The sequence below is a fragment of the Sinohyriopsis cumingii genome, unplaced genomic scaffold (genome assembly GCF_028554795.1).
Source record: "Sinohyriopsis cumingii isolate HCF-2022 unplaced genomic scaffold, ASM2855479v2 utg001825l, whole genome shotgun sequence".
Taxonomy (NCBI): Eukaryota; Metazoa; Mollusca; class Bivalvia; order Unionida; family Unionidae; genus Sinohyriopsis; species Sinohyriopsis cumingii.
This window is the reverse complement of record NW_028316064.1, coordinates 369,010-441,098: the sequence shown is the minus strand read 5'-3', so window position 1 is coordinate 441,098 and position 72,089 is coordinate 369,010. Positions and strand designations below refer to the sequence as shown.

At 37.4% G+C, this 72,089-nt stretch overlaps 2 long non-coding RNA genes across 2 annotated transcripts; both read right to left on the bottom strand.

Annotated features, from left to right (window-relative positions):
• Positions 1-25,077: 25,077 nt before the first annotated feature.
• LOC149771481 (uncharacterized) lies at positions 25,078-27,569 on the bottom strand. The gene is made up of 2 exons (XR_016418269.1): positions 26,666-27,569; positions 25,078-25,217 (listed from the first exon to the last, which is right to left on the bottom strand). It is a non-coding gene; the product is annotated as an uncharacterized LOC149771481 (long non-coding RNA).
• A 14,421-nt stretch (positions 27,570-41,990) lies between these two features.
• Positions 41,991-53,001, bottom strand: LOC149771480 (uncharacterized). Its single transcript, XR_016418270.1, has 3 exons — positions 50,463-53,001; positions 45,017-45,319; positions 41,991-44,309 (listed from the first exon to the last, which is right to left on the bottom strand). It is a non-coding gene; the product is annotated as an uncharacterized LOC149771480 (long non-coding RNA).
• Positions 53,002-72,089: the final 19,088 nt, after the last annotated feature.

Sequence of the window (72,089 nt, the reverse complement as noted above, 5' to 3'; positions counted from 1 at the left end):
GGCACAATTCAAGTGTGAGGCTTCTGAAGTGGAATGCGATTGTGAGCCTTGCGATGGGTACGATGCTGTACGTAGTGACCTTAGCGATGCCGTAAAGCATCATGGGAACTTTAGTGTCACTACCCCTATCATGGAAAGGGATGTTGTGCGTGTCAAACCTGAGGGATGCGAAAGTGATGCCGCTCGTCCTCTTGGACATTTTACTGGGTTTCGTTTTAAAGGGGAATGTTCACCTTCACGTCTACCCCCCTACGGATGTCATCCAGCCCTGAGCAAACTCCTGTTCATGTCACCCAACCCTCATCGAAACGAACCTGTGAAAGACGAATATTCGTTTCCTGTGCGTTTGTAGGAATACTGCGACTTTGAAAATCGTCTTCAATCGTTCAAAGGAAAATGGCCTAAGTATCTGGGAGGACCGACCCCCGAAGAATTAGCCAGAGCCGGATTTTTCTACTTGGGCGAAGGAGATAAAGTCAAGTGCTTCAGTTGCGGTGTGTCACTTCACCACTGGGAACCGCAAGATTCGGCCTATGTAGAACATGCTCGATGGTCACCGAATTGTCATTACTTACCCTTAGTGGGACCGAGACATTGAAGTAACTTACCATAATCTGTTCATGGATACTTTACACGAGAACATTCGTGCTTTGCCTGTGGAGTTGAGAGAACGCATTTACCGAGAGCTGGTCAAAATACAAGTGAAACGTAAAGAACAATTGCATCCGTTACGTCACCGGTGTTTGAACCACTGGTACCTGAATGCTATACAAGGACTGATTGAGTTGAAAGTGTTCCATTGGACAGACATTGATCAACGACCCCCTGGTTTTAAAAAGGAATGGTTTGGTATTGACGATTCTATCTACTACATTGTAAACGTACTGCATCGAATTCCAGAGGAAGAGTTAACGAATTACCAACATCTTGTACACAATGTCAACTTGGTGAAAGAGGAAACTTCTGAACGAATTGTAACGTGTAAATTAGTAACTAAACGATTTAGATTCGACAATGAATTGAAACCATGTCTGTGCAAACAGTACATGTCTTGTGTCAGACAAAAGAGGATTTAGTATGACCTATTCATGGATACTTTGCTAGAGAACATTCGTGCTTTGCCTGTGGAGTTGAGAGAACGCATTTACCGAGAACTGATCAAAATACAAGTGAAACGCAAACTCAAAGTTATTGAACCGTTTTTAAATTATGCTCTGTTCCAAAGTATAAGAAGACTGATTATGAGTGGATATTAAATCAGGCACAAAGGTAAACGAGGCTATTGGCCACCACCCAAGGATTCCAAAAACAGTGTATATACTTATGGATACTTTACAAGAGAACATTTTGGGCTTGCCTGAGGAGTTGAGAGAAAGGATTTACCGAGAGCTGGTGAAAATACAAGTCAAACGTAAAGAACAATTGCATCCATTACGTCACCAGATCTTTAACCACTGGTACCTGAATGGTATAAAAGAACTGATTCGTCAGAAATTGTTTCAGTGGTCAGACATTGTTCAAAATTTTGAGGTCGCCAATGATCGACATGTTCATAATTTTGGTTACTTCGAGATTCACCTAGTGCAACGCATTGAGGAAGACAGGTTAAAGGATTACCAACATATTTTACGTGGAATCTACTTAGAGGAAGAGGAAACTCCTAAACGAAGTTTGAACTGTAGGTTACACTATTCTAGATTTCCTACTGGAGAACGAAGATGTCTATCTAGAATGTACGTGTATTGCATCCGAAAAAAGAGAATATAAAGACAGGCTGTCATGGCGAGGTTTTTATCACATGTAATCCAACAGATTCCGTGGAAGGAACTCAATGACCATATTCAAACCGTGGATCATTACCATCGATTATTACGAGAACTGTATCCATTCAGTTTGGGTCGACAAGTGGTGTGTGTCTTAGTGACTTGTTTTCTGGGATTTCGTTTACCAGCCGATTCTTTGTGGACTCTTTACGATCAGTACTTACCACATCCCCCATGGCCTTAAATGGTCACGAAAAACTCCTTTTGCTCAAAGCCTTGCGTTTTCATCTTGATACTTCTCGACCTCAACAGGAAAAAAAGATTCGTCAACTTTTAGCTACCCAAGACGTGTATGACGATGTGTGTGTAGCTTGTGACTTACATCCCCATTGGACAGATGTCCGTGCCTGGAAAGAATGGGATTTTGAGGCTTGGACCCAAGAAGTGGCCCAGTATGCACGAGGGTTGTTCAAGGAAAAAAGTTACTTTTCAACCCGTGTTAGTGACGGTGCCAGAAGAACCCGTCACCCAGGACGGGACTGTCGTGGACAGGCCTGAAAGACCCTTTCGAGAGGACACTTGTGTGACCTTACCCCCTACTATAGAACTGGTTAGAACATTACCCAAAACATGTTGTTGTACAGACACATGTTTTTATTTTACGTTAATGGTTATCATGTGCCTTTTATTCTTGTACTTAAGCCTTTGGCTTTTATGTATTTTTGTCTTTTGTATTCATGTTTGAAACATTCAATAAACGTGTTCTGAAAAAAGTATATAAACTCTTGTCTTGGTTGTTTTCGTGTCACAAATGACATTTCTCACACTATGGCTACTTCTGCTGTCTCTGCTCCCTCTTCCTCTACTGTCAAAGTCATCGACGAACACTTAGATCGTGCCAGTTGGGAGGCTTTGTATCTTCACCATCCCTTTAACATGCTCATTGCTGGACCTAGCGGTTCAGGCAAAACCGAATTCGTCAAACGTTTGATCGAACATAAACATCATTTGATCGATCGGCCACCTCAACGGATCGTGTGGTGTTACAAAGAGTGGCAATCGGCGTACAGCCTCTTGCGAGAAAGTCAAGGCGATTCCATCGTGTTTGTGGAAGGCATTCCTAAAGAAGACCACGGCATCGTCACTGACTCCCGTCAAACCCATTTGGTCATTTTTGACGACATGTTAGGAGAAGACGAAGAAGAAATTAAACTGTGGTTCACGCGCAAAGGGCATCACCGTAATGCCAGTGTCGTTTACATCACCCAAAATTTGTTTCAACAAAGTAAAGCCCATCGCACCATCAGTCTCAATGCGCATTACGTGGTCTTGTTTAAAAGCCCTCGAGATAAATCGCAAGTGCAAGTCTTAGCCAAACAGTTAGGAACGCCTTGGCTGACTCAGGCGTACGACGATGCCACTCAAACGCCACACCCCTATTTACTCGTCGATTTGAAACCTACAACCCCCGAGGATTTGCGATTTCGTATCCACTTGTTTCACCACTGGTGCCAAGACGGAGGGCCTGTCCTGTACACGTCTCCGTCCTCGACTTAATTTCACCCCACATAAAAAACAATCTACAAAAACCTCAGACCCTTTTCGTCTGTCTCACACACATTTTGAACATGACGTCCCTTCAGTCGCATCTTCCCGTCAAATTGATTCGTGCCTTGTATGGCATCAGTCGAGAAAAAAATCCACAAATACGAGCTCGTGTCTTAGAAGCTAGTCTCAAAGAAGTCTTACGATGGTTCACGGTGACGGCACGTCAAATACTCCAAGGAATCATTCAGATTCCTCATCAAACCAAACGCTTTTTCGATCGAAACAAAGTCGCTTTGGTCCAACTGGCCGATCCCCGCATCGACACTCAAACCAAAAAACAAATCATTTTGAAACCTGGAAGGAGCGGTACTCTAGGAGGGGTCATCATTCGCTCTCTCTTAAGATGGGATCCTAATGCCCCCAAAGTTATACCCAAGAAAAAAGTCCAACGAAGCCCCAAGAAGAAAAAGAAAAAGACCAGGTCCCCAAGGAGAACTTCTCCAGTGGCGGGACCCTCCTCTTATCAGACACCACCCCGGAAAAAGAAAAGAAGCCCCCAGAAAAAGAAAAGTCCACAGAAGAAAACTAGTCGCAAGAGAGGCACTTCGGCCAGGACGCAACTTTACACTCGCAAACCACGACCTGCCACGGCAGTGACTGTGTCTCCGGCAGCCTCACGTTCGTCCACTTCTCCATTAATGACACCAAGAACTGAAGAGTACTTGGAGACGTCGATCACACCAAGAACTTCTCCGTTAATGACCCCAAAAAGAATTTCCCCAGTGGCAGGACCCTCCAATTTAGTGGCAGTGGCTGCTGCTCACAAAGTACCTTCTCCCAAAATCAAAGTCCAAGAAAGATCGGGCATGTTACAAAGTTTACTGGATTTGTCCAAGCAAGAACTGGCTCGATTTAGTCCGTTGCGTACCCCTCCACGACGTGTCATGCCTGTCCTCAAACTGATACGACATAAAGACAATCAGTGGCGACGCGTTCCAGTATAAAAAAGACCTGTGACCAAGTCGGGGGTATCAGTGCTTTTTGGTGCTCCTGAAGACTCAAAGATGTCACCCTCCAGAAAACCCCAAGGAAAGAAAAGAAAAGGACTACCACCACGTTTAGTCAAACATGGGGACATGTTATCTGTCCTGTCCAAAACTTCTCCACCTCTACGAAAAAAACTCATTCAATCGGCCTCCAAAGAGGTCATCGATACCGTGTGCGAATGTTGTTTGAACGTCTTGAAAGGCACGATCCCTTTGTCCAAACACCAGAAACAATGCTTAAGCAAACATCGTCACGTTCTTCGCCAAATGGTTCAAAAGAAAATTCCCATTCGTCAAAAGAAGAAGATGTTGGTCCAACGTGGAGGCATTTTGCCTCTCTTGTTAGGCCCCTTACTGAAAGGAGTCTTGGGAACCATGTTGGGAGGACTGGTGGGAGCAAGATAAAAAGGCCTTCGGAAGTCCCAAGATCTCAGAATCGACCCCTGACAACCCCATGGAAGGACGAAAACTAGCTTTAGTACCTTACAAACGATGGATGGAATACCATCGGTGGCAAGAACGACGCACCCCGCATTTACCTCCCAATCCCAATTTGAGCAAGATGTCCCAGTTACAACACGAATTGCAGTCCTTGATGGATCGCCAAGATGTGTCCGAAACAGAAAAATCGCAAAAGTACGGTCAACTTTTGCAACGACTGCAACTCTTTCACCAGAAAGCTTTAGACGAAACAGCTCTACCCACTCTGAAAGATTTTAAGACCTTGATGAAAAGTCCAGCACCATCAACAGTACCAGTACCACCAGTACCAGTGACCAAGACAGAAAAAGGAAAAGAAGAAGAAGAAGATGAAGGGTTTCAAACTCCACCAGAAAAAGTACGCAAGTTAACAAGACCACCTACCTCCAGAATTGGATGGATTAAAAAGATGATGGCCACCCCTTCTTCATCACAAGAGAAAAAGAAAGTGAAGACAGAAGTGAAGACAGAAGTGAAACAAGAACCGATATCCCCCCTCAGACATCCTCCTCTTCAACACCTATTGCCGGTCGCACACGCAAAGCATTGCAATCCAAGAAAATACCCCAAGAGAAAAAGAGTAGCATCTTCCAAGAGTGGGTGCCTTATTAACACACAAAAAACACAAAAAATAAAAAATGGAAAAAGTCTTAGCCAGCATTTACTACGATCCCTCGCATCCCGCAGGTTACGCAGGAGTTCAAAAATTGTATCGTGCTGCCAAAACTCGACTGAAAAGTCTCCGTTTACGTCAAGTGCAACGATGGCTACAAGAACAAGCTACCTACACTTTACACACACCCATTCGACGCAAGTTTGCCCGAAGTCGCACCCGAGTGGAAGGCATCGATCATCAATGGCAAGCCGATTTAGCCGATGTCTCTCATTTGGCCAGCTACAATCGTGGCTACAAATATTTGTTTTGTGTCATCGACGTCTTTTCCAAATTTGCCTGGGTCGTGCCCTTGACTTCCAAATCGAGCAGCGAGTTAGTGCGAGCCCTGCAACGGGTGTTGAAACAAAGCGGTCGTCATCCTCTTCGATTGCAAAGGGACAAAGGCACCGAATTTCTGAACCAAGCTTTCCAAAAAGAATTAAAGAAACGTGACATTCATTTTTTTACCACCGAGAATCCCAAAACCAAAGCCAGCATCGTGGAACGTTTTCAACGCACTTTGAAAGAACGCATGTGGAAATATTTTACGCATCACCACACTCTGAAGTACATCGACATCTTACCGCACCTGGTGCAAGCGTACAACCAATCTTACCATCGAAGCATCGGACGTGCCCCGCAAGACGTGACTCCCGACAACGAAGTGTTGTTGATTGAGCGCCTGTTCGGTACGTCCCCGACGAGAGCTGTCCCCAAAAAAGTGGAGAGTTGGCCGTAGGAGATTGGGTGCGCATTGCCAAAACCAAACTCACTTTTGACAAAGGTTACTTACCTAACTGGACGACCGAATTGTTTCGCGTCACTGGACGAGTGCATGGCCGTCATCCTACCGTCTATAAATTGGAAGACATGAATGGAGAAGTGCTCAAAGGAACGTTTTATTTGCGCGAATTACAACGTGTCACCAAAAAAGAAGACGACGTGTACGATATCGAAAGCATTCTCGAACGCAGAACCCGTAAAGTGGGCAAACGACGTGTCAAAGAAGTCAAAGTACGTTGGAAAGGATATCCACCCAGTTTTGATTCTTGGATCGACGCTTCGCAAGTCATCGACTATAAAAAGAAGTGACCATCATGCCCTTTCACACAGACGCAGCTACGTCGACCACTCCTTCACCTAGTTCTTCTGTGCAAGATTTACAAAAACAACCCTTGTGGGTGTGGTGTGGAGAACGTGCGCCTAAAACGCAAATCGTCTTTTTCTGCCAAATCTTCGTGGTGTATTGTGTCATCGGGGCAGCCATTGCCAATTTGAGTTTGCAACAAGGAGACAAACAATTGTGGACCATTTTATTGAGCAGTTGCATCGGTTACCTGCTTCCCAATCCCTCCCTAAAATTCTCCTCGAACGGGAAGCACGGGAACCTTGTGTCCAGTGCCAGTGCCAGTCACCACTCCAATAACAACAACAACCACAACCAGAACCCCATTTTGGGCGGAGACACGCCTCTGATGTCCAGTAACCCCTCGGACAGCCACAGAACTCTGGAATTATGAGTCACCAAAACCAATTTTACTTAACCTTACCCAGTGACAGTTCCATGGAGGTGTTTCCCCACAACACGTTGTACTGTTACACGGCCAAATTACCTCAGGCCATCCCCTTAGATCACGAAGCCCATTGGGAAGTGGCTTTGGTAGAAATGATTCACCCAACACAAATCAAAAACATCACTGAAACTCAAAACACTTTTGACGTCGAAATTCTGGACCCAACAGTGCAGCAACACATGACGAACAGTCCTCAACATAGATTACATCTTGCGAAGGACCCATTACCCCGTAACAGCAGTGACCCTTCTCCTTTTTACGTTTATCACTTTAAAATTAACTCAGGCCATTATTTTAGTGGTCAACATCTGGTGGAGGCCATCGCTGACAAATTCTATGCAGCCTTTGACAAAGTTCTGACCAAACTAAATAAACGTGTCACCATGGAGTACCACAAACAGTCTCACCGTCTACTCATCAGATTTGAAAGTGAGGAAAAAAGTATACGTATTAAATTTTGCCCAGAATTGTATGACATTTTGGGTGGAGACCTCAATTTGGCCACGGATAAGCAGACCAAACAAATTCACATCGCAGAGATTGACAACAACGGGCATTTTGCAAGGTATTTTCGTTTCCCGGTAGAACTGAACCAAGGACTGAATTTGATGTTTGTGTACTCCGATGTGGTGGAGTACAACGTGGTGGGACACACCTCCGTGCCGTTACTGCGTGTCATTCCTTTCAAAGTAAATTCTGCCACGGACACTGACGAGGAAGGTGGAAACACTTATCACGTTCACCGCGAATTTGTACATCCTCACTATTTGCCTGTCAGCAAGTCGTATTTGGACACGGTCAACATTGCTATAAAAGGAGATCTGGGACAAAATATTCCATTCACCAAAGGAAAAGTCACGGTGAAACTCCATTTTCGAAAACGGTTCTCTCACGACTCGTAAGTCATGTATCCAGTGTACCGAGGGGTTGCTCGACAGCGAGGACACGGTTTAGGAGATATGTTAAAATCGGCCTTTCGTTCGGTGGCCCCGGTGTTGAAACCGATGGTGACACGCGGATTGCACGCCTTGAAAGATGCGGCACTGACACAAGGCAAAGAATTTCTCCAAAATGTCATCATCGACAAACAAAACCCCAAAGAAGCCTTCATGAGGGCAGGCAAAAATATCTTGCTGCAAACGGGTAAAGACCTTTTGGGCCGACGAGACACACCTATAAATGTCCTGCACGCTACCGAGTCAGGCATTCAGCAAGGACAAGGCAGAAAGAGACGACGAAGAAAACATCCTTTCACCAGACTTCACACTTCTAAAGCTAGAAAGGCAAAGAAAAGAAGAACCGTTCGAGACTTAGACGTTTTCGATTATTGAGACACAGCAACAAAAAAAAATGATGCACCGAGAGTCTTGCGCCTGTTCCAAGTCGGAACTGGATCTGTTTGCCATGCCACCTACCATGATGACGATGCAAGAATCCCAATGGGTGGAATTTCACCCTGTCTCCTCATTGGCCGATTCCGCTCCCATCGTGTTTGAAATCAAGGGACAGCCCGAAGATTACATCGATCTGAATAGCAGTTACTTGTACTTGAAAGTCAAAGTTCTAGATAAGGGAGGAGATACTATAGTAGACGAGAAAGTAGCTCCCGTCAACAATTTCATGCATTCCTTGTTCAGCTCAGTGGACTTGTACTTGAATAACAAACTGGTCAGCAGCAGCATGGATACTTACCCTTACCGTGCCTACCTGGAAAATCTCTTGACGTTCGGAATAGACGCCAAGAATACTCATCTCAATGCCTGCGTGTTATGGGAACCTGATGATGCGGGTGAGTTTAACGAATTCGAACCGGATGCATCCAAAACACCACACAATAAGGGATTTGTAGAACGAAGAGACAAAATATTAAATGGACAGAGTCTAGAACTGATGGATCGTTTACATTTGGACATGTGGTTGCAAGAGAAATATTTGCTGAACGGTGTAAATGTCCGCTTGAGACTGAATTGTAGCAGTACCGCTTTCCATTTGTTGGCTGATAGTGCTGGCGTCAATCCCAAAAGCAAAATCGAGGAGGCCAAACTCTACGTACGACGCGTGGAAGTGTTACCTAAAGTGGGTAACGACATCACTCAAATGTTGAGCAGAACGACCGCCAAGTATCCCATACGATGTGTGGAAGTGAAAACGTTCACCAATCCCGCTAGCCATCATTCCATGATCGAAGATCATCTGTTTCAAGGACACTTACCCAAGCGTTTAATCCTTGGTATGGTCGAGAATTCAGCCTTCAACGGATCCTTCACTGAAAATCCTTTCCACTTTCAACACTTCGACGTGAAGAAAATCGAAGTCAGTCGCGATGGCAAGACCTTGTGTACCAGACCTTTCGAACCTGACTTTACCAAGAAGAATTACTTGAGATCGTACTTGTCCCTGTACGAAGCCACCGGACAATTAGGGACCAACACCAGTCACGGTATTACGTACGAGGATTACGCAGGAGGCTACGCTTTGTGGGCCTTCGGTTTTACTCCTGACCAGGGCAGCGACGAGGGACATTTCCACCCTATAAAATCTGGCCAGATTCGTGTGGAACTTCAGTTTGCAAATCCTCTGCCAGAGACAGTGAACGTCATCCTGTATGCAGAATTTGATAATACCATAGAAATCAACAGTTTGAGAGAAGTCATTCTAGACTATTAGAAGCTATGGAAGACTGTTATCCCTCTTTACCTAGTTGAAAAACTTTAGACATGGAATGCGAGGAGACCGTGGAAAAAGAATCTCAAGACAAAGACGACGAAGTTTTCATGATGAAGTCGAGATGGCCAGAACAAGAAGCCCATTTAGTCTCCTGTTTTGCCAAACACTTGGTGGAAAAAATGACGGAATTGATCAAAAAAGAGTGCTATGGATGTCAAAACCATCATCCCAGTCAAATTCAACGCGATAAATGCCTGATGCTGAGTCAAGAAGAAAAATTGGACGAGTATCTGGACGAAGCATGGAGTCTCATCTCGGACGAAGTCGTGTTGCACCAGTTGTATAAAGACTTGCGTGAACATTCTTGTCCACCATTAACCACTCAAGAGATCCATCGTATCGAAGCTCTCCTGAATCAGAGTGAGGAGACGAAACGAAGAAACGGTTATTTGTCAGACATTTTCAAGCAAAAAGTCAGGATCGAATTGATGACTTATTATTACCTGTGAAGAAGAAGAAAAAAAACCACACAAAAAATGGATACCTGGGAACTTTATTACCTTTTGAACCACAGTTCGTACACGGCTTCTTGGAATCCTGTCGTCTGTGCTAAAGATGAACTCCCTCATCACAAACCTCAAGACCATCAAGCTTACGTGATCAACACGGACGACAGTCATCTCCCAGGAACCCACTGGGTAGCCGTTTACTTTCCTCAAGAAGGATGTGTGGAATATTTCGATTCGTACGGATTGCCCCCTTTAGAAGACGATATCATTGACTTTATGAGAAGAAATGCTCAGACCACCCGATTCAATAATGTGAAATTACAAGGCACAGATTCCTTGGTGTGTGGACAGTACTGTGTGTATTTTCTGCACCATCGCAGCCTGGGCTATTCCTTAGAACATTTAGTGACTCATTTTGATCCTCGTTCTTCTTCTAGAAACGACGTAAAAGTAGATCGATGGTTCTGTGACCATTATGCTTATCTTTTGTCTCAAGCTAGGAAACGTAGTGTCCATCAATGGCCTAATGACTTCCAACAGTGGAAATCACAATTTCATTCACAACGTTGTCAGCCCTGTTTAAAGTAGAGTGTGAATTGAAAAAATGTTTGTCATTTTTTTTTTAAAATGTTTGATGTTATATGGTTGATTATTGTTAAAAAAATGTTAGAGTTGTTGTTTAGTGTTAAGTGATTTTTGAATAAAAAATGTTGTGTTTTAAAAAAAAAATTCCTTTGTCTTTTGTTTGGCTATAAGAATGTTTGATTGATGCTCTTTGACTTCTCTCTATCCCTCTCATGCCACTCATTGAACGTTGCGACTCGAAAACCGTGTGGGGGATGTTTTCCTTCACGTCCGCGCTTTGACTTTAAGAACCGGGTTGTTTTACAGTAACCATCCATTGTCGACTCATCCTCCTACGAAGATGTGCTCCAAACTAGCTAAGCTAAACGAAGCCTACGTGAATTTGCATAGGGTCAGACACAGCCTGATACCGAAGCCAGAAGAAATAGAGAATGTGAGAATGTTAAAAGTCACTGAAGACCTGATAGAAGAGCTCTTCAGAGAAGAAGTGAACAGGGAGAAAGAAGAATGGACAGAGAAGTACAGACTTCAGAGACAGCAGCAACAGCAGCAACAGCAACAACAACAGCAGCAGCAGCAACCTGAACCTGAAAGAGGCTTTGTCGATTGTCGTATATATACGTGGATATTATATTGAAGTGATTAATGAAATTTTTTTACAATAGGAATGGGTAGCATAAAAAAGTGAGTGAGTGTTTCTTTTAGGTCCGCGCGTTGTTTTTTTGGTCATGATCTAGGTAAGATCAATTTTATGATTTTAGGGGGATGTTTTCCTTCACGTCCGCACTTTTACTATAAATTGAAACTCGTTCAGCAGTCCAGCTACCCTTGTTGATTGATCAACACCAAAATGAACACCAGACTAGCGAAACTGTTGGAACTTCATGTGCATCTGGAATATGCCAGGCGCCTGTTGAACGAACTGGCCGCGGAAGCCATTGTGGAAGAGGGAAGGATGAGAGTGGAGGAGGAGAGAAGAAACAAAGAAGAGGAGGAGAGAAGATACAAAGAAGAGGCGGAGAGAAGATACAAAGAAGAGGAGGAAAAGGAGAGAAGAAGAAGAAATTTCAGAATCCCAGAGACAGAAAATTGGGATTCTGAAGCTATTTATCCTGCCTCTGCTCTCTCCCCAAAAGAAGTAAAAAGCAACTGGGGAACAAGATCTGTATGTGGCGCCAGGCCTGGAAGGTGCCACCATTAACCAGGTGTCCATGAAGTTCCAAAAAAAACCCAGCCCTTTTCAGGGCTACCCAATACTCAAGAAAATAAATAACAATCAATTTGCCAATGTGTGTAGGTAGAGTAGTGTGAATATAAACACTAACTCTTTTTTTAATAGTGCGAATATATGTGTTTGTGTGTTTGTGTTCGTGTTTGTAACTGATCACGTAAGTTTGTGTGAATAGTAGATTATGGGTTTCTTAATTGTTTCTTAGCGTATGTGGAGAGTATAGTTTGGGTTTTATTATATGAAATGAGAAGGTGGGGGATGTTTTCTTTCACGTCCGCGCGTTGTTTGGTCATGATCTAGGTAAGATCAATTTTATGTTTTAGGGGGATGTTTTCCTGCACGTCCGCGTTTTCACTATAAGAACTCACAAGGTTTGATGTTGGAACCATTCTACGGAATAAAGACAAGGAAGATGGTAGCTGTAACAGAATTGTTTAACCAGTTGAAGGACATTTGGTATTGGATGGTGGATGGAGCTTATGCAGTGGAAAGGATTGAACGAGAATGGAAGCATGAAGTTACCCCGAGATTTTGTCAGAAGACAAGTGACCAACCTGAAATTAGCTATGGATCTGGTGAAAGAGATGATAGAAGAAGAAGTAAAAAGACTAAGAGGCTTTATAGATCCAGAGTATGTAAAGATTGGTCACTTAAAGGAAGCCATGGATAATGTGATAGAAGTAAGGTGCTTTTTGGAAGACGTAATGGAATGGACAGAGTGGTCCTTTGTCAAAAAAGGCCTAGACCAGCTTAAGAAATCGGAAGAACTTATGAGAAAAGTAATGGATGGAAGAAGTAAAGAAGATCAAAGACAAGTGGAATTAAGAACGAAAGGATAAGGAAAACGTAAAGAAAAAAGAGGCCTTTGACAAATTCAACAACAATTGGATCATAATACAGGAGAAATTCCGAGCAATAGGTCATCCAGACTGGATGCCAGAGAAGGAGAAGAAGAAGAAGAAAGGAATACTGGTAAAAGTGAGGACTTGGTGGAAGAAGTGGAGGAGTTAGAAGAAGAAGAAGAAACAGAAAGGTCCTTTTCAGGGCCACCCATATTTCTCGAAAAGAGAATGACTCTCAATTGCCTACCCCTTTTTTTTAAAAATTTTTTTATTTTTTTTTAAAAAAAAATCCCATATTCAATTACCCTTGACGCTAGACAGTCCCACGGTTTTTCTCCATATTCAATTCCCCTTGACGCTAGACAGTCCCACGATTTATTCCCATGTTAAATTCCCCTTGACGCTAGATTGTTCCACGATTTTTCTCCATGTTAATTTTCCATTGACGCTAGAGTGTCCCAGGGTGTTTTTTAATGCTTATTCCCATTGACGCTAGGGTATCCCCATTCACTACTCACCACCACTGTATTTGAAAAAGCTGTGATAAGTACAAGAATTGACTCCTCGTTGTTTCATCTCCCTGGCAAGCCTGTGTGTAGGTGTTAACACAAGCATATCTGAATTTCGAAATAATTCAATCGCTCGATATGTCTTACCAGACCCACCCGGCCCGTTCAAATAAACAGTTTTGTGTCTAGTGAATGGATCATACACAGATGGTGCGTTCGACATTTCTGATAATTCTGATTTACAATAATCATCCTTAATTGTAACATCAGCGGATTCACAATATCCATGTAACATCTCCGCTTTTATTCTCCACGAACTCCGTGATTCATCGTTACTTGTAAAACGAGCCAGTGATTCTTAGTATCTGCTACTGATATAAAATGAATCCGTTGCAACTCTAACTGCGGTGTCGGGAAATCGATTTATCATTGATAGCAAATTTATAGAAACATAAGCCAGCATCGAAGATCTTAAATGTGTGTATTGAGGCGATTCTCCGTCGATGTAACTTACAATTGTGCCCAACTTTTTCCCGTCCGACAAGAGCGCGTCCTCCCGATTTCAAAATATATTTCTTGCAATGGCATCAGCAATTATAAAATTTAATTCAGCATCATCGAGAATCAGTCGCGAGTGATGCAGTTTATGATCATATGCACCACCTTGAGTAAATTTACCGATTATTCTTCGTCCGAGATCTTTTGCTTTTTTTTCACTATTGCTGAGTTTAATCTTAAGAACTTTAGGAGCCTCACCAACAATGACATCCATTGGAGTATTTGGACTCTCTCGTGCATACTTGCCAATGACATCATCGAGACTGATACGCTCCGGTGTTGGCAACCAGACTGAGGTCTGCGGTCGATATGATATGATTGCTTCACTGACAGTCAACGATACCAGTATTCGGCTGCCACGCATATATCGCAATAACACTATTGGTGCCCAGTGCTTTTCACTAGCGTGTCTGCCACACCAAACATAACAGCACGGATGAAGTTTTTCAGCGAATTCAAACGACGTCACACGAGCAAATCCTGTCAAATCAAAATCGGGTAAAGGACCGTTTATAGCAGCTCGTGTCATCGAGTTCGTGGGTACGAATGAAGAAATAATATTTCAATCGATGAGTGAGGCTGGCAAGTATTTTGATATTCACAGATTCTCAATACACTCCGTGGCGAAAAATATAACCAAATCCGTTCTGTCAAAAAAATATAATAATCAAAGGATTATTTTTCATTATCACTAAAATCCGAGGATTTTTGATGTAAAAACGGAGATAACTCTGTTAGGCATATCTCATGCAATTAGTTCCCTCCCTTTGTCAATGTAATTGTGCATTACTCCTTGAGACGTCATTGTGGGTAAATTTATCCAGCGCGGCTTAGCGGTATATTATTTACAGCCAACTGAGTAACACTTCCGCGTCCACAGGTATTTTTCAATTCAGAATTTAAATTCAGCTCAGAACTTGTTAACTGTAACGATATGTACCACAGACGGGTAAACGGTTATCCGTATACAGGTAACACGATCTCCAATTACTTCCCCTTTGATTTTGTCAAGGTAACTTCGTCAAAGTGACTTTGTCAAAAACTGTCAACACCCGCGGGTGTATAATAAATAATATTTTTTTTTTCACAGAGAAAATCTTCATTGTATTATACTTGTTGGGTTTTATGGTTCATCTGTATTTTCCACATGATCATATTTAAGAAAATAAGCACGAAAAACCGAGTGAGCTATTTTTGAACTTTCAAGTATCAGTCGGTTTATATACGATACGATGCTATTAGAAGACGGAGTCTTCGAAGTTCAACAGCAATCAATACCATCTCGTCATATCCGCTCATCAACCAGTGGTTGATTTTGAGGGGATGGTATACCCGCTGTTGAGTGTAGAAAACGACTCCGTTAGGATAAGTCGTCTAACTGTAAATACTATCTGTCTGTGCTGTCCTACTATAAATACTATATGTTGTACCGTCCTTAGTTACTACTGTAAAATACTATATCTCTATACCGTCCTAGGATAAGTTAGAATTAAGTTATATAATGTAAATACAATGCTGTAAATATGCTTCTATATGTACTGTGCCGTCCAACTATATCCTACTGTAAGCTTGCTGAAATGCGGTGGCAATTTAGAAGCTTTACAATGTAAATAATACATGTTGTGCTGTCCTACTGTAAGCTTGCTAAAATGCGGTGGCAATTTAGAAGCTTTACAATGTAAATACTACATGTTGTGTTGTCCCTATATGATCCTGCTAGCATATCATTTGATAAGCCAGGGGTTCAATGCGGGGAATGTCTCGTCGCTCGCAAACACACCCTCTGGGCTCTCTAGACTGTTATTTGACAGGTTAGGGGCTCACATGATGGTTGTTTTTCCGCTCCTGAGTTTGGTAGCCTATCATATAATAAGCTAGAAACTCAAGGAGATGTGGTGTCTATTTTTTTCTTTAAATATATAATATTTATATATATATGAATTACGAAAATATCAATGATGTGATTGTTGTTATTAAAAAATTAGAAGAGCGCGGATTTAATATATCACTAAATTCTGAAACAATTATGTCTGATTTTGAATCATTACATGAAGCTAAATTCTTCCTGCTCAAGATTTGTAAAAACAATTCAAAATAATTTGTATAAATCGCTGGCTACAGTAGAAGAAGCACAAATAAATGAATTTGTTTCACTGTCTCCTGCAATTGAAAAGATTAGGTTGGCATTGGCGGGCGAGTATGAAATGAAAATAATAATAAATACTCCTTTTAGGAAATTGAAAAATTGTATGTCCGCTGACAACGTCAACGACGAAATCAAGGAAGTAAATATCTCACCTTGATTTACTTGGAATTGAAACTGAAAGTAAAAAAATATATCACTTTTTTTTACTTTCTTGACGAAGTCAGCGAGATGAAATCAGCGCGATAAGTTGGTCGGGTTCAATGCAGGAATGTGCATAATTGAGAATTTGATCTCTGTCACGTACAATTGAAACAAAATGCTCGCGTCTAAGACTATCTAACTGTTGCTGTGTTAGTAAGAAGTCTTCGTTTCCGTATTCGTCAATAAACAATTTAACGTTAATTAATTATTGTGCAAATGCAGCCCTAACTGCTTGCTCGAGTGTTTGTTTGTCATACACGAAAACACTCACGTGGTGATACATATTTGTAAATCCAATCTAAGATCTAAATACACGTATATATTAGAGGATTTGATGTATACCGCAATGCGCGATCACAATATGATCTTTTATCAATACTTGTAGTTGTGCATCAGTCAGTATAAAATCGTCATTACCGTATATATCAACAATTACTTTCTCCAGGGTATCTTTACCCCACGCTGACAGGTTTATCAAGAAGTTCTTTATTATGTATGAAACATTTCACTCGGTGATACATTATATAATACTTGCTTGATTAATTGTGAAGTCTTCGACTTCCAATATATTTTTTTTACTAATTTCTGTGATTTTTACTAGTAAACACCCCTATGAAATTAGCAAATTGGACGATTTCTGTGATTTTTGCTAGTAAAATATCTTTCCAAATTGAGAAATTTGACAATTTCTGTGATTTTTACTAGTAAACACCCCTATGAAATTTGCAAATCGGACAGTGTGCACAAAATATATATAAAATAAAATCTTTTTGGTGGAAAATCCTTTTACGATTTCGCTTGCACAAAAAATACTTGCTTGTGAATTTCAGACGATTTCTGTGATTTTTACTAGTAAATGCCCTATAAATTTCAGTGAATTTGTCAGTGTTGCAGAAAATATATCTAGAATAAAATATTTTTACTGTTCTGCGAAGACCGAAGATTTGTACGATTGAAAGTCTTAAGACTTGGAAATCCTAGGATTTCACCAGGAGACTAATATGTAGTGTTTCATTCCGTAAATCAAGAGGATTCCCACGCTGGTCTGTCAGCGCGAAATTTATTCTCGTCAGCCACGGATTATGACATCGTAGATAGACCTGATTGATCGGCTCTTGCAAAATCAGAAATCCAGGTGGTTCTTTCGGAGTAAATGAATAAAGAATAAATCCTTGCTGGGTTTGATTTGATACTGTCGTGTCCGTGCTGTAAATGCCATCAGTGACATCACACACAAGATTGACCGCGACCACTTCAGTTATGTTTACAATGCCCGGGGATACATGCCGGCCTTGCCCTTCGGGGTTATTGTTGTGTCTGAGGATAGATGGCTCCGGTAGTGTTCGCTTGTATTGAGCAAGTATGTTATCGAAGGACTCATTGATGAGGTCGGTGACGGATTTTCTTAACTCGGGTACGTTATACCCGGGCAATTTAAAATTTGTCAGCGTGTCTTCTGTGAGTGAATAATGGGTTAGAAATCGTCTATAGTCATGTATGTTATCATCAGTGTAATTGACTACTGCATGAATTGCTCGATGGTTAATATATTCCATGTCTGCGGCAAGCTGATTTAATATTTCAATCCGCGAAATAATTTCGCTGCGTGAACTTGCTATATAAAAAATATGTTCCTGGAAGAGCCGCCGCAGCTGCGTTAGTTGTGTTTGATGTAACTCCTTAATGATTTTAAAATTTTCAACAATATTTGTTAGGTCAAGAAGAAGAATATGCCCTTTTTCTTTGATAAAAGTCCACCGAATATTGTCCTTGTCGGGAAAACTAATCCTGCTACCCAACGTTGCACTTTTTATAGCATCTAGATGTTGCTTGTATGACGATGTAATTTCATGATATGACTGCTCGTCAGTGACATAATCGGACTTTTTAGGCTCAGGCGGTATTGGTGGCCATCAGCGCCGGTGCTTATTTCGATCGCGGACGACAGCGTTGGCTCATGAACAGTTATTGCTATTTTGGATTCCTTCCCGGTGATATTTTTTATTCGACGTTATAATTCCTCATTGATTTCTTCGATTTGATAAGACCCCGTTTGTAACCCAATGCCGTTCCAGTCGGGAGTACCATCGGGTTTATTTTTATATGCAAATACAAACGAATTATTTGCTGACAATCCACCAAACGATTTTGATCTGATATTGGGCCAACTGTGATATACTCGTAATTGTGCTAAAGCGGTCTCGCTTGCTGGAATCGCAGTTGCAAAATTAATATTGAATTGCGGCTTAGTTGAGGTTACTGTTAACAAAGATGTTCGCGCCGGGCTTGTATTTGCGACTATTTGATGAATTAATAATTCCGTCATTATTTATCTGCCGTCGTTTCAAATTGAAGTTCTTTATACGTTGAGTATAATCCTTGTACACCTCTGCCATCTGCACGAATTCGAAATCCGATATCATTGTATCGTCAAGGCTGGATGATATCAACGACGACAATTTCGAGTATGTGCTTGTGGCTACGCTGTTTAACTTTTCATACTCGTGCAATTTTGTTAGCGCAAACGAGGATATTTTTTTCGCGATGATATTAGCAACTCCTGCAATCGTCGTTGATGTTGAAATTGTGATTGTAATCGCGATTGCAGTTGTCACCGGTGTTAACGCTGATAATAATACTCCTGTGGATGCAACTACCGCGGATACCGAATACACTATTGTGCCTAACACGGTTACATCCCGTTTGTATTTTTTTATCTTTGTTGTGCATTTGTCAATAGTATTTTTTAACTCTGAATGTCATTTGCGTACTTGATCATATCTGTATTGTTGCGCTGTTGACTCCGTTGCCATTTTATTATTTTATGCAGTAACTAATTGAGGCGTTTCAGATACAAATTCCAAACACCACCAGTAAGATGTTGCGGTTAATTTCTTGTCGGCTGATTCCAGTATAAATGTTTCTTCGGTTCCGCTATTTAATATGATAGTCACCACCCCGGAATAGTTATCGGTGGAATGTCTCCAGGGATATGTTGTGAAGATTTCAAATTTAGCGGCACTGAACACAGACAGTCTATACGCGCCAATGACTGTTGCTGTATATTTGAACGTATTATTTTGTCGAGACCATGTTGCAAATCCAGATGATACCGTGTACACTATGTTGGTGATATGCCCAGGAGTAACTCCAGTGGGGACTTTAATCAAACTGGTTTTGTTGACGATATCAGGAATCCCCGCCACGATATCCTGCTGTGTTTTTTTGGTCTTGTCAATGTTGATCTTGATATCAGAAAGTTTCATGTCGATGACGGAAGGAGTTCCAAAGAATTTATCTATGGCATCATCTGTTTTTTTGATGGTTTCTGCGAAATCTTGTTGACGCGTTTACATGAACATCATACTCAGCCCGCAATGTTGTTAGTTTACCGTCAATGGCGTCAACATATTGTTTGTTTGCGGCATCTTCCGGGGATGTTGGATCTCTTAAAACCACTATTTTGTTACCGTTCATGCTGAGTTCACCTGTTATTATATCACCGGTCTCTTTTACACGTTCCCCTGCAGCTTTTTGAGTATCATCTCGAAGAGCGCAATTGATATCGACGAATCTTTGATTTTTCCGCTATCAGTGAATACAGGGATATTACCCGTAATAGCTCCAATAACCCTACGAATTATTTCATGCCATCTGATATCGCTGGTTCTTAGTTTTCCGTGCCGGTCCTGAAAAATAACAACCTCATCTGGGTCTATCCCGGTTAGACTTAAAAGATTATCGATTTCATCTTTGGTCGCATATTTTGATAAATCCACGTCGGCGCGTTTTTTTTTTGTCTTTGTTTCGAAAAGAGATCTTCCGTAAATATCAACCATTATTTGATAAGAAACTGTTTAAATCGACCCGTGGTATACTCGTGCACGATTTTGTGACGTGGTTTTGAAATCTTTGATTTCGAGATCGCATCAAGAACATTTAATACTTCACGGCCACATATCGGAGGATCGGTCAGTGTTTGTGTTGGTAGTGTTGAGTACCACACTTTCGTCGTTCTCAAGGACGCGGGGACGTCTTTTGTATATTTTAGAAATTCAACTGGCGGTGCTAACCCATACGAATCAAAATAGATAATTCCACGTGGATCGATCGCGTAAGCAACCCAGTGAGTTCCTGGACCATTGCTGTTATCAAGATTAATAATTCCGGTTTCTGGATTATTCGGTTGTTGTGGTAATTGATCTCTCATAAAGACGCCTCTGAAATGTTTTATATTTGATTGTTTAACAGCATCAAGCAAATCAAAATTTGACATTGGTGTAAAAATGCTAGCGGTTTTTAAAACCGTTTTGGGGACCGTGAAGGCGGAGTTCCTGGAAGTCTTAGCCCTCGTCCTTTTTTTTGTATCCTTTTCCTGTGGCTTACTTTAGTGCCATTCCAGCAGCGGTTCCAACAGCTCCTAACGCGGCAACGTAATTACGTTTATTTCTGTATTTATTCTGGAAAATATACTTATTCTGGTTAATCTAGTGACGTATGATGTGAAGTTTGTTCTCATCCCGTGTGAATGATGCGATGACGCGATGAGCGATGAAGCGATGGAATGTAGCTCCATCGCTTCGTCGCTACATCGCTCCTTTGGCCCTAACATGATTCCATATCTGATTGCGTGTTGCTCGTAATCCTGTGATTATTCTGCTGTTCATCAGAGTAATAGTCCGGCTGAATTTACAACCTGTGTCTCACACAAGAAACAATTGCTGGTAGTTGCATTTTGAGCACGTGTTTGAATACCGAATGGGAACTATTTGTACAAAACTGAGAGCCAATAGGATGCCTTGTGGTGGTGTACTTTCCAAGCGAAGTGGGGGTTGAGGACATTAGGGGTCTCATTACATTAATAGTCTTCCTAAAATTAGTCCAGAAAACAGTCTAAAATACGGTAGACTTAGACCCATAACAACTAGCCAGCAAAATACCAGTTATATGAAGTGGATATCTAGGATGACATTGAAGTGTATCAATTTCAAATTCATTACGCATATTCATATGGTAGTGTACGTGTTGCTTTTTCTTATTTTTGTAATAGCGTTCATCAGTCATTCACTGAAAACGTAAATTACGCTGTTTTGATGTTTCTAACAGACGGTTGTGTACTCATTATGGTTTTAATTATTTGGCCATACCACAGTGGGTTTATGAGGATATATAAGCCTCGATGTGGTATAAATATATGTTTTGTTGATAAAGGTGGTCCGTTTAACACAAGGGGCTTCAAATAAAAAATATGGTAAGTCAAATTTAAAAATGGATCCGCATGATTCGAATAAATTTGAAAGACCTGTCTCTAATGCTGTTTTTTTTGGTCAAAGTAGTTTAAATTCTTGAATGGGCTAAATTTGAGGCAGAGTTTCCTAAAATGTGGTTAAAATGGCCCAGTAAGTTGACTTTTTGTCGTTTTTATTGTGTTTGTTTAAGAGGAGTGGATGCTATGGAAGAAGTCGACAGGAACGACACAAAGATAACATAATATCTTTAGATATACTTACTTTTAAGACTAATTGTCATATTACATATGAAATATAGGTCTCTTCCTCAACATCCATGCTCAAATATGCCTCAAAATATGAATCCGCAAATCACTCCCAAGATACGAAGAGCTGGTCCGGCCAAGTGACCAATAGGGTGTTGATTATATTGCATTACCTCATATAGGATACTGATGAGTGTTCTTGTCTAACAAACTTAAGTCTGTTTACCCTCTTATGACACAGCATTAAAGTAGTCGCCATGTCTACGAATATAAAACAAACCAAAGCACAACGCAAACAGAAACACAGCAAGAATATTAATTTGACAAGATTACAGTAAATACAACAATTGCAATAACGTTTTCTTGTACAGATACTTCTATTGTAAATACAATACATATGTATCACTAGTGTCCTGTCTGAAGTTTACGTCTTTCAAATGCTTTTTTTTTGTATTATCTAAATACGTGAGAACATGCGAAATCCTTTTTATTAAACAATATGCATATAACTCGTATCCACAAAAAAAAAATTGTTGAAACATACCATGCGAAACGGGACTTGAGTGCTTTGTTTGTTCTTCAGTATATCCGTAACAACAACATATACGTATCACCAGACATTTGTATAGGCGAATTAGAAGGATTACTGCTTATGAAATTCGATCATGTTTTATCGGTTAGTTTAGCGAGTGGGGGTAGCAAGCTGTGACTAGCGTAACACGTTTCGCATTTAAGATTGAAAGATTGTGTCAATCGCAAAGTAATAAATTAACAGCAAATGGTTCAAATACCTTCAAATCATGTGGTTCAAATATCTTCAGTATGCACAAGTGAGAAACATACATTTAGTAGTTGAGGATTGTACTAAATGAAAAGCATTATACGCGAAAGGCTGAAATACATAACAACAATGTTACTTTTCTTCTTAAGAAATGAATGTCATATCACTAAGTGCCTCACAAAAAATTTATTAAACCATTTGTTTTACAGTTTTGCAAATGTGCTTGGAAAACAACCCATTACGTTGATACAGATAAGCAATCATAGGTCAACAATAGTCTCTTTGGATTTTATTATTGTAATCAATTAAATATGTTAGCTAATTAAACTAATTAAATGTCTCAAAGTAACAAACTAGTATATATTTGAATGAATTTTTAACTAAAATGATTGGTTCAAAAATTGTTTGGGCTGCGGGGTTATAAAGGAATAGAGAACAGTGGGGCACAATGGGTGATTGGGGCACACACAGGCATAGATACATATATGCAAATATATTAATTTTCAGGTGGTACTGAACTTTTCAACAGTTGACTTGGACGAACTGAACTGCAACAAAAAAAACTGCATATACATGCAAACATCTCCCATTATATATATGTATATATATATATATATATATATATATATATATATATATATATATATATATATATATATATATATATATAATAGCATGATTTGATCCAATGTACTTGCGCAATAGAATATGGCATCAACGATGTTCAAACGCAGACGAGCCATACACTCGGAACAGTTATGCGTCAGAATCACTCGCGCAGTATATATTTTTGTTTTACTTATGGAGAAATAGATGGCACATGCTTGACTTAAGTAAATGGGTTTTGCGGAATGACATATATAGAATTGAAGGGTTCTGTATATTGTTTCCTACTTTATATACTGAGTATGATAAAGACCTACATCCATTTCAAAGATCTACTGCTGAAATGAATATACACATTTAAAATATTATCTTGACGCTTACAATGAAAAATTGTTCAAAATTTAAAACACGTTGTTTAAAAACGAAGACAAATACCGGACAAAACAATACTGATAATAATGCTCCTTCACACGATTGCACCAGAATGGAGCAAGTTTGTAATAACTTTATGCTTGAGCTGTATATCGTTGAAATTACACGTTTGTATGTTCAATTATCCACGATCAAACTATATCAGATGGCTGACTTAATGGACGGCATGGGGCATTTAAGTGAGATAAATGCAAACAAAAGTGAAAAAGTGACTGGAAAATGGAAACCCGAAAGTGCGTAGGCTTATGCTGTCATTGTTGCTTGTGTTAGGCTATTTTAAGGGAGGTCTTTGCTGAATTCAGGTCCTACGACGCATATTGTATCTGTATTAATTGACTGATGTTTTCTTAAATGCGCACAAAACACGTGGTTTGTCTATTGTGTGCTGGTGCAGTTAGAGTCCATTGTCACCAGATGCACCATGGAGTCCCAATCGGCCCCTGTGTCACCGTGGCTTCTTCGAAGATTGGAGTATATTTTTATACCGAGATTCGATACAATGGGGATGTTTATCATTATCCAAAATGTTTATTGGAATGTATAAAAGTGAGCTATTATGCTTAATGGTGACGTTTAGTGTAATGATAATGATTCATGCACTAAAGCTATACCATATCATTTTTATATTCAAAATAATCCTGAGACGAGCCAATCATACTACAGTTTGATTAGTATGAATTCGGACAATATGTCTCAATAAAAAACAAAATGATTTTAGGTAACCATGTGGTAAATCTCAGTAATTCGTACACCTACCGGAGTATCGTTAATGTAAGGATCAAGGATGCATTAGTTTCATTATTATTTAATACATTCACTGAGAGTTCTGGTTATTAGCTGACTTTATAATACTTTAGTAAATATTTACTCTTCACAGTTGAAAAAATGAGCAAGGGAAAGAGAAAGCAGGAGAGAGAGAGAGAAAGAGAGAGGGAGAGAGAGAGAGAGAGAGGGGCGGGGTGGGTTTGGAGGGGGCATTTAATGAGCCTATGAGCAAATATTCAAATTTGAAGATCACATAAAATTGCCAAAGATGGATTAGATCCGCAAAACTAATCTTATTAGTCTCTTTACAGAAAATCATTATTATAATATTTATAATACTAATGATGATGATTGTTTTTAAAAGTAATAGTTGTAGTAGTAGCAGCAGCCGCACTACTAGTAGTAGTAATGCAAATTTAAGAATGCATGTGGATTGCAACAATTTAAATCTCTTTTCAGATCTTTCTGGCCGACGTCTATGAATACAACTGGAGGTTTGTCTGCAATGCAGGTTATTTGCACTAGGTGACCTGTTAAATAAAATCCATTATGAATGAAAAGTAATGAAATCTGACATACTCTTACGCTGAAGTGAACACGTTTATGGATACGATAGGCTCAGAACTGAATATTCGCTTCAAAGACATAATTTTATGTTAGACAAAAACAAGTAAAAACACAGGTATTGAAGAGAAGGTCACTGGTGCCTAGATTCATGTACTAAATATTAAAATAATGCAATGAACATTCTGATACATTTCAATCTAAACATGATATATACAGCTGGCGCCTTTCCAGTAGCAGGATCCATTTTGCTGTTGTAGCCTGTAAACAATTATAATTAGCGTAACAATACAGGTCATTGTGAATCACAGTTATATCGCGAAGGGAAACAACGCTACGGTAAACAGAATGGCTATCATCCAAGGACCTAACACGACTCGAGTTGAAGGTTTCCAGCGAGAAAAACATGTAAATATTAGAATAGTTATTCTCTGTTATCAATGTTTGCTTGAGATGGTTAAAGATTATATAAGGTTATATATATATATATATATATATATATATATATATATATATATATATATATATATATATATATATATATATATATATATATATATATGTATATATATATATGTATATATATATATATATATATATATATATATATATATATATATATATATATATATATATATATATATATATATATATATATATATATATATATATATGTAACTCTTGGTACTTGCTTTTATTTAAGTTTCGTAATGTGTATTCATGGTTATAAATTTTATTTGTTTACGTAACATGATGATGCGAAAAACGCAAATTGCATAGCAAAAAAATAATAGATGTATATATGTGTTGACATTTATTTAAAATAATCTTAATAACAATAATAATAATAATAATAAGACTAAAAATTGCACCGACGAGGCAAATTCTCCGTGATTGGCGTGATTTAGAAGTTTCAGGAATAATTGTATAACTTCACATTGCCTGCGTTAGGTCACGTGAATAGGCCCATGGACTTGCTAAAGAACATTTCAGATCCATATTATCTCATTAATGAGGGGAAGGTGGAAATCGGTTTTGGTTCGGTTGCTATTTAGACGACGTTCTTGCAAGGTTAATCACTCTGATGCAATATTAACGTAAATATTTCATTAGTTTCATTCTAACTCTGTTATCCTGAATTCAATTTTTTCTAGATGTTTTATAAAGGAATTCGAAAACAGACTGATAATATATTTAATGAAACCATGCATGACCAGTGAAGTAAATTGCCAACAGTAGTTTGGTATATTACATTATGATGAAAGTTTATTAAAAATCTAATTCAAACTGGATCAGTTGTTCATGGAAGATGGCGACAATACGAATATAGGTTCCACAGCGTTTTAATGTGAAACCAACCAATGCAATAACATCCAGACTATCATTTGAAAAGAAAATGTCCCAAGAAATGCTTCTGCATAGTTTGGTTTAAAATAGCTCATTGCCAAAAAGAGAAATGAAAACTCGTTTCATATAAATTTGCTGCATATTCCACACCGTTACTACAATAGTCAACCCAATTTACGCAGTAATGTCCCTTCTAAAATGCGAGTTTTGTTACAAACCGACAAAATGTTGTTTGGTTTTGAAATATTTCTTTAGTCATAACTCTTATTGGTTTCATAAGGTCAGGATTGTCTTTTTGTTTTATGAGGTTAGAAGCTTTAATTGATCTTTGACTTATCACCCATTCCCCCAATTTTTCTTACCTTATGAATCAGCATTTCGCTGCCAAAATAAAACGAGCAGCCAGGGCTAAGTGACCTTAGTCATCCTTCACCTAAACGTAAACAAGGCAAGAAGGCTTCAGGCCCCAGTCATTATTTTGACAAGACTACATAAAATAAAATAATCGCTATAGCGTTACATTCTTAAATTGTAAATACAATGCATATTTACCATCCGTGTCCTATATGATGTTTATATTTTTCAAACACAAATTTATTTGTTATCTAATTACGTGAAAATGGAGCAAATCATTTGATCAAACAATATTTGTATAACTCGTATCCATAAATTAAATCAATCTTGGGAAACGGAAAATGCCTGAGGTGAAGTGTGTTGTTTGATCTTCAGTATATTTTTAAAAACAACAGACCCATATCACCAGTTTGACAGAATTAGGCAAAGAAATAACTTGGTTTTGTCTGAAAACAATTAGACTATTTCTCGTTGTACATGCGTACAACGTTATATAGGGTGAATGTGTTTTTCCAGGTAAGCGACTGTATTAACATGTACCTAGCCACAGATTACTTGTGTCGGTATCATGACTAACATGAGGTGCAGGGGTATTCTACCCCGACTTGTACTCACTCTCCTATGGATTTAAGTAAGACGAATCCCGAAACACCACACTGGTCATTTTTTGGATCACGTCAAGGAGTATACACTCTCCTTTATTATCCAGCCATAGGGGTAATTGCTAAATTGACATTCCATTTATTTGATAGGCGAAACTTATTCGGTTTGTACTGTGTTATCGCGTAATAATGTTTATTACACCGCAGATTTTTTAAAGTAATATCATATATATAGAAATTGTGCATAAACTATTATGTCCCATTTGGTTTTATTATAGCTGTGTATGTGAATCTGTAGCTGCGTCTGCGTCTGTGTGTCTGTGTTGGAAGCTGTGACTGTGTTGGAAGCTGTTTCTGACTGTGTTTGAAGATGATTGTGACTGTGTTCGTAGCTGACTGTTCGTAGTTGACTATTATGGTAGCTGACCGTGTCTGTAGCCGTGAATGTATATGAAATGTTTTTGTGAATATAACTAGAGCAGTCCGAAGCTGTACGATGCAGTCTAACGTTTCATGGAGTCATCTGGAGCTTCCAGAACAAAGCTGTCTCTTGTGATAACATTATTATGAATCTTAGTCGTGATAAGATTGTTGTGAATCTTAGTCGTGATAAGATTGTTGTGAATCTTAGTCATGATAAGATTATTTTGAATCTTTAGTTGCGTCAAAGATTATTGTGAATCTTTAGGTGTCAAAGATTATTTTGAATCTTTAGTTGTGTCAAAGATTATTTTGAATCTTCTGTTGTATCAAGATTATTTTGAATCTTGAGGTGTGTTAAGAGTATTTTGAATCGTGTGTAAGATTATTTTTGAATCTTTATAATTTTGTTCTTGTTGAACAACGTACTGTTTAAGGGGTATGTGCAGCCCATGAGGGTTCTTGGATCTGCACTTCATTTTATTCAATATTTGTTTCGTTTTTTTTTCAATTGTATTTTTACATCATATATTTATCATTATTAACTCATTCATAAATTTCCATCTTTCTTACATTGTGTTTGGCTTGTTCATTTCGTCCAAAAACCCACTCGGTTACAATTCTGTGACAACCAGAAATTTGTCTAGGCGAATTAGAAGGATATCTACTTACGTCACTGGATCATGTTTTATGGGTTATTTTAGCGAGTGGGGCTAACAAGCCATGCATAGTGGAACACGATTTGCGTTTAAGACTGACATATTGTGTCAATCTCACAGTATTAAATTAACAGCATGTGGTTCAAATATCTTCAGTATGCACAAGTGAGAAACATAAATTTAGGATTGTACTAAGTGCGAACCTTGACATGAACAATTTTAAAAGACATAACAATATTTTTGTTAAGAAATGAATGGCATATCCCTGAGTGCCTCAAAATAAATTCATACAACCATTTGTTTTACAAATTGACAGATGAGATTGAAAAACAAACCGTTAGGTTGATACAGATAAGTAATCATAGGTCAATAATGGTCTCAGTGCATCTTATTATTATAATCAATACACTACGTCAGCTAATTAAACTAAATAAAGGTCTGAAATTAACAAATTAGTATATATTTGAATTAATTTAAAACTGCAATGTTCAATACAAAATCTGTTTGGACTGCGAGGTTATAAAGGAATAGAGAATGATGGGCCCAACGGGTGAATGGGGCACATACAAATACAATTACATAGATGCAAATATATTAATTGTTCCGATGTTATTGAACTTCTCTACGGTTGCCTTGGACGAACTGAATTGTAACATAAAAGCTGCAAATACATGCAATCATCTATCTCTGTCTGTGTCTTTGCCTGTGTGTATGTATATCTGTCTCTCTTAATATGTACACTCTAGCATGATTTGACCTATTTATTAGGTCCAAATAAATTATGGGCTTATTTGGACCTAATGCCAGGCTGATTCAGACCATTTGAATTATTACCAAGTTTCATGATGGATTTAAAAGTGATATTTACATTTGTTTAAAATATGATATTTCTCATTATTTGCAAGGTATCCTGTCCATTTAGTACGTACGTATGGAAGATGGAGGGCAACCCAGATGCGTACGCTTGCGTATGGGTGTATCTAGTGATAATGTACGTACACTGCTGTAAGGTTTTCGTTTCCAATATTGAAGCAAAACGCATACCGAATTCGAGCAATTGACAAAAATAAAATACAGCAATGCATACAATTTGAAAAGATGCAATTGTCGCCAGAATATTCTGTTCAAAAAATTATTAATTTTGGACACAGGGATACAACCACGCTCTTTTTGTCTGACTCGCGATGTGTCGGCTAATTCTGCGAATAGCTTTGAAAAGATGTAATGTTTATCCATCTTGCTATAGAAATGAAATATATTATTTTGGACTGTTTGTGTCAGCAGTTCAGTCGAGTAATAAGGTCAGGTTTATAGCTAGTTTGACAAAATTCAACGTAAGCTACTAACAAGCTAATGTCAAGGAGCAAATGTGCACCACTTCTAACTACCTTCTCTCCAGTCGACCTTCCTGACATGTTTGCAAATTTCTTCCGTGGCAAAGTACAAACCATTAGAGATAAGCTTGACACCAAAATTTCAATTGATTCGACGTCATCATACAGTTGGGACAGAGATTTTGAGCGGCAACCAATAGCAGCATTTGAACCTTTCTCTATGGATTCCGCACGTACAATCCTGATGAAGAGTGCACCAAAGTCATGTGAACTTGATCCAATTCCAACATCACTGCTGCTTGAGTGCTTAGATCTAGTGTTGCCTTCACTAATTGATCTTTTGAATACCTCTCTCTCAACCGGAGAATTCCAATCAGTTTGCAAAACTGCAATGGTAATGCCTCTGCTAAAGAAACTAACACTAGACCATAACGATTGAAAGAACTATCACCCAGTTAGTAATCTCCCATTCATATCAAAATCTTAGGAAAGGTTGTTCTATCCCAGCTTGTATCTCATCTGAATTCAAATATTCTCTTTAGCAATGTACAATCTGCATATCGCCCTTGCCAGAGTACTGAAACTACTCTTCTAAAAGTAGTTAATGACATCCTCTCTGATTTGGATAGCGGAAAGATTACAGTTCTCACCCTCCTTGATTTGTCTGCAACATTTGACACAATAGACCATGCTATATTATTTCACCGTCTCCAGCATGTATTTTGGCATTCATGATACAGCCTTACTGTGGTTCAAGTCCTACTTTGTCAACAGGACACAAATTCTGTCTTTATATGGAACACACTCCAGCCCAGTTAATCTATATTATGGTGTTCCACATAGGTCTGTTTTTGGACCTGTTTTCTTCATTCTTTACACTCAGCCGCTCTTAAGTGTCATAGACCATCATTCAATATCTCACCAATTGTACGATGATGACACCCAAATATACAAATCTAGCCACCCAACTGAAGTTGATGCTACAATCCAAGGTATAGAGATGTGCATTTCTGATGTGAAATCATGGATGACATGTAACAAGCTGCAGATGAATGATGATAAAACTGAGGCCACCCTGATCACAACACACAGACTTTCTCATTCTTTACCTTAATCAACAAATGTCAGTAAAACCAACATTAAATTCAAATAATCAGTACGAAACCTAGGTGTTACTCTGGACACGACTCTCACATTGCACCAACATGTCATGAACAAATACAAGGTTGCATATCTTGAGCTGAGACGCGTCAGCTCCATTCGCAAATATATTTCAGTTGATGCCACTAAAACACGTGTATGTTCATTAGTACTTTCAAGACTGGACTATTGTAACTCAGTTATGTCTGGTTCATCTCAATATCTACTCCAGAAACTTCAAATAGTTCAAAACACAGCTGGTCTGATCATACTTAGGGTAACACGATCACAGGTCTGCTCTGTACCCTACACTGGCTATCCATTCGATCCATAATCAAACACAAAATGTGTTCTCTTTGCTAAGTTTCACTGACGGGCTCTAGTCCACTATACCTATTAGACCTCACCCATGTGTACACTCAGCAAGATACTTACGCTCCTCTTCTGACAATCGTATACTCATTATTCCCACTATGAAAGCAAAGTCATATGGGCAGCGTTCTTTTGCATACCAGGGCCGAGCAACATGGAATGAATTGCCCACTGAACTTAGACACAAAGTCACAGTGATCCCATTCAAGAGATCTCTTAAAACTCACTTATTTCGACTGCAAGAACAAACTTAAAGACCTAACAATGTTTCCTACCCAAAATATTTTCAGCATGTTCTTTTTATGCTTTCTAATTTCATGGTGTTTGTTTTTTAATCATATCATTATATATATGTTTTTATGTTATAGGTGTTGTCTAATGTTGTAAAGCGCTTAGAGCTTCTAAAGATTAGGCGCTATACAAAGTTCTCATTATTATAGTTATTATTATTATTATTATTATTACTATTATTATCATTATTATTATTATTAAAAATGCCAATACATGGCAAGAGATATTAAGCAAACTAAAACGATCTTGTTAAACAGTTAGTAAAGTTCAACATTTTGCAAAAAATAAGCTATTACGTGGAAGAGAAAAACAAGGAATATGATGGAATGTGTTTACAACGTCTTGTTGATGGGGAAAAATTACTACAGAATTTAGAGACAGACTATACGCCGAGGAATTTGCTGAGAATTTTTTTCTCTTGCGGCAAGTAGACATGTTGGGTAGCAGACGATTTTGTACGTGTGGGACAACTTCTTGCAAATTTGGAAACTTGGATTAAAATACAGTTTTGGTTTCATATACACATTGCTATCTTTTTTATAATGTATTTATTTGCATGATTCTAAAGGATGCATAGTAAATCGAATTTTCTTGGTTACAGGTTCAAGAAGGTCCTGGAGTGGGTATTCGATGCTAAATGTGGGATATTTTTGTACACTTTATGAATATCACTTTTCTTAATCAATGTACGATTCTTTTTTTCTGGATAAAAATGGATTTTTGACCCAAAATAGCACGTGATCAAATGTTTACAGAAATGACGTATCGTTGTGCAGAATTACCCGACGCGCAGAATAGGCCGACATGGCGGTACGCATAAGAAACGGGTGTGTGTGTGAAACCTCGATAATAATTTGTCTAATACGTAACCTATTCGAATGCAGTCAGCGTTGAAACTTTAGCGGACACTAGACAAACTTTTTAAAGTTGTGCAGCTTATTTCTTTGATGCAGCCAGATATTTAACATAGGTGTAGTATCAGTTTTATGAAACACGTTAATATTATTAATGCGTGATCGGTTCTGCGTGGATTAAATATTGGCCATTCTACATAATTTGGGGGTCAAGTGTACATAGGCAGGTGGGTGTGTTTAAACAAGTATGCATGTGCACGGGGGCGGGGAAGGATCAAGCTTTGTCAGATGTTTGCGTACGTACTATTTGCATTTTTTAAAAGTAGATTAATGTCAAATCTACCTTTATATTTACTAGGCCTTATATAATAAAACAAAGGGCTCTGTTATTTTCAAAAGCTGAATTTATAGTTTATTATTTAATTGTATGCAAATTATTATATAAAGTGACTTGGCAAAAGCTGTTTAATTAATGCCGCTTTAATTAAAGCACTATTGATGTAATTTGCCAATTTACTGAATTTAACACCATTCTCAAATAAAAAATATAATGCTGACTTGAAATAACTTTATGATGTCTGCTTCCATGGAAGTATTATTTTATAATATGTGTTTAATATAATAAAATATATAGTTCAGAGTTGACACTAATATTAAGGATCATTCGTATATCTGTTGTTAACATAAATTATGCATAGAACTTATGTTCTATTTCAGAAAACTTTAATAAGTATACCATTCCAGTTCTGAAAATATTACTCCCAACAAATTAAAATAATAAACGATGACAAGATGAGAGCTCAGTTATTTTGAACAGGTAAATAAAAGTCAGTTATAGTAGAGGCAAGCAATATATGGCAGACGATGCTAGATGCTGAAATACCTGTACAAATCTGCCATTTTGCAATTCATTGTGGGTAAAATTCAGGAATGCATTATGAGTTTGACTGGTATTATGTTCTTCTTTCTAATAAATTGAATTGCTGCAAAGCGTGGAACAGACAACAGTATAACATTGTACTAGTATCACACACAATGCCTTGCAGAAAATTACCCACAGTGACTTGCAGAAATGGCGTTTTTGTCCAGGAATTTCAGTGCCTGTTGTCATGTGTTATACATTCTAAATAAAATTGACTTTCGTTAAGCAGCTCAAAATATATCAAATTTTGTAGTTAATTTTTAACTCAAGTATTCACAAACCTTGAAAGGCATACGTAATAGACTGTGTTGTAGACGTTTGAAATTGGGCGGCTGGCTGATTATTCACTAATCTGCTGCTCAAAGCGTTTCTTTTTAACAGTCTTCTTCTTTTGTTTCTGAGTTGACTAGTTGATTCACTTTCTCTTACTGTTTCATTTGCATTCTCCATTCGTCCCTTTATGAAAACGTATGGTTTACCTACTTTTATGCCATTGAAAACAAGCACATACTGAGAAGTGCATCAACAGTCAACTCAAGAAACAAAAGAAGAAGACTGTTAAAAAAGAAACGCTTTGAGCAGCAGATTAGTGAACTAAATCAGCATCCATTTCAAACTTTACACCACCACATGATGAGGAAAAAGATAAATCTAGAAGAGAACCGTCAGCAACAGATAGTGTTTCACAGACTTGTGATGAGGTCAATGCAACCTGTTCTGTCACAGATGAAATAGAGCAGGATCCACTTGTGATTAGCTTGCAAAAATGGCAGAAAGCTAGAAAGGATGTCCGAAAATACAGTGGTATTGGAGTAATTAAAACATATAGGTATGCAGTACCGATCAGTAAGATCTGGCATTTTCATGCTTCATCCTTGCCATATTGAGTCCTGCTTGACACAGTCAGCATAGCACCAGAATACTGATATGCACATTGTCTGTTACTCTATCCATCTATTGTTTTACAATTTGGTTTTGTGCTCAAAAGCTTACATTTTTTAAAAACTTGTATTCATTTCTGAACACATTAATTGTGTGTATATATATATATATATATATATATATATATATATATATATATATATATATATAGTGTTGATAAAAACCTGATTCATATGATTTTGTTAGACCTTTTCAACATACACCAATGTATTTATGGATATTCAAATTATCTAACTGCATTGTCAGGAAATTATAGCTTTTTCTCAGTATGGTATGTTGTCATATCTGTTTCAGAAATCCAAATATAAAGCTTTAAATTTTTGACGTAACTTTTTGTGTTAAAATTGTTTTGTCGAATTTTAAGTCACTGTAACTTTTAGATCAGATTACATGTCCTATATAGGTCCAAAGTCCAAACCCATACATGATGTCCTGTCTGTAAGAGGAAAATTCATATTGAATCACGGTGAACCGTATTCATTTTTTCCAAAAAAGATATCAGCTACACACACATTGTATTTGTTACTGAAACTTTAAGATAACATGAAACATAAAGTGTCATCGATTTAAAACAAAGCTATATATACCAGTGAAATTTTATATGACAAAACATTGTTGAGAACATTGATAAATGCACAGAATATAACTGAAATCAGCACTTCATTAAATCTTGAGTGCCAGTAAATCAGAGTTGTTTGAAAGTGGGGTCAATTGTTTTGCTGAAGTCTTTAGCTTAGCTGTAGCTGATATTGTCTCACTTGCTAAAATTAGGTACTAGTTTTTTGGGCACATAGGCATTCTTCTGGTTGTTGAAATTAAGAGTATAGAGCAATGATGATGTGTCAAAATCTAAGTTGATATCCGCTAATAGAAGATAACATGTCAGATCTGGTTGTTTAAGCCCGTAGCAAAAATAGCATCCACTTTATGTTGAAACATTAATACACAAAAAGGCATTTGAAGCACGAATCTTCATTTTTGTTCATGCAGGTGGTAATCTTGTTGATTCAGAGAAGTAACTGAGAGACATTTTAAAAATACCATTGTTGATGCATGGTTATACTTACCACAAATACGTAGCCAATATTACAGTTAGCCACTAGGGTGATATCAATCAGTATTGATAGTGACAATGTATAGTATTTTTTTAATTGTTATGACTGGGGGAGAATTCTTTATATGCCCATTTTCATTCAAGAGTTATAAATTGGTGTTCTCTATATCTCAGTCCATTCTAGTTTAAGGAAGTGATGGAAAAAAGAAGAAAAAAGAAAACACTGTCAACACTGTGATGACAAGTTTTCAGATCGACACTTCAGACGTCATAATTGCAAAGATGTTCAGTGTGAATCAGGTGAGGAGGAGGAGCAAGGATCAGTTGACGAAAATAAACAGTATATTGAGAGCACAGATTTACCTTGGCAGACATCAGCGCTGCCCTTGCCAACGAATATCAGAGAGGAGGATAGATAGATGTATTTTGAACCAATTCAGAGTCAAGGCATCTGTTCCTCAGACAGTAAAAATGACAATAGCATGTACCAAGCAGATTTGGAAGATGCTATGTTTGACTGTGAAACATAATTTGTTACTGAAAAATCATCTGGAAATGATTATATTTGGTGGATTCTAAAAGCACTTTTAATGTGGCAGTACTGTTTTTTATACACAATAGAGCCTTTTCTTATATTTTGATTCTAATAAGATCTGTGTTGTACTTGTGCTCAAATTTATCAGATTTCATGAAAGCTTTGTATCAGGACTTTCCATTAACCATTTACGGTGCGGTAAGAATTTGCGTGGATCTAACTAAACTGAATTAATCAGTTAAAAGAGAGAACCACCCACTGCCATTGTTTGAAGAATCCCTTGCAAAACTAGCAGGTGGAACATTTTTCACCAAACTTTATGCAAATTCAGGCTTTTGGCAGATAAACCAGTCCGAAGATTTACGCCGCCTTACAACTGTCATTAATCATTCTGGCAGGTTTTATTTTAATCGCCCTAAATTCTGAATCAGTTCAGCACCTGATTTTTTTCAGAAAAGGATGTCAGAAAATCTGGAAAGACATGGGGTAACACTGGCACATGGTCGATGTTCTTGTTTTGGGGTAAATGCAGAAACAGCATCACGAAAGACTAGAAATCGTCATGAAATCATTTCAAAAGGCCTGCATCACTTTGAACGATCAAAAGTGTGAATTTTCGAGACCATACATTAGGTTTCTTGGGCATGGTGTTGACGAGAATGGTTGCCGACCTGATTTGGAATAGTCAAAACTATAGCTGAAATGGAAACAGCAAGATTCATAATAGAGATTGGACGATTTATCCGTATAGCAAAACAGCTTGGCAAATTTGGTGAAAATTTGGCAGAAAAAAATCAATGATATTAGGTGAGCTTTCCAAATGTAAAATCTCGTGGACTTTTTGTCCAGATCAAGAAAAGGTTTTAGAGATATTAAGCAAGACATTATATATTCACCAATTTAATTACATTATTATCCAAACAGAGAAATAGTTATATCTGCAGATGCTTCTTCATTTGGACTAGGTGTCTGCTACTGCAGAAACACGATATCGCTCTGAGACCGGTGGCGTTCGCATCGCGAGGTTATGTCAGACACGGAGCAACGCTATGGTCAAATTGAAAAAGAGGTCATTGCAATCACTCGGGCATGTCAACGGTTAGGTAGCTATTTAATTGGGTCACAATTCAAACTTAAAACTGACCGCAAGCCATTAGTACCACAAATGAGCACAATATCTTGGGGGATTTACCCCCTAGAATTCAACGTTTTAGAATCCGTTTGATGAAATTCAACTTTTGTACAGTATATGTTGTTGGAAAAAATGTATTAACAGCTGATGCTCTATCCAGAGCGCCTTTAACTTATAACTCTGTGAGTGACAGATAATTTCCGGCTGAAACTAACGCCTAGTTTTATCTCGTAGTTAGTAATTATCCCGCATCAAATACTCGACATGAACAAATAGTCTGAATATCGAAATGATTCGATTTGTGAATAAGTTGTACAATTCTGTGAAAGAGGGTGGCCAGAGAAACCCACTATTGACAGAAAACTTCAATCGTACTGGGCAGATAGAGGTGAATTTACAATTCAAAATGGTTTTTCAATGAAAGGTACGCATCTGGTCGTACCAGAATCATTTCAAAAAGAAGTCCTAGAGAATTCACGATTGTCGCCAGAGCATAGTTAAACGCCAAAACATCAGTTTGGTGGAAAGGACTAAGCACTAAACTATAACACTTGGTAAAGTCTTGCCAGAGTTGCATCGAAAACTCGAGAGATGAAGCTGAACCATACCAACCGAATTTCCACGTCGATATTGGCAAAGAGTCGCTTCAGACTTGTTTGAACTGAACAGTCAAATATATATATATTGGTTGTTGATTATTTTTCACGATACATCGAAATAGTACAACTGCAAGGCACAGGTTCAAAAGCAATTGTCAATCATCTCAAATCAATCTTTAGGCGACACGGTATACCAGAAGTAATAGTTGTAGATAATGGTCCGCGATACACATCCGTAATACTCAAGGAACATGCGACAAATTACGGATTCGGGCATATTACAAGTAGTCCAAAATATCCATAGAGAAATGGTCTTGCCGAAAGAGCTGTTCGAACAATTAAAAGAATGCTTAAAGAGCAAACGATCCTTACATAACTCTTTTGACAAATCGCGCAACACCATTACCAAATGGAATACAGCCCTTCCAAATTATTGATGGGAAACAGTTACAAACTACATTGTCAATGGCACCAAAAAACTTACAACCGAAATGGTCGGATTTGAGCAAACTGAAGATATCGGAAAACTATAAATAGCAAAATTCAAAAGAGAAATATAATCGTCGATATTGCGGCATAAATATGAAAGAACTTCAGGTATGGAATAAAGTATGGATTAAAGATCATTTTTCTTCAGACATTTTTTAACTCTAGGGCATCTACACGTCGTACATACATGGTAGTAACTGACCAGGGAGAGATACAGCGTAAAAGGAGAAATTTAATTGTCATACCTACCTTACTATCGGAGCCGCTCAGAGTGACTATTTCAAAACATGATACTTTGTCTGACTCAGATGAAAGCAAACCAGTGTCAACCAATCAAAAAGGATATTCCACACGTTCGAGAAGATTGTCAAAATCACCCGATAGACTGAATTGTTTAGAATGCGGTCATTAAATCACGTTTCGTTTTAATGTTAACTTTCTTAGGAGGGGAGATGTAGTGTAAGCTTAATTTAATTAGCTTTTATAATGGCACTTGACAGTAAAGCTAATCAGATATTTCATACTGGATTAGAACTGATATACAACAACAGCTGGTTTATGTTATACATTCACTAGGGTTTATGTTCCACGGGAAGATACTTTCAGGGCAGTCTTTACTCCCCTTCCTTAATGTACTGATGTATTGTATATAATAATAGTATAGAACGCCTTATGCAGTTATTTGTTAATAACAAATAACATTACAGGCACATTTTAAAAATTTACAGTCGGTTCAGAACTGTTTCTTTGAATATTTGCAGAAATATTCTACAGTATACTAATACCAATCTTTTCTTCGATATTTAGATCTACAAATATATTCTGAAGGGTATTTAGGCATGCGTTACGAGAAACCATAACGGTTGGACAATTTGAGCAAGCGGTTTTGTCATCTTGAGCAATCTTAGTAGTGTCATTATTGTGGTTTAGGATTTTGATTAGTTTTCTAGATCAACTAACTGGTTGTGGATGTTCATAGTCGTTACTTAATTGGATATCATTTTGACTCGGCCACTTGAGAAATGCTTCTAATATGTATTTACGGACAGAATAGATTACATCCCAAATGAGCACACGTATATGAGTCAGCGCCGTTCCATCGAAAAAGTTATTTTACATCACGTTCCTCCATATAGACGGCAAACCTGTGCGTTAGTGTTAACGCTACTACGTTACAATAATCCAGTATATAAATTGCTCTCGTGGTTTTGCCAGATCCTTGTCCGCCAAGAAGATAAAGTTTATTACGCCCAAGTGGATCTTGTATCTGTGGCACAATTGGAATTGCCACTAGGTCATTAACCGTTCCATACTATTCTACTGTATGCGATTGATCATTGACCCGCGTGGATAGATTATTGATTCATCAATGACCGTATGGAGTATTGGGTATTGATATCAATTTTGATTCACACTTGTTTTAGAAGTTTTAAGAAAACAATACAGTTTAGTCAATGTGTAGAACACTAGAATAATTTCGAGCAGCGATAAATGTTTGAATCAATTTAGACGAGAGTGGCTTTGCTGTGGAATTTGTTACTCTATAGTAAATTAGTTATAAATATGCGAGTATCAAAATTCTCAGTAGAATGTAATGATATTTACAATCATCTCAATATGTGTCATGAAAATTTCACACACTTGTACTCGCGCGTGTTGTCTCGAACGAATAAATCTAACTCTCCCAGGTCTATAACTAATCGTCGAGACAGACACATTCAATCATTTGCAGCTACGAAGTTAAAATTTGACAATTATTTTTCATTCGATATATTTCATATGATATTTATTTCGGAGTTGCCTCATATAATGGTGTATGAAACTAAAATGTTATTACGGCGATAGAGTCAACAAGATGAATCTATATCAACACTGCTAAAATAAAAAGCACCAACGTAATAAGGATCCGTCCACGGTCAATTTGCCGACGCGCATTAGATGAGCTGGCGAAAACGTAAACTGTACGATTTGTGTAAAATCTTCCTCAGGAAGTTGTTCGTTGACTGAACCTCTGACAACACCGTGCAGTGTCAAATAAATCTGGTTGGGAAACAAGCAACTATATCAATGTTTATGCTATCACTGACGTCCAAAGACCTTCATGACCGTATCCTCTGCAAAACCTTTGGATATATTCCGGAAATGAATTTGACGTTGTCTGCCAGTTGATTTTTGTCTCCTATCATCCACATAAATGATAATGTTGTAATATATATGTAGTTGAACATCGGTTGCAACAACAATTAATTAATCGTGTACATGTGCTGGTCTAAAACATTTTTCGGAGGGCAACACATACTGATCGATTCGCTCTGAGTCAGGATCCCTCTCATACAAACAGACAGACACATGGTATATTAGTGTACTGTTGCTTTCTACCCATACATATTATTATTATTAGTAGTAGTATTAGTAGTAGTAGTAGTAGTACTATTATTGTTATACTGTTATATGTAGATTTTCCTTGCAGATTTGTATATAGTTACTATTCCTCCGGATACTCAAACACTATTATTTCAATATGGTAAATATGACAACATATTCCCTTTTACTGACTATCCAACCTGAAAGTTGAAACCTTACTCTCTGAGAAATGAGAACAACGTTTAAAATATGAGAGGCTTTATGTGTTTTGTATGTCAGTCTACATCTTAATGTATTACCGTATTTCGTCCGCTTTAAACTTCCAAGATTTTGTCACCAACCTTCATTTGATGCTTGCTACTAAGAGACACCTCCTTTTGATACAGAGAACCCAACTAATTTATAACATCCAAGCAAACCTGGCAACTTCGTTATCTCCTACAGCATTTTAGATGATTTAATTATTATTTAATCTGTCCATCTCTCCAAATGTTCTTCAAAACGGTTTAGCTACATAGTTTTCTTACATATCGCTCCAGTCTAATACTTTCTTCTTCCACGGTTTCCGTACTTCCTCTATCCATTTTGTATATATATATATATATATATATATATATATATATATATATATATATATATATATATATATATATATATATTTATATATATATATATATATATTTATTCATCTATTTTTTCTCAAGGCACCCATATTTACTAAATCACGTACCTACACCTACTTCCCATACAGACGGAATATGATTGTCTTACCCTTATTAAATGGACAGATCCCAGAGACCACACAAATACTAAATGGTGCTGATCCAACGTTTAGGAATATGTCCTAGTTATCCAGATTTGTTATGGCGTTGAACAGCTACACAGTTCTCTTTCCCAGATCAATGTAAAAGATCACATTACAAAAAAATAATTATTCGCCTCTTATTGTATTGGAACCAGGCTAGTCATGTTGTGGAGGTGGCTATATTTACCATTCGGCCACGTAAGCATCTAAGTGGAGCTTCTAACTACAAGGGTATAATATTATGAACACGTGTCACTGAAACTACAGTGAATTATAAGTGAATTATAAGTTATTTTGTTTAGAAGCTTCAATAGTTCACGGCATATCGTCAAATATATGTTCTTGTTTGTTTTTATACTGGCTGAAAAAATATCGAACTCAGTTATCAGTGCTGGTTTTCATCCTTGAACCTGTTTCCTTTTAAACTTACTTAATTTGCGTCTAATGGACATGTATATGTCAATAGATTATTATATTTTCCGTGTGCATCTGTGAGCAAATTATACATAAAAATAGGAAAGCAGTGTATCCATGTCGGCAAATGGTACATAAGAACAGGAAAGACGTCTGTTCATGTGGGCAAATGATACATAAGAACAGAACAGGTCTTTTGTTATTCTGCATGATGACATAGAAGACGGCATGATGAATGGAGGCAACGGTATACATAGGTAAAGACAGTAGGACAAATGGTCGGATAGACGTTGGTTTTAAAAATACCCTTGTATCCTACTCCGAAATTAATCAATAATCATGATAAAGAACACAATATATCTTCCTCACTTTCAGAAAATAAACTGATTCTTAGAAAACGATGAATACTTTCTCGAGATATTTTATTTTAGCAGAAAACAAATGAACACAAACATCTGATATCAGTTGATAGATATAAAATTATTACTTGGTGTACGTTTGCTATGTGGCCAGTTATAAATGGAGGGAAATATGAATTGGTAAGTACATAGTAGTACATGGAGAGAAATACGAGTTGTAAGTTGATAGTTAACCTTGGAGAGAAATACGAACTGGCAAGTACATAGTTGCACTTGGAGAGAAATACGAACTGGTAAGTATAATGTCATACTTGGAGCGAAAAACAAACTAATACGTAGCTAGCTATACATGGGAAGAAATAAGAATTATTAAGTAGCTAGCTATACATGGAGAGAAACAAATCGTTGGTCTGCCTTGTCTGCAATTTGGGTGAACGTACAAGTAATAGCTGCACTGATATCAGTTTAAAGAAGGATTACTAACACAAAGACAATCTGTCTGATGATAAAGTTTAAGCTAGCAAAGAAGGATTACTGAAACAAAGTCAATCAAAGTCAATCTCTCTGATGATTTAGTTTAAGCTGTCAAAGCATGAGTTCTAAACCAAAGGCAATCTATTTGATGATTTAGATTAAGCTAGCAAACAATGATTAGTAGACAAAGCCAATCTCTCTGATGACGTCTTGCTAGCACAGAAGGATTACTAGACAAAAGCAATCTCTCTGATGATTTTTTTAGACTAGCAAAGAAGGATTTCTAAATCAAAAGCAATCCCTCTAATGATGTTTAAAGCTAGCAAAGAAGGATTACTAAGAAAAAGGCAATCTCTCTGATGCATTTTTAAGCTATCTAACAAGGATTTCTATATCAAAGGCAATCTCTCTGATGATGTTTTAAGCTAGCGAAGAATGATTACAAAGAAAAATGCAATTAAATAGATTGTTTTAAGCGAACAAATACATTGTACAATCTTACAAATGACCTTTCTTGAAAACTTGCGTGTGATAAATAATATTGCCACGCTTGATGAAACACATGTAGACTCCTGGATTACAGATTACTACAGGAATTTGGAAATAACCTACACATTATTTTATATTAGCTGACATTGTTTAGTTGCTGAGTATCAGCAGACATAACATGCAATTTCAAAGCAGTAACTTGACGCCTTTATAAATGTATTCATTCTTATTTATCGTGTTTATTCTGTCAACTAGTGATAATTGCTTAGTATCGTGATATATGATATGCAATTTCAAAGTAGCAACTGGACGCCTTTCTAAATGTATTTATTCCTATTTATCGTGTTTATTATGTCAACTACTGATAATTGCTGAGTATCGTGAAACATGGCATGCAATTTCAAAGTAGTGACTGGACGCCTTTTTAAATTTTGTCATTCCTATTTATCGTGTTTATTTTGTGAAACTGATTGTTGAAGTCTATGTTTATATTGGGGTTGTACTCGTTTACGTCCAGAGAGAGGCACTGTCGTTAAACCAACGCCAGGGATTGAGTTTCCTTCTTGGAATACAAATTATGTTAACAAAACTTCAAACTGACACATACATTACATTATTTCTTCGTATTATTTTGTGGAATTTTGACTTTAGATAATAACTGATATATTTCTGGAAAATGAGTCATTGAAGCAAACAAGCTAGCAAGAACACATGTAACCAGGCCGCAGAATAAACGATTAACTAAAGATACAAATAACAACAAACAAATGTCTTAAGAGTGATCAGTTTAGTTTTAAATTCCTGCTTAGAAGCGATTTTGTGGATGTGAAGGAGAACAAAGATATAAGTACCGTTAGATAATAAAACTGACATCACTACATGCATGAAACTTACATTTCTTATTTGTGACGTCGCCCTCTTAGCAAGAGAGGTGGTATATTGGATGTGGGTGGAGGTATCTAGAGGATGACCTCCATCGATGTTATAGCCCGGTGGGAGTGAAAAAGAATAGAATTTCATTCGAGAACCGAGCAAGAATATTGGGAATAAATAAAGCAATACGAGCCCCATTAGAAAAGAAAAATAACATAACAAAATCAAAAGTACTTAAAATCGGCAATTCCAATTCACTCTAAATTATGTCATCAGAATTTAATAGCAGTGTCCAATTTGGATTTATTTCATCATAATAACGAGTGGTGAAAAAGCACAATGTCCACGACTGATGTGCATCATTTTCCTCCCCTGATAATGTATCAGCGTCTTCCTATTTCATCGACTTCCTTTCATCTATGCTTTATCCCTTCATGGACTTCCTGGCCCTTTATTCTGACCTCGTCCTTCTTTTTTTTCTCGGACATCTGTCTTTAGACTGTCCTGTCTCTCTCTCAGAACGCTGTTCCTTAAAGGACAAAATTACCCTTAAATCTATGTATGTACCACTTCCTACAGTACATAAATTCCCTCACTTACGTTACTCAGAAGCATGAATAAAAATCAGAACACTGCATATATTCTGACTTAATACCGTAATACATTATGTTCGCTTCACAGTGACAGGTCATCCATTGCCACGTGAGCGGTCTATCGAACATTACCGTATTCCTTTACCTATGCTACTAAATGTTCGATTACTATTACATAAAATTCAGAAATTCTAACTCACAGCAATTTATAACCTTCAAAATTATCTGAACGTCACAAAATCAAATATAAACAGGTAATTATCGTTAACTCTCGACAATCAGTATCGTCCAAACAGACAAAGTAAATTATTTCGTTTAGCCGTATGAAATCCTACACATATGAAAATTTGGATCGCATGCAATCAATTCTACCAATGATCTAATAACTGCAAAATTCAAAAGTGAATTGCCTAACAACTCTAGCATCAAAACATGTCCATGAAATTAAATAAAATAAATTGCATAACAACTCTAGCATCAACACTTTTCCCGAAATTGAATGAAACAATGCATAACAACTCTAGCATCAACACTTTACCATGAAAGTGAATAAACGATACATAATATGGAACATAGTCATATCAAACACACTTGAATAAAAGAAAAACAAAAAAGAATATTGCGTGAAATGAAAATTGCGTACCTTAATGCTGTTCTCTTTCAGAACTCGTGCGTCCTAGCACTAAACCCTGTCTTTTCTTATAAGACTACTTGATCCCTTTCTTGTTTAACGAAGAAAGCATTATTATCTTTAGGCTTCATCAGGGCCAAGCTTCTCCTTTCTCAGTATTTTGGACTGAAGAATTTCGAGTAAGGTCGTTACGTTAAGTTCAGATTGCTCTTAAAGTGTACGTCTTAATCTATTCTGGTCTATCGTAGGCTGGGTTCCTACATTTTCCCAGGACAATCATCGTTTCTTTCAGCTGATTTCCAGACAGCATAGAATCTGTAAAGTACGGCATATACATTTCCCTTTAAAAATGATAATGTGACATGGGTTCCTATCAAACGGTTAAGGTTGATAGATCAAACGTTTACGTCCTCAGGACAGAGTAGCAATGCCCCTGGTCAATCTCACTCAGTCATAAAATTTAGCCTTTCAAGTTTTAACACTGACGCCAGGGAGAAAAGAGGAAAGGTCGAAGTGACCCTTTACAAAGACTTTTCTGGCCTAAACACGTTACAGTTTTAATGTTCAGTGCATTCAAAATTCGACACTTCGCATAATTTCTCTGTTCATTAAAAGAATCTAGTATTGCATGAAAATCAAAGCAAAAGACTAGCTTATATATGGAAATACCAACGCATTACGCATATTAAATTGTTACCTTTGTTTGTTGTAAGTGAGTGTGTATTGCATCATCTGTACCGAATAAATTATTGTACAGACATAAAACAACATATTGGTTATGTATTTCATATTTCGTTTTCTTTCTGTGAAGAGAACGGCATTCATAAACAAATGCAATATATCGTGTGTAATTGTACAATTTTGGTAACGACTGTTGATGAATATTAAACATGGTATTTCTAGGGCAAACGTTAGAGTTATACAACCTTGGAAGAATGAGTTTATATAAAATGTTTCATCCGACAAACTCTCGAAACAAGTAGTTAGTGAAAACATGTATAATGATGATACAATACAAACAAAATAGAGATAGGGCAAAAAATGAGAAACGTCCAACTCTTTTAAATGGCAGACGTCTTCATGATCACGATTATTGATTGCATATCTATATCGTATTTCTGGCAATTCTCTTATTCTTCGTCTCCTTGAGTTATACATATTTCATGTTTTATAGTTCTTGTAGTGAGTGCTCTTGTTTTGTCTTTGTATTTTGGATTTGCTACCCACCATCCCCCATATACTATCCACTACCTCACATTTACTTTCCGTGCATTGTGAGCAATACATGGTTATCAACCATGGACCAAAGAAAATTTGATTATATCCAACAATCCACTACCACTTACAAAAGTAGGATGTGTAACAAGTCGATTGAACTTGCACACTATCACTCGCAAGATGGTACGAGCGTTTTTTATGCGTATGCTCTCATTATATACATGCAAAAATACTATCGCAAACTAAAGGTTACTGATAGCATACACAGTGTATCGCACAAAAGAATTATAGATAAGTTGTTACGTTTTATTTGCATTTAAACAGACATAGACATATACAAACATAAAACACACAGTGATAACGACTTTGAGCAGCATCTCGCTTTTCGATGAGATTTGGGTGGCACAGAAGTGGTCTTAAGGTTATTTAATCAAAGATGTTTGACACATGCCTCTCTTCACAGTTCATTTTCTAAAACGTCTCCTTATAGCTGGTCCATAGACTAATACTCCCTTTCACATAATTTTTGTTTCCTTACCAAATAGTTGTGTATGTGATGAGTGTCAAATTAGCATCAATCTATATGAATACAGTTTTACACTGCAATCCGTTGCATCACCAGGTATGGATGCCCTTTCATAAAGCATTTCGGCACCGACACACAACACTCTAAATTATATGTGAGGCTTTATCGGCTTGTTTGCCAACCGTAGGGACTAACTTACTGAGGTTAGCTTCTGTAATCCCGATGATTCGCATGCATTCTCCTACTTCGAGGACAAGATTTCCAGGATGGAAACTACATTCACGTTTACCTTCATCAAAATAATATTATTGTTATTTATAGTATCACAAGATTTATATAAGTAATGTCATGGTTGGTTATGTTCTAGGCCTTGTATTTCGGAAGAAAAGTAATTAGTTCATTAATCAAATACCAATCTAAAATTTTTCAGTCCAGCCTGCTATAAGGAACATCTCCATTCCAAGAACAGATCTGCTTGCAGATTATTGATAATGTACATCACCGGTCGACATTTTGTTTCAACAAATAGTTTAAGGTCACACCGTTGTCCAAAAACAAAAATGTGTCTTTGTTTCCAAGTTTTCGACTTCAATCATTTAATTCAAAGACATGACAATGAACACCAGAACTATTAAGGGACGGTCTGACTAAGAATGAAAAGAAACAGAACGTGAATTTTATCTTTTTCACTTTGTTCTGCGTATTAACAAAAGACTGGAATTCACATCCATACTTTATGTGTAGTTCATCGCATTTATGACAAATGTATTCAAGAGTCTTTATTGTGTCACTGTCCAAGTTGTAGCTTGATTCCAGTAGGATACAAAATGGACCATTCAATTGTAAACGACATTTGTCTTGAAGTCTTTGAAAACTGTTTTATATATGTGTTGTTAGTTGCTTTAAATCCTTGTTTGTTATGTACTTCTAGGACAAATTCCTAAAATAATTTTCTTTCTTGGAAGATTGATTAGAATAATTTTCATATTAATTGGTTTATTAAGTTACATTGTGATATTCTAGAGCCAGTTAATGCCTTCCTTGGTACGAAATTTAAGTGATTTTTCTCATGCATGCAATAGATATTACACACATTCTGGTGCTATGTAAGGTATATGTATCATATTTGGAAGAGTTTCACATTGTAACAAACATGGGGGGGGTGATTTGTATGTATCTCTGTATTTAGAGTCTTCTTAGAGTTTAGCTATTATTTCTTTGATTATAGGTTGTAGGTGGCGTGACAATATTTCTCGAAACTAGTAGTTTGTCATTTGTTTTAGGAGCAGACGTCATAATGTATATTCTTGGCGAGACTTGATGGTACCATATACTGATTTCGTAAAATGAATTCTCCCTAATTTCTTAGCATAAGGAAGTCAATTGATGTATTCAGGAACAGGTATTTGCCAATGCTAGGTATGAAAAAGCGTACGTATGGGTCATGCAATTTGTAAAGCGACAGAGACCATGCCAATCTGAAATTAGGATATAGTGAGTGTTTGAGTGTTGGTTGATTGGAAGAATTTGTATGCTGCACGTGTGCGTTTAAGAACCCTACAGCAGAGAACGGCAGATTTCGTGTCGTCCATGGAAATAACAGAAACAGTGACGTCAAGCCAGACTAACAGAAGTGTTGTTTGATTCGCTCGGTAGTGAGACCCACTGTTAGTTATAGTTATGTAATGATCGTATATACTACATTTGCGCATACATTTAGAAAACATCTGGTCAGTTAGTGCTTGAATTTACACAGCAGATTCCAAGACACTTCCAGATAAAATATGAAGCATGGTACGTGGCTTCTAAACATTACACTATTTGTGTGCATCAGCTTTATTATGAAATTAATTTCTTACTGACATCAAAGCAAGAACAGAGTTTCGAGCTATTCGAGGGTAGGAACATTTTTTTCTAAATGTTCCAGCCCTACCGACCCGAAAATCATTTGTTGGTCACTTATTCACGAAGACAACCGTGGATGTAAAGAAATTGTTGTGTGAGTTCCTTTATAAAATGATCAACTGCTCGTATAACACTAATGATATGCTCAAATGTTGGTCACTTAAAATTTCAACCCAGAAGCATTTAGTATTTACATTATTCATCAAATACACGCTAATGGTCCGGAGTTATAAAGTTAGCTGGATATTTTGCCTACCACCATGAGTCGCTAAATCTTGAAACCTTCGTGTCACAATGTCATATCAAATCTTGCATCATATTTCACGAGCACAACACTTGTTCGGGCGACCTTTGTATCCTTAAGTATCAGGTTCAGTATAAATTGCTTTATCTTTAGTGCAACTACGCTCTTATTTAGGATTCTTGTCTAGACGTATGATAATGAGACAGGTTTTCCTGATCTAAAAGAATGTACAAAGTTAAAACCTATTTAATTTATTTTTCCCCTGGCTTAAAATGTGTAAAACCTACAAATTCGACCGAATAATCGCAAGTTGTATTACTGAGGTAACAACTTTGTTCTCTTTTTTCTTTTCTTGTTATTATTACCGATATATTTGTTGCTGCTTATGTTGTTGGTGTCTGTTATATATGGTGTATTATGTGTGATATGTCTATAAATTAAATATATGCTTACAAACACTAACTATCCTTTCAAAAATGTAACCTTATATTAATTAGTGACTTCAGCTTAAGGAATATTAAGAATGCGTCTTCATTAGATAAACCAAGATTTCATTGTTAGAGAAAAAACGACTTTCCGTATATGCAACAAAAGTGTATTTACGCGGACGGTTCGGGTAGTGGATTATTGCATTCATATCGCACGGATTAGCTCACGATATGGAACCTACAGAAACATCTCCACGGCACCCCAATCCATAACCAAATCCAATCTGGCAAAGATAAAGTAGACCTATTCAAACAATAAGAAAGCAAACAGATGGATATATATCTGAATCCATCTGAATAATATTATACAAGTCTGGTGTGTTGTTAAAAGTGCATTTAAAGCAACAAAACAAAAACTCTCTTCATAAAAAGGAATATATCATTTCATATGATGTATTAAGTTCAGTTTAACATCCCGTTAAGCACTGAATGGCATTGTTCGGGTCAAGGTCAACAATTGATTACTCCAAAATGTCAGTAAATTCAAGATGCTTGAGTGAGAATGATTTTAAGCCTGTCTCCGATAAAGTTTGCAAAATATATTTGCTTTGTAAATATATCTTAATATTAGCCAATAATAATACCACATCGAGAAGGATTACTCTGCAGATGGTAGACATATAGTTCCAGAGGAGGTAAATCTAACCAGAACATAAGCTTTTCATATATGACGACAACATACTCTCAACGAACGGAACTACTATTTTGATATTTGAATCAAACTGGTAATACCAATACAAATTACTGGATGATTATGGACTGGCGGGGGAAACCTACTGTAATATGATACCAGCTATACGATTAATAGTGCAAGGGGTGAGTGGGAATACTCATACGAAATGCCTATTAGCGTCTTATGATACCAGCTATAATTTTAATAGAGCACTGGGTAGTTTTAAAATGGTAAGGCGAACTAATTATTAGCTTGCTATAACACTAGATGTATATTTGATAGAACACGGAGTGACTGATAAATGGTACAGTGAAATAACTATTAGCGTATTGTCATTCCCAATGTCTGTTTAAAAAAAGTATTTGGTGATTTGGAAAAGGTAGGGTACAATAAATGTAACTTACTTTGATGATAAATGTGTGTTTAATTGAGCGTGAGGCGCTTGGGGACTGGTTCTCTTGGCATCCGTCCATCTACGGGACACGATGGTGTAGCTCCAGAGTAAGCTTTTGTTTCTCCTTCAGTCTAGTTCTTCTCTTTTCAGCTTGCTTTGTGTTTCTGACTTCCTCAGCTTTTTGAACGCCCTGCCTAACAGCTAGGCGCCAGGTGGAACGGTCGTTATCATTGCTCCCCCAGTCGTTGATGTCGGCCGTCTTTATGCCCTTCTAGCCAACATCTTTGTAGCGCAGACGTTGTTGTCCAGATGATCGTGCACATCCTACTAGCTCCCCATATAACAGGTCCTTGGGAATATGGCCTGGGTCCATTCTCTTGATATGTAAGCGCGCCAAGGTAACACGGGAGAAAGCCTATCCGAAGATGCTGAGGAGGGCGATGCGCCGGTAGTTGTTGCAGTCGCTACGGTGTCTTTTTTCTTCTACAAAGTGACGATGTTGGCGTCACGCATGTCCTGTGGGATGTGTCCCTGTTCCCAACATAGGCAGAGGAGTATGTGTAGGGGCTGGAGCAGTGCTGGTTTCCCGCTTTTGAGGACATCAGGCGGAATGCCGTCGCTTCCAGGATCCTTCCCACAAGCAAGGCAATCGATGGATTTTCTGAGCTATTCCAGGGTGGGTGGTGTGTCTAGTTCCTTTATAACAGGCAGGACTGGGGTGGCGTCCAGGGCGAAGTCAGTGACGATGTTTGGGGTTCCATACAGCTCGAGATAGTGCTCAACCCATCACTGCAGTTATTTCCCTGGTCTGTGATGACTTCGCCCGTCTTGGACTTGATGGGGGCAGTCTTGGAGTTGGGTGGCCTGTCGACTTCTTGATACCCTCATACATTCCTCTTGCATCCCCGGTGTCGGCAGCTGTTGAGGAATGACATAGTGTAACAAATGTTAGGGTCGTATGATGCAAGCTGTGTGTTTAATTGAGCATTGGGTTATTGGGGAATGTTAGGTCGAAATAAATATTAGCATATCTTGATGCCAGCTATATGTTAATAGAGCATGGTGATTGGGAACTGGTAGGGTGAACTAACTGTTAGAGTCCTATTATGCCAACTATATATTTAATTGAGCAATGAACGATAGAGGAATAATATGGATAAATAACTTCTAATGGTGCCAACAAATGTTACTCGCAAATGTATGCCTTTAATTTCATCCTAGGCCGTGAGCTACCGTAGACCGTGAATTACTGAACTTTAAAGTTAAATAAGTATGATAATTGACTGTAGTGAAATAGATCAGTATTTTCTCTACCGCGTCGATAAGATAATGACCAAGACATTTTAGCTATTTTTAAAAGCTTGCATTGTTATGATAAGATAAGACCCTATACATGAAAGCGAAGCAAGTTTATATCCAATATTGTGCATTCTTTTCTTCCAGTGTTTGGTGTGCTCCTTTGCTTTGAATTCGGAAAGAGATTTATGTTACTACAGACATTTGTTATGCAAAAATATAAACATAACAGAAAATGAACGATAAGCCAGGGATATGGTAAGAAATTCCCTATCAAGTACGGCATTGATAGGAAGGTCTCAATGGACTATTTTTCTAGTGAATTTTCATCCGACAATGACAGATTGCAGAGCAATGAAAATGATATTAGACTGAAGTTACAAATAACAACAAACTAATGATTTTTGTAGAAAGCAGGCATGTGAGATTTTGACTACAGCAATCAGGTTAATTCCTTATACAACTGGTGTTTTTATGCTGAACCAAGACCACCAACCCTCTTTTTCACATTCATTTTTGACAGGAAGGAGCTATTTTGAATATTTTCCTGTGACAAGGCAGCTACAAGATTCAGTATGTTTCTTATGTATGAATAAAGTTCACTAGTTCTATAACAAATTACCAAACAAACCAACCTATTTTCAAGCCTAACTCAAAGTAAATCTTAACCACATTACATATTTAGCTTCTGTGTGAATTTAGACCTAATCTCAGACACCGAAAATGCACAAATCTCAACAAAAATTTAAAATATTGTTTATGCACCATATTGACCGTAATTGGAGATGCCTATAATGTATCATGTTGACAGCGATCTCAGACTCTGGTCATTAAAGACGTTGATAATCATTAATTAGAACTCAAACATTATCCTGTAGAATTCCGTTCTATTTGGTTTATATTTGTTATTCTTTATAATTAGTCTATATACCTTGATTTGATGATTTCCTTATAGTAATCCGGAGTAGATAGATGATAATTAATTAGTGTGCCTGTTGTTTCAAATTCACCGATTCTGATAGATGCATGTTTCAAATTCACCAGGCCGATTCTGAATCCAGGTGTCAAAATTCACCAGGCCGATTCTAATAGATGTATGTTACAAATTCACCAGGCCAATTATGATAGATGCATGTTTCAAATTCACCAGGCCGGTTCTGATAGATGCATGCTTCAAATTCACCAGGCCGATTCTGATTCCGAGTTTAAAATTCACCAGGCTGTATCTGGTTCCGAGTTAAAACATGTCATCAAGCTGCTGCTTTTATGATGTTAAGTATGTCGTTCATGATATTCGTCTACCTACCAGCATTTATCCCATGATCTGTAATGTGGGGGTTGTTGTGGTTGAGGTGGGGTGCTCCCTATAGTTTATCTAAATTATTATGGAAGTGCCGCCCAGGCTCGATTTTTGTTGGAAGTTAAAAAAGTGAAAGATAGATGTAAAGTTCCTAGCCTCCAGTCACCAATGCCGACGGTTAAATGATTGAATATAAACAAAAACGTGAAATTCAACGACTAACAATTTAATAACAATTCAATAGTGAAGTGATTCAAATGTCCCAAGTACTATCCTGCAGCTCGACCATGTAATAGCCTATTATATCACTTGAGTATTAGTGTGAGATAGATTTCCACCTGTCTTTGTATGCTACTCATCTGTGTATTCTTTCTCCTACTCATCCTAGTTCCTTCTGCTCTTCCTCCCGACTTTCTCCAAATTCCTTCTCATCCTCGAATTCTTTACCTCCTCCTCCACCTTATATACACCTTATATACACTGACTAGACGTTTGTCGACTCCGACTGCTCTGCTAGTCTCACTTCCGTCTCACCTCTTGGGGACTCAGACTCAACTGAACCTGAAGTTATGTCCGTCAAAAAGCTCCTTGTGAAAACACAAAGAATGTACGATATTTTTCCTTAGCCCTCTCATCTCACACTATATTCAACGTATCATCAGATAATGGCTATTAAATTTCTTCTGTCACGAATTCATTAACATCGATTTTGTAAGGTAAAAGAACGTCGTAATAAAAGCACGCTATAAATTACTTCTCATACATACATCAATCAATCGTGTCACATCAGTACACATTCCTAATCCCATTATACTACACAATATCACAACAATCATTTCTTGACATTACAACTCATAGAACGTACACAAATATTCATCATCATTATCATCTTTCACATCATCTTTATTTCCTTCCATGGAAGATTACATGATATAAGAATAAATCATCTGAATATAATCAATAGAGAAGTATTTTTTTAAAACAACAACAACAAAACATTAATATTAGAATTCAAATTCTTACACTATATCAGTCAACAAAGTGTTCGTCAACTGCATAAGTTGCAAGTTTCATTAACTTATTTGCAGAAGACTGCTGCATACAGGACGAATAGCTTGGAGTTTTCTTTGTCGATTACACCTGATGGTAACCTTTTACCTAGAAGATATTTTTGTTGCAGCTCATCTTCTGCATTAAATAACGCAATGCGCGGGCTCAGTGGAAATTTATCAGTAAGGAAATCACAGAAAGAGTTTCTAAAATTCGACATATAAGGACAGCTAATACAACAATGAAGTATCAAGTCTGTATACACATTCCCACATCTAATTCACATATCGAGCTGTGTTTGAGGAACAGCAGCCCATAGTTTAGCTACATATGTAAATACCTTAGTGTGTTGTCTGGTTTATCCGACTGCCACATAGAGGCAGGTCGTAAGTATTCGTGCATCGAAGAGAATGTGTCAAAATCTGCTTGATTAGACATACGAACTCTCCAGAGGCTATTTACAAGACCAAGAATTTTTGACCTTACAATTTCTTTCCAATTTTGTTTATCTGGAATTTCAGAACGATGAAAATAATCAATTAGATACCAGAGCAAGTCAAACTTCTTTGACGTATAATATAAATTTGAAATTAACTCGTAGCTTGACATGTATCCGCTCAAAATGAAGTGAAATAACGCAACGTTAAACACACGTTTAGTATATACGTTGTTAGGCATCAAAGGCAATCTGTGTAAAAACATAAATTTTCTTCTATCAATTTCGGACTGCGCTGATGTTCATCCTAGCATTCCCAGGGCGATGTTTGATCTTGTATGTGTTTGAAAACCTTGTGAATGTTCGGCAAAATACCTCAGAGTTTTATCCAATAAAGAGAGGTCACTTTTTGAAATGTTACACCATAATTCACTTCTATAAAACATTGAAAGGAAAATTACCTTTTTAATTACATTTGCAGCAACCAAAGGATTTAAACCATTCGGTTTAATGCCAGTACCAAACAGACCATGAAAAGATTGTTTTCCTTTCTTGCATGCATCAAGTATTGCGTCATGTGGCGTCAGCTTTGAGTTAATCCACTGACCCAGGTGTGTTGCCGAATCAGTAACCCGCAAACATGACGGGCCAAGATACTATTTCATATCGATATAATTCTTGTATTGTGGACCGAAAATGATAATGTATGACTTTGTGAAACTAAGCTCGAATCGCCACTCATTACTGTAGTCGTATGCTATATCTAACAGCTTTTATGGATTGATAGGATATATAGCCAAAAGTGAAATATCATTAGCTAGGGTTGGATTTCCCACAGCTAAGGATCCAATCGTTGCTCCAAATCCACTATTTTCTAACTGTAGCAGATAGTCATTTATAAATATTGTGTACATCAAGGTTGACAAAACACCCCCTTGTCTCACTCCTTGGCCAATTGAGAACCAATCTAAAATTGTCCGTTGACAAGAAGTTTACTCAATATATTTGTATACATGTTAAACAATATCAGAAAGGATTTACCCGTAATTCCCAACATGAATAATTTAAAAAGTAGTCCTTTGTGCCAAACGGTATCAAATGCCTTTTTTGTATAAAAAAAGCAGCAAAAACCCGTGAACCCATGATTACATTATATTGTACTGATTGCAACAGCACAAAACTCACTGTTATGCAGCCTAGACCTTTTTGGCAACCGTGTTGTTGTGAACTGGGTATACTTGAATTAGTATCTTTGAGACAAGTTACCAAACGTTCATGAATAATGTTCTTAAAGGTTTTGTAGATAACAGGCGCAGTGAAGTAACAGGCCTGTAACTTTCGAGGGAGTTCTTTTATTTTATGTTACCTTTGTACAGTGGTATTACTATCTCATTTTTGCAATCTACAGGTATGTAAGATTGATCAATCATCTGAGTAAATAAAATTGTCATACACTCGATGAGGTAGTCGCTCCCATATATCAAATGTTCATTGCAAATTTGATCATGGCCTGATGCTTTTGATTTCTTTAGACTTTTAATGATTTATCTTACTTCGTTTAAGCTGATACTGGTCTGTAAGGCCTCGATATGGCTTACTCCGTCCTGTAGACCCCGATTTAATTCTCTCTTTATAAATTCATAAAAGTTTCCTTCAAAACTATGGCTAAAATTTGGCTTGTGAATGTCCTCATAGTATCTGGAAAGCCATTTACGATGGAATCATCAACACTGACACAAACTCCATCAGTTGATAGTTCCTGACAAAAATTTATATTGTTCCCTCTCTTAATGTAGATCATTTTCCAAAATTGTCTTACATTGCATTCATGTGCTTTTTCAATTTCTTCATATACCTCCCCCATATACTTTTCCACTGCCAGATTTTGAACGTTTCTAAGTCTCTCTTCTTATCCTTATAATATCTGTACAAATTATATTGACATATTTCGTCGCTTTATCTCTCCTTAGAATTTGTTTCTACGTTTTATTTTTTTCTTTGATGGGGAGGCACCAGACAGATGCATCCATCCCAATTCCCCCCAAAAATAAAAGTGCTTTTATGTTCTCTTGTATTCCCCTAAGGTGCGTGTGTATGTAGTCCTTTTTCCAATATAATTTTGATCAAAACTTTATTTAAATACAAACTTTTGATGGGTTGTTTTTTCCCATTGTATCCTACATATGCTATATGTGCATTTGCTATTTTGTTTGTATGTTATAGGTTTGTATGTAAGGACTGAATTAGTGTCCAAGTTCCCTTCAAGTTTTCCTATGATTTGATTGGTTTAATTATATATATATATATATATATATATATATATATATATATATATATATATATATATAGTTATCTGGTCCAAAATTTATTTTCTATAATTTGGAAATGTGATTTTAGATTTGAATCAGAAACGGTTGCATTTATAAAGGAAAAAGAAAACAATTATATTGTTTTAGGTGTGTGATTATGATGAGACGTTTCTCATTTTGAGATATAAAGTTATGCCCTGTTTAAGAAAACGTATTTCATTTACTTTCCCTATGCTTCCCTTAAATTATGGGCAAAACCTTGTCTTCCAGTGTGGTTTAATTTGGGCCATATCTGGTGTATATGGTACATTTAAAACAGAAAAGTGATCGAAAAGGGCCTCAATCAAATATATAAAATATATATTAGTTAACTTCCTTCACGTTAAAAGGGTAACCCTTAGTGTTAAGTTTACTCCTATCTCCCTGTCTATGTGTTATGTCTATCCATATCCTTCGTATGGGTTTCGCTGACACTCTTTCCCAGGCCTGTTCATTTAGCGTAGCACCTTGTGACACAGCCTTGCGACGCCTATGCCCCATACTTATCCCATGCGAAGGTTACCTATGTCCCTATATACAAAGGAAAAAACTAGAAGGAGAAGAGGGATATGTTTATTAATTTAATAGTAAGTATTGGGATTCATATTCCCTATATTGTTGACTACATTGTATTAGTTGTATTATTTTTGAGGTACCGAAGGAACAATTCAGTTTCTGCTAATAGGATGTAATTAGTAAATTGTTTGTTTCAATGAGGTGAGAGATGATGTTAAAGCGCACCAGCCGGCGCACAGACCGGGGCATGCCTCCAAATTAAGAGTGGTTTTCTTGGAGTAATCCTACTTGCTCAGCAATCTTCCCAGGAGAACTATTGACCATTTGCATGATAGGTATGAACTTATAATTAGGGTCTAAATTGTAATCACACACTCTATCTCAATTCCGACTCTATATCGCTGTGAACCTTTCCAAACAAATTTACCTGACAATGTCCTTCTCGCTGTCTGTCCACGTGTGGACGGATGAGAACACGCCCGTACACCCCGCGGGTTTACTCTGACCTCTGAACAAACCTTTAATATGTTTATGTGATACAGGAAGCCTTTGTCTAGTTGGCACGATCAATCACCTCTGTCGATTCAAGGCTGCGTAAGAGATTAGACAGCAAACACATTATACATGTATTAATATCTGGGCTTAGCAACCGTGACATAGCCAATGTTCAGTAGTAGCGGCCTACATGTCAACATGATGCCCATACTCTGTGATATCAATCTACATGTCAACATTTAACCCATGCTCAGTGATACTGGTGTAATGGCTACACTTAACCCATGTTCAATGATATCATCATTTAACCCATGTTCAGTGAGTATCATTTGGATTGGTGAAGAGAATGATGCTGGTTCAAATCAGGCAAACATTTAACTGAAGTAATGAGTTGCTAGTGTCAGATTATATCAATGTATTGCTAGTGTCAGATCGTAGCAATGCATTGCAAGTTTCACCCTAGAGACATTACTTGCTAGTGTCAGATTGAAGTAATGTATTGCTAGTGTCAGATTGGATCAATTTATTAATAATATCAGATTCGAGCAACTTATTGCTAGTGTCAGATTGGAGAAAAGTATTGCCAGCGTTAGAAGGGAAATATGTATTGCTAGTGTCAGATTCGAGCAAAGCGTTCTAGCATCAGATTGGAGAGGTATGCCTCTAGTGTCATATCATGCGTTTATGTTTCAGATTTGAGCAAAGCAAATTAAGTATCAAAATGAGTAACGTTTTGCTAGTACCACATTGAACCAATGCAACGATGTCTTCAGACTCTAGAGCAGTGTATTGATATTGTCAGATTGATCCAATATAACGATGTGTTCAGACTGGAGTAATGGTTTTCTAGCGTAATATTGTACCAATATAACGATGTATTCTGACTGGAGCAATGTATTGATATTTGCAGAATGAATAAACGTAACGATGTTTTCAGACTGCAGCAATGTATTGGTTGTTGTTGTTGTTGTAGGGTTTAACGCCATTTTTCAGCACGCGATAGGCTATACATGGCGGCCAGTATAAATGGTGGAGGAAAAACCTGGGGAAACCCCGGAAAGAACCACCGACCCACGAGAAGCTACTGGCAAGCTTTCTCACATACCCACAAGCAATGCATTGGTATTGTCAGACTGGAATAATGTATTGGTATCGTCAGACTGGAGCAATGTATTGCTATTGCCAGAATGGAGCAGAAGATTTCTGTATTGTATTGGTAACGTTAGATTGGAGCTGGATATTTCTAGAGTCACACTACAACAATGTAATGTTAGTATTAAAACGGAGCGTTCCTTGTGTCAGACGAGAGCGATGACTTGTTAGTATTAAATTAAAACAGTGCGTTGCTAGTGTCAGTCTACAGCAATGTAACGTGAGTATTAAAATAGTGCATTGCTAGTGGCAGACTATTTAAATGCAATGCTATTATTAAATTAAAACGGTGTGTGTCTGATGTCAGACAAACGCAGTTTGTTAGAATTTTTACGGAGCGTTCCTAATGTCAAACTACAGCAATGACTTGTTCCTATCAAATAAAACAGTACGTTGCTAGTGTCAGACTACATAAATGTAATGCTGGTATTATAGTAGTGCGTTTCTGGTGTCAGACTACATAAATGCAATGTCAGTATTAAATTAAAACAGCGTGTATCTCCTGTCAGACTACAGCAATGCCTTGTTGGCATTAATTAAAATAGTGCGTTTCTGATGTCAGACTACAAAAATGTAATGTTAGTATTAAGACAGTGAGTTTCTGGTGTAAGACTCCATAAATGCAATGTTAATATTAAATCAAGAAATCTGTATCTTATGTCAGAAACATCAATGACTTGTTAGTATTAAACTAAAACAGTGAGTTTCTGGTGTCAAACTACATACATGCAAAATTAGTATTTAAAGTGTGCGTTTATAGTTTCAGACTACAACAATGTATTGTTAGCAATAAATTAAAACAGCGTGTGTCTCGTGTCAGACTGCAGCAATGTAATGTTAGTATTAAAACAGTGCGCTTCTGGTGTTAGACTACAGCAATGTAATGTTAGTATTAAATTAAAACAGCGTGTGTCTCGTGTCAGACTGCAGCAGTGTCATGTTAGTATTAAAACAGTACGTTTATAGTGTGAGATCCCATAAATGTAATAATGTAATGTTAGTATTAATTAAAACAGCGTGTGTTCATGTCAGACAACAGCAATGTAATGTTAGTATTAAAACAGTGCGTTTGTAGTGTCAGACTACATACATGTAATGCTAATATTGAATCAGTACGTATATAGTGTCAGACTACATAAATGCGATGTTGTTAGTAAAACAGTAGGTTTCTAGTGTCAGACTACATCAATGTAACGTTGGCAGTAAAATAGTGCGTTTCTAGTGAGAGATTGGATCCGGGGATAACTATTAGCGGAATTAAACGAATGGATTACTAGCGTTAGATTGGTGTAGGGTATTTCCTGTGTCAGACTGGAGCAGTGCTTCGCTAGTGTCAGACAGGAGTAATACTTTGCTAGTGTAAGATTGGGGCAGTGTGTTTCTGTGTCAGTTTGGATCAAAGTATTGCTAGTTTAAGACTGGGGCAGTACGTTTCTATATCAGACTGGAACATCGGCTTCCTAATGTCAGATTGGAGCAAAATATTGCACGTATCATATGAGAGCAATGGTTTGCTAGTGACAGACTGTAGCGGTGGATTTGTATTGTCAAATTGGAGCAATGTAATGTTAGCGACGGATTGCAGTAAAGTATTGGAAGTGTCCGCTTGAATATTTCCCCTCTAGTGTCAAATTGAAGCAACGTGTTGCTGGTGGCAGAATATGTTATTAATTAATACTTGACATCCATGTGCTAAAAATGAATTCGATATCACAAACGCGAAATAAATGAGTTTCAGAGATCATGGCATACGTCCGGACAAATATTTTGACCCTGCAAGTAAATGTACAGCTAAAATATACCATTCAACAAACAACTTTACAATGTTAGGAGAAATGAGCATAGTGGTGTATGACTACAATCTTTACTTAGTGACTTGCTACATGATTTTGAGAGTACCAATAGTTAAAGTGACATTATAATTCATAGAGATAAATTGACACTATAGTATCCCGAGTCAAACTGACAGTATGATAAGCACAGCTAAACTGGCATTATAATACATAAAGTTAAACTGTCACTATAGTAAACAGACTTAAAGTGCAAGAATTAAACTGATATTATACTACACAGATTTAAACGGACACGATAGTACATGTACGTAAACTGTCATTATAGTACCAAGAGTTAAATTGTCGTTCTAGTTCCCAGAGTAGAACTGTCATTGTAGTACACAGACTTAAACTGTCATTCTAGTACATAGAGTTAAACTGACATTATAGTACATACAGTTAAACTGTCATTATAGTACACACAGTTAAACTGTCATTATATGACCAAAATTTATGTCATTATAGTACACAGAGTTAAAATGACACGAAAGTACATAAAGTTAAACTGACATGATATTACCCAGAGTTAAACTGACATCATAGTATCGAGACTTAAACTGACGTAATAGAAAAAGTTACAATGTCAATATGGTAAGATGCCACAGCTAAAGAGGGGAGATAGGGTTAAACATTGTAAACGTTGAGACTATGTTTAAAAGGTACAAAAATTTATATTTACATATTTGGCTTAAAAAATATGTTTGTACCCTTGATAAAGGGACGAGCGTTCATTTCGCTTATTTGCCTCTATGGGCTTGTTTGTACTGACTATAATTGCATAAAACACGACACGGAATGCTTATAATTTTCACATTCCTGTCTAGTTACCTGCAAACGCCTGATGTTAATACGAACATATTTTCCCAAGTTTTGACAATAAAAAAGAAACTTGTTTATCTTTTGTGTGGCTTATCAACACCCCGACTCATATTACCTTATTGAAATCCTTACGGTTGAATAATGTCCCGGATGCATTAGTCTCTTATCTTAGGTTTCGTCAAATAATATGTTTATTTATAAGAAAAAGGACCCATATCGCATCTTCAGTAAATACCTGGGTAATTGCCATGACATAGTTGTTTTGTTGTGGTGTCTATTCTCACCAACACATATGTTTTTTTGCAGAACAGCACGTCCTGATATTGAGTTTTCTTTTCTGATAATCAGCTAGCACTCGTTTCTATGAATTGCATAACTTCCGTCTGTTTCGATTGTCAGTTAGCCCTCGTGTTTCTATAAATTACATAACCGCCATCTTTTAAGATTATCAGCTAGCCCAGTTGTTTTGAATAATTTCATGATCATCTTTTCCGATTATCAGCTTACCCTCGCGTTTTGTTGAATTGCATAACATCCATATTTTCCTATCATTAGCATATCTTCGTGTTTCTATGAATTACAAAACAGCGTTTACCGAACACCACAAATTCTATCTCATGATCTGACAAGTTTATATCATTAGTTACTGATTAGAGGTAGTCGCTGCAGATAAACATTAAATAAAGCATAAGGAGACACCACATTCTTGTTACTGCACTTATTTAAAGACCGCTCTCTGTATGCTACTAATGTTGCATCTTATGTATATGCAAGTTACGAGGCGATTTGTTTACTTGGACCCGATATGACTATGCAAGTTACTTTGCATACTGTTTCTTAGGCCTGACCTGACTATGAAAGTTAGGCTAGTTTCTATTATTTCGTGTACCCTGACTATGTTAGTTACGCTACAGTTCGTTTTCTAGGACCTGACGTGACTATGCTAGTTACGCTGATATTTGTTTTCTTTGACCTGACCTGACTATGTCAGTTACGCTATAATTTGTTTCATTGAACCTGACCTGACTATGCTAGTTAAAATACAGTTTGTTTTCTTGGGCCTGACCTGCCTATACCAGTTATGATACAGTCTGTTTTCCAGTGCCTGATATTGGCTACATGGCAACTAACACGTGCAAACTGGTGAATGCATGTATACACATGTTGTGAAGCTGTATTTAGAAAAGAAAACAGGTTTGGAAAGTGGTTTTCATATTGTTTACTGGTTCTAAAATTAAAAATAAATGTTTCGTTTTCCATTTTAAAAAAAAAGTTTTGTCAGACTAAGTTTTAAAAATACTCATTTTCCCCAAGAGGAGGAAGCGGTTCAGCATTTAGTATGTCAGACTTGTGATCGAAAGAATGACGGTTTGGATACCATTGGGTCAGTCCGGTATATATTTAGTTTCATACCATGCTCACGCGCCATAACCTATGCTTTTAACAACAGCTGGTAAAACATATCCAAGCTAACATGCAATAATTTACGAATGGAGAATAGATGGAAATGTCATGCTTTGTGTATACGCATATGACATTTAAAATGCTTGACTGACTGCAGTTTTATGTTGTTTGAGGTTCTAAATTAGCTGCTGGGTTTAAAATGTTGACATCTGGTCACACGAGTTGGGGAGTGTGTTTGTGGAGTGGAATGGAATTATTGCTGTTTTCTTTTTAGGAGAATGCAAACAACGATATAGTCACGAAAGTGTTTCCTATTTTGTTTGTGTTGGACTTAACTTTACTAAATACAGAGACAGTTGTACATTGCAAACATTTATAGTACTCACAAACAACAACAAGCCTTGGCTTATATAGTGATGGCCCTTGGAACATAATCTATTTAATCTTAGGATGTTAGCTGTCAAACTGGTGCGTCTCATCCTGTAGCACAAATTCCTAAAATATTTTTCTTTCTTGGAAGTAACCCCCAAATTAATAGATTGATTTGAATCATTTTCATATTAATTGGTTTATTAAGTTACATTTTGATATTCTAGAGCCAGTTGATACCTTTCTTGGAATGAAATTTAAGTGATTTTCCTCAATGTCCTTATACATGCAATAGATATTACACGCATTATGGTGCTATGTAAGGTATATGTATCATATTTGAAGTGTTTCATATTGAGGGAGTTTGATTTGTAATATTTAGATATTGTCTCTATTTCTGGCCATCTTAGATTTTAGCTATTATTTCTTTGATTATAGGTTGTCGGTGGCGTGAAAATATTTCTCAAAACTGGAAGTTTATCATTTTTTTTCGAGGAGACGTTATAATGTATATTCTTGGCCAGACTTGATGGTAGCAAATACTGATTTCGTAAAATGAATCTCCCTAATTTCTTAGCATAAGGAAGTCAATTGATATATTCAGGTACAGGTATTTACTAATGTTAGGTATGGAAAAGCTTACTGATGGATCATTCAATTTGTAAAGCAAGAGAGACCATGCCAATTTGAAATTAGGATATAGTGAGTGTTTGGGTGTTGGTTGATTGGAGGAATTTGTATGCTGCACTTGTGCGTTTAAGAATCCTCCAGCACAGAACGGCATATTTCGTGACGTCCATGGAAATAACAGAAACAGTGACGTCAAGCCAGACTAACAGAAGTGTTGTTTGATTCGCTCGGTAGTGAGACACACTGCTAGTTATAGTTATGTAATGATCGTATATACTACATTTGCGCATACATTTAGAAAACCTCTGGTCAAATAGTACTTGCATTTACACAGCAGATTCCAAGACACTTCCAGAATAAATAGAAAGCCTGGTATGTGGCTTCTAAACATTACACTATTTGTGTTCATAGGATTTATTACGAAATTAATTTCTTACTGAAACGAAAACAAGAACAGAGTTTCGAGCTATTCGAGGGTATGAACATTTTTTTTTCTTCTAAATGTTCCAGTTCTACCGACCCGAAAATCATTTGTTGGTCACTTATTCGCGAAGACAATCGTGGATGTAAATAAATTGTAGTGTCAGTTACTTTTATTAAATGATCAACTGCTTGTATAACACGAATGTTATGCTCAAATGATGGTCACTTCAGCCCACAAGCATTTTGTACTTGATATTATTCATAAAATGCATGCTACTGGTCATTAGTTGTAAAGTTAGTTGGATATTTTGCGTATTACCATCTGTCGGTAAAATTTGAAACCTCCGTGTCACAATGTCATATCAGGAATGCAAATCTTGCATCATATTTCTCGAGCACAACACTTGTTCGGGCGACCTTTGCATCCTTACATATCACGTTCAGTATTGTTTGGTTTATCTTTACTGCAACTGCGTCCTTACCTATGATTCATGCCTAGACATTATAATAATGAGACAGGTGTTCCTGATCTAAACGAGTGAACAAAGTTAAAACCTATTTAAGTTATTTTTCTCCCTTGGCTTAAAGTGTATACAACCTACAAATTCGACAAACTAATCAAGAGTTGTATTACTGAGGTAATGGCGTTGTTCTCTTGTTTCTTTTCTTGTTATTATTAAAGGAGACTAGAAATCAAAATTTTCCATTTACGTATGTAATTCTTTACAGATTTTAATTCGACTGCAATGTTTATAAATTAAATATCGTAAGCGGCTAATGATTATATTGCGTGGAAGATACCACGATTCCGTAAATTGCCGAGTTTTTCCCGAGTTTTGATGAGACGACAGATCACGTGGTACCGTGACGCTATACTAGCCAGACCTTGAATACAAACATACACATTGGCGAGCGAGGCAGACAGGAGACCACATTTGGGTTGCACATTCAAAAGTTGAATCTGCAGTCTGATATAATATTTTATGTACTGTACTGGTAAGTGCTAAAAGAAATTTGTTAGGCATAGGCCCCGGGCTGGTGACTTAAATAAACTAAAGTCCTGAATGAAATTCCACAAGCCCAGACAGTTCATACCTGTCAACTCTCAAGCCGGGAGAAAAACCTCCCGATTTTGGGTATATTTCCTCGTCTACGTACCGATCTCGTACTATCTCTCAATGTTGCGCAGCGAAGTCCCGATTATTACATTATGTCTGTCAATTTTCATTTGTCAGAAGAAAAATACCCCAACCCCAAAACATTTTTAAATATAACGTATGCAATCCACAGTCTAAACTGCCACACAGCAGATATCGTAGCGATATGACTGAAAAATTGTTAAAGCTACATTAAAAATTCAAATCACACTCACACACGTCTAAACCAGGCACTGGACGAAAAAATTAATATCATACAACAGTTTTTTTCTTCTTTTTTGTCTTCTTCAGTAAATAGAACGTGAAGATTAAACATTATTCAAGTAAATTTCAGATTTTTTAAACAACTACAACAGTACTATAGTATAATAAATTTAAAAGAATAAAATTGTCACCAATTAGCTTAAATAAATGATCACTTTGAAATTTTCTCTCCAAACAAAATCACATCTCCATTTCCGCCAAAGAAACTCGGCCAGTTAACACCTGACATTCCTCTACCGTATATGAAAAGTTTAATTACCATGATTAAAATACAAGGGATAAAACAAAATATACAATGCAGTATATGTGGCCCTAAAGAACTAATTCTGAATAAATATTGTATTCAGCAAACAGTGTTACATGCATTAAGCCTTAAACCTAAGGAACTAAGGTGGGGCATAAAACTTTAGAAAAACAGTTGCCACATGTACGGTAACTTGTGACTGCAGATTTAAACTGTTAAAATAAAGTCCATGGCATCGTAAGTAACAACAAAATAGGCATCGTTTATTTGGTAATCAATTGCTTTTGCTTACACATACACACACTGTCGAACATGGTTTTATTTTAAAGTATGTCCGAAGGGCAGTTTTTTTCACAAGATCAATGCAAGGATAAGGATTATGTTCATTAGTCACACTGGCTTTATTGTTTGCGTACTTAAATCAAAACTTTAGCTATTTTGCAATTTAGCCAGAACTGACCAGAATATGCAAAAGGGGCTTGTCGTGGGGGAATAATAAGGCGTATCACAGGGAGGTAAGGCACGTCAAATGGACCGTCGCACATTGGGGCAAGGGGGTCAATAGCCCCCTCCCCCCGTTCTATTGTCGGACAGTTAATGTGAAACTTTGACCTCTTTTTTTTAATCGCTGCTTTTTAAACGGCCCAAGGAATAGTTTTATATCAGTTGCAATTATTACAGATTACTGTTTATGCATACTACATGTATACAATGCATTTTTTTATTTCTTTTTTTTATAAGAGTACTGAAAATAGTATTTTCTCGAAACACGACAGGTTTAGAATCTTATTTTTAGCAAAGCTTCCATTTGATTAAAATCAAATCTAAATTTCACCTAGGACAGTGGTGATTTGATTTAGATTGTGCCTTGTTAAGGCATGTATGTCAACAGTTTCCTCAGGCAAACAATTTTAGTTTCGACAAGCCTGACGGGCACCTCACTTTGAATACAGGATGTGCCGGAACTAAAACCAGAAGGGGCCCAGGGTGTAGGGCTATCAGATTTGCTTTTAGCACTGCTGATTTAGATGAACAATATGTGGATTGATTGTTGCATTTTGTGGTCACTTACTCGTCCTTCTGCCTATTTTCGTAACTCACACGTTTCCCAGGATTTAAAATGTCCAAAGGTATGTCTGGAACAGCGCCAACTTTTAGTCTAGGCCTAGCATTTGCGTATCTTTGAGCTGCTTTTTTTCATGATCCCTGTCGTAACATTCCTTTGAGAAATGTAACGAGCACATAGTGCTGTATGGTGATGCTTTGAAATAGACTCGTTTGTAATAATGTACCCATTCTTTCATTATGCCTTTATCTTTCGGACAAGAAAATAAATATGTCCACAGGTTTTTCTTAATGTTCTTGTCTTTTACTCTGGCAACTCCCACTTGGGCTGCTGGAGTCGCTACTATGACGTCACATCACGAAAGTAACCGTATAGGCGCGGAAATTTTGCATACGAGGTCACGGAAATTCAGCTCTTAGAAGCTAGGCCAATATTTAAATATTGGCATTACGGTCGCAGATGATACTTCAGAATAAGGTTTTCTGCTATAGTGCTTTTATTATTATTCTATATTTCCATTGGTTTCTGGTCTCCTTTAATGATATATTTGTTGCTGCTTATGATGTTGGTGTACGTTAAATGTGGTTTATTATATGTATTATGTCTATAAATTAACTATATGCTTACAAACACTAATTATCCTTTGAAATATGTAACCCCATATTAATTAGTGACTTCAGCTTAAGGAACATTATAAATGCGTCCTGATTAGATAAACCAATATTTCATTGTGAGAGTAAAAACGACTATCCGTATATGCAACAAAGCTATATTTACGCGGACGGTTCGGGTAGTGGATTATTGCATTCAGATCGCACGGATTAGCTGAAGATATGGAACCTACAAAAACTCCGATACCATAAACAAGTCCAATCTGCCAAATATAAAGTAGACCTATTCAAACGATAAGAATGCAAACAGATGGATATATTTATGAATCCATCTGCATAATATTATACAAGCCCTGTTTGTTGTTAAAAGTGCCTTTAAAGCAACAAAACAAACACTCTCTTAATAATAAAGGAATATATCATTTCATATGATGCAGTTAAGTTCAGTTTAACTTCCCTTAATCACTGCCTGGCATTGTTCGGGTAAAGGACAACGATAGATTACTTTGAAATGTCAATAAATTCAAAACTCTTGAATGAGAATGATTTTAAGCGTGTCGCCAATACAGTTTGCAAAATATGTTTGTTTTGTAAATATATTTTAATATTAGCCAACAATAAAGCTACAGCGATAGGGGTTACTCAACGGATGGTAGAGATATATTTACAGAGGAGGTAAATCTTACCGGAACATAAACCGTTCATTTATGACGACAACATCCTGTCAATGAACGGCACAAATATTTTGATATTTAAATGAAACTGGTAATAAGAATACAAGTAACTGGGTGATTATGGCCTGGCGGGGTGGTGGTGGACTCATTACCGTATTATGATGACAGCGGTATAATTAATAGTGCTAGGGGTGATTGGGGAAGGCTGGGATGAAAATGACTATTAGCGTCTTATGATATCAGCTATAATTTTAATAGAGTACAGGGTAGTTTTAAAATGGTAAGGCGAACTAATTATCAGTTTGCTATAATTCCCGCTGTATATTTGATAGAACACGGGGTGACTGAGGTACGGCGAAATAACTATTCGCGTATTATCATTTTCAATGTTTGTTTAATAAAGCATTGGGGGATTTGGAAAAGATAGGGTAAAATAAATGATAACCTATTTTGATGCTAGATATGTGTTTAACTGAGCATGGGGCGCTTGGGGAATGGTTCTCTTGGCATCCGTCCGTCTACGGGAGACGATGGTGTAGCTCCAGAGTAAGCTTTTCTTTCTCCTTCTGTCTAGCTCTCTTTTCAGCTTGCTTAGTGTTTTTGATTTCCTCGGCTTTTTGAACGCCTTGTCTGACAGCTAGGCGCCAGATGGAACGGTCGTTATGATAGCTCTCCCATTCGTTGATATTGATGTCGGCCTTCTTTATATCTTTCTTGTAAACACCTTTGTAGCGCAGACGTGGTCTTCCAGTTGGTCGTTCACATCCTGCCAACTCCCCATATAACAGTTCCTTGGGCATGCGTCCTGGGACCATTTTCTTGACATGGCTGAGCCAGCGAAGGCTCCTGGTGACGGAGGGAGTTGAGTCTGCGTCCTGCGCAATGACGATCGTTATCTTCAAACTGATTGTCAGTCCAAATTCCTTACAGGCCTGGGAGAGGCGGCATACCAGCTGCTGAAGTCCATCGTCGGCGAAAAGCAGATCACAGATGAGTACCTCTGTGACTTTAGTCTTAGCTCGGAGACGGGCAATGTTGAACAGCTTGCCGTCAGCCCTGGTATTGATGTACAGTCCCTCGCTGCAGTCCTTGAAGGCGTACTGGACAAGCATTTTGAAGAAAACGGCGAAGACAGTCGGCGTAAGGACACAGTCTTGTTTGACTCCAATCATGACTGAGAAGCCCTCCTATATTGCGCCATTAGATCACACTGTGCTGTGCTTGTTCTCGTGGAAGGAGTTGACGACATCAATCAGTCGTAAGGCGCAGCCGATCTTCGGCAGACCAGGTCAAGTGCCTTTGTCAGGTCTATGAAGGAAATGCAGTGGGGCATCTGCTGCTCGCGACACATCTTCTGCAGCTGACATAGTGAGAAAATCTTGTCTACAGTTGACCTGCCGGATCCACACTGTGACTCTGAGTAGACTAGGGATGCTAGGATATGCAAGCGCACCAAGGCAGCACGGGCGAAAGCCATTCCAACGATGCTGAGGAGGGAGATGCCCCAGTAGTTGTTGCAGTCGCTAAAGACTCCTTTATTCTTGTACAAAGTGAAGATGTTGGCGTCACTCATGTCCTATGAGACGTGTCACTTTTCCCATCAGAGGCAGAGGAGTATGTGTAGGCGCTGGATAAGTGCTGGTTTCCAGCTCTTGTGGACTTCATGCGGAATGCCGTCGCTTCCAGGAGCCTTCCCACAGACAAGGCAATCGATGGCTTTTCTGAGCTCTTGCAGGGTGGGCAGTAGTTCCTCCATAACAGGCAGGGCTGGGCTGGCGTCCAGGGCGGTGTTAGTGGCGATGTTTTGGGCTGCATACAGCTCGATATAGTGCTCAACTCATCGCTGCAGATGTTTCCCATGGTCTGTGATGACCTCGCCCGTCTAGGATATGAGGGGGCTGTTTGGAGGTATATATATATATATATATATATATATATATATATATATATATATATATATATATATATATATATATATATATATATATATATATATATATATATATATACATATATATATATATATAATGAGTGAAAAACGCTAGTGTCAATCAAATCTCCTCTCTACGTCTTATATTCGTAATGAAATATAGAGGCAGTATGGTTTATAATATTTGCATCCTGAATGATCTTCTCCAGTCACTTCCATAAGCAATTCATCGTCTTATAGTGTACTAACGTGTGTGTCGTTTGGATAGTTAACGTAGCTATAACAATTGTTTAGTCATAACGCTCAATGTCGGCGGTGCGGCAGTTTATATTGATGTCTCTCAATGTGGATTCATGCCGCAGACAGATAGTATGATGTCCCACCCAATCACGTTATCCTGACACCTGGATGACCAGTCCTAACACTAAGCTCCTAATGCTGAATACCCAGCGAGGCAGCTGTTAGTACCTGCAATGTACTAATAAACTCATTTGTATATTTTTAGGGAACATGTGAAATTTTGAAGCTTAATATGCAGTTTCCAATTCGTCTCGAACAACATTAATATGTACCATTAAATATATATTACTGGATTAGGGTTTTTCAGAATAAGCCTAAATCAATCACAATGTCCATGTAATGTAAATATTATAAAGAGGTGGTTATTGAATAAGCAACCCACGGAACGAAATGCATGGAGTCTGAATAGTATTCCTTTCGTTATTGCTTGCATTGTTAGTTTAATGTTGGCCTGCTTCCTGTTTCTTAGTACCAGCCAAGGGATGGATGGAAGAAGACAATGTAAACAACCGGAACATACTCGAATAATCTCAGACGCCGATCCTATTCTATGTTGGAATTAATCTCTGGCACCGACAATGTAACATATTGCCAGTGATCTCTAACTCTGAGGCTTTACCATGACGTCAGTGATCTCAGACGCTTATCGTGTGTCATGTAGGCGTTGGTCTTAGGTGTCAATCATGCAACTTGTTGACATTGATCTCATACTCCATTCAAGTACGGCATTGATAGTAGTGTCTCACTGGACAGTTTTTATGGTGAATTTTCATCCAACAATGGCCTATTGCAGAAAAATGAGATTAATTTTAGACTGAAGTTACAAACAAAAATAAACTAATAATTTTTTTAGAAGCAGGCATGTGAAATTTTGACTGCGGCAATCAGGTTAATTCCTTATACAACTGGTGGCTTTAATACTGAACCAAGACAGCCGCCAACCCCTCTTTTTTACATTCATTTTTGACAGCAAAGAGCTATTTTGAACATTTTCATGTGACAAGGCAGCGAGAAGAATCAGAATGTGCCTTATGCATGAATAAAGTTGACTTGTTATGTAACAAATTAGCATACTTTTCATCACCTTTCAACCATCTCGATTTTTAGATACTTACCTCTATAGCAGACATACGTAAATACGTTAAGTCAAGCCGGCTGTTCATTTGCAGTTACGCATTTGATCTACAGTGCTTGTCTAACTGTGACAGACAGTCACCAAACAAGGCAACCCATTTTCAAGCCTAACTCGTAGTAAATGTTAACCACATTACACATTTAGCTTCTGTATGAATTTCTAAATGCTAGGCTTATAATAATTAGA